The sequence below is a fragment of the Arachis ipaensis genome, chromosome B2, assembly GCF_059453495.1.
Source record: "Arachis ipaensis isolate K30076 ecotype BB chromosome B2, ASM5945349v1, whole genome shotgun sequence".
NCBI classification, from domain to species: domain Eukaryota; kingdom Viridiplantae; phylum Streptophyta; class Magnoliopsida; order Fabales; family Fabaceae; genus Arachis; species Arachis ipaensis.
This window is the reverse complement of record NC_142437.1, coordinates 110970587-111038005: the sequence shown is the minus strand read 5'-3', so window position 1 is coordinate 111038005 and position 67419 is coordinate 110970587. Positions and strand designations below refer to the sequence as shown.

Genomic DNA, 67419 nt, shown 5'->3' with positions numbered 1-67419 from the left:
AACAAAAACCTGTTACAAGAATAGTTATGTAATAAAAGAAACACCTTTAAATAAAAATGCGTTAAGTCATTAACCATAACAGTGCAGGAATACTATTCAACTAAAAGAATACAATTTAACTTATACACATGTTTAGTTCTAAAACTAAGTAGATGGGGCTCCCATCTCATGTCCAAAATATTATGAAGTCTGCAGAGGATTAAGTGCTATCAGTCTTACCTCTATAAGGAAAAGAATCCTTATGCTACCAGAATTGTTGCCACCTACTTCACAAGCTAACCAGCAATCTTATCTTTGTGCCAAGAAATATACGGCAAACTTAAGAAAGATTGAACCTTGAATAAATAATGAAGCATCAAAGTCCAACCCTATGGTGTTGTATAAACTTTATAATTTAATGTTCCACAGCAACTTATGAGCTAATCGAACCGTTCCCAGTCTTCAGTTACTTTAGTAGAAGATGATGTTGAAGGTGGGGCATTAGAGTTTCCCATTTCGGAGTCAAAGGTCTCCCATTGGGTTGTAACTTTCACACCATTGTCACTGCTGCTAAAAGGGTTGGCATTTCGTGCCTTTAGAGCATCTAGGGTATCGACCAAGCTCTGCACACGACGTACCTGTTGACGGGTGGAAAGGCTTATGTTCAGCCTTTCGTAGGAGTTAACAACAAATATGCTTGATGCAATATTTTTTCTCCCAAAAGCTGCTTTTACACCTCTATGAAGAAATATGTGAAGAGATATACTCTTTTCTCTAAATAATAATAATAATAATAATAATAGAACTAATTAATAAAATAAAGGAAAACAAACTAACAATGATGAATAACATAGGCAAAGATTTCAGATTATAGAGGACAAACAGATTCACAAATAACTCAGATTGTCACAATTGCAACACCTAGAGATTTAAATTTAAAGTAAGGTTTGATTTCTTTTTTGGATGGGAGAAACAAAGTTAGTCACTTTATATTGTTCAAATGAGAGAGGTCAGAAGCTCAAAAACCACCTTCAAAATATGCAAAATGCCATAGTAGTTAGTACTTTTTAAAGAAATATCTACTTGAAATTTCATGAATGATGAAATATTGGCACACATCTATAATCTATTACATATGAACCTTCTCTGACAATGTTTACACTGAGGGATCACTAAGTTTCCTAAGGTCCTTTTTCTATATTATCATATCAGCTTTATAATCCAGTCTAGCAATTTTCAGAGAAAGAAAATTATCACAAGATTGCGTGAACTGCTCTACACATCATGGTGAAAACCAAAAAACATTTCAAATAAAACGAGAAAGATTATTGCCCACAACTAACCAACACAAGAGATTGCACAAAAGATAATTAAAAACCCAACAAAAATAGACCAGGCTATTAACTTTTCAGCTAAGCAATATTATTGTCATCAATACTACCTCAGCTTTTCTCTGCAACTTCGATTCACCTTCAGCCTCAATAGTATCCAGCTTCAGCAATTGCTTCATAAGCAACTCCGTCAACACAAGAAACTCTTTCTCAGAAGCCTTGTTCCCCCCATTAATAGCCGCTTCCAGGGCACTCACCTGAAAAATTAGATTAGTCCATATGATCATTCTTCTGTAAATATTTTTCTACATAGGTTATTTCAAAGATATACTCACCCTATTGGAAAGCTTGTCCACCTCAGCTCTAACTCCAGCAACAGCTTCAGAAGCTTTTGACATCTCATTTTGTTTTCTGGCTTCCTCAAGTTTCTTCTCTTTGCTAGCAGTACCTTCCAAAAGCAAAAGCTTGGACTTGTCCTTCACACCTTCCTGGTGCAAGTGTTGTTTATCATCCTTTTCTATTCCTCTAAAGAAAAGTCGTTGCTGTTCAGGCTCTAAACCAGTTTTATGCACAAGCAATTTCTTGAGATCCCCTGTTATTGAAAAACCAAACAAGACAAGCCATACATCAATGAACAACATCCTTGATGACCAAACTGATATTATAATTCAACGAAAAACTAAACCATTGAATGAGCCAATATTCTCGATGAGCAGACCAATATTAACATGAGTGTTATGTGATTTTACTCTTTTCAAATACAAAATCGATCCGCAAAAAGAAGCGTTTACTTTCGCATCTAAGGCAAACTAAACAATATCATAGATATTTGTTTTCAGTCTATACCAAGTTCCCTACACTACTGCACTTAACGAATTTAGTTCAAGCGAAGTAAGCTACTGCAAAGTTAAAAGCTCTGCCGGTGCCTAATGTTTTTCATATCAACAAGGCTCGAACTTGATCTTTTACTTATCTACTCAAGAAGAAAATGACAAAAAATTGGTAATATTAGATGTATATTTATGTGCCTCTACCTAATAATTAAGCTTCTGGTTCCTGCAACAAATTTAGAATGATTAGAATCCAGCCAGCGCGTAATGCTGATATGGCATCAAAACTTCTGTGACAAAAAAAGAATCTAGAATTCGAACCCTAATTTCATGTATCAAACATTCAAAGCTGCTAAACTTCATACATCTAAAATATTCAGAATATGCACTGGCCAAGCAACACAATACCAACCCTAATTTCACGAAGTCTCAACCAAAAAGCATGGTTTCAGAAAATCAAAATATCAAACTCGCAAAAAAATCAACTATTATCACCCTGAATTGGAAACAGAATAAGAAGAAAAATCACCGAAAGTTGATTGGGCTGGAAGGTGGACCTCGTGGTGAGAGGGACCATGGGAAACGTTGACTTTGATTTCGGGCCCGCCGCCGTCGTCAGGGGTTCCGGCGGTGGCAAGATTTGGGGCGTTGGTGTCCATGGAAAGCGAAGCGGGTGTTTGGCAAAACGCAGAGGAGGGTTGCATTTTGCGATTGAGAGTGGCAGAGTGCGATGAAGTTTGGACTTACGTTTGACCAGACGAACTGCATTACTTCATTAGATATGCAAACCGGACTCCAAAGCAGCCTCTGGTTTATTTTTGGGCCTTTTGTTCTTTTGGGTAACAATCTCTTTTAATTTAATTTTTTAGGGTAAAAAATACAGGATAAGTCACGTGTATAAACTATTTGCAAACCAAAATTACTTGAATTTCCCAAAGTGTAACCCAAAGTGTAAAAGGTTACGTGAAAGTTTCAATTTACATTTTTTATATAAATCGATAATTTTCACTAAATCGAATTTATAGGATTCGAATTACTAGAAATTGTGATTCACATGTAGATCGAAGCCAAAGAATTTGAATTATGCCCTACCATACTAAATCGAATCTATAAAATTCGATTTATATGCTCTATGCTAAATCGAAGCAAAAAGGTTCGATTTACACCCACTTGGTAAATCGAATCTATTGAAGTCGATTTAAAGTGATATGTAGCTTTAGCTTCGATTTACTATGTATCATACTATATGATTAAATCGAACGCAGTTAATTCGATTTATAGAGTCCTAACTATATAAATACGAGCTCAACGTGAATTTTTTTTACCACAGTGAGATTCACAATGGCTAGTTATGAGAATTTTTTAGTTCTTGTGCATTATAGATGGTCTATTAAAAAGAAAACGCGATCAGGAATTAAATTTACTGATAAGGACCCGTTGAGTGTTTTTCTCAAACATTCAACGAGTTTTACTGAGTTTCAGAATACTATACTCCAGAAACTACATCTGCATGGTGTCGAAACGGGTGGAGAAGTTATTTTATAGAATCCCAATTTCTGTGTTACGCGATGATGTGAAGTATGATTTATTTGTTATTAGCAGTGACGAAGATCTGCAAGTTCTATTCTATTGTCGTCGGCAGTTTTCTAAGGTGAGGACTCCAGAGCTGTTAGCGAAGCTTGTGGATGTGGTATCTAGTTCTGGAGGTTCGAATCGGAATCCTCAGTCTTAGGACATCCAGCCTGTTCTAGTTTCATGCTTGTTGGTGCCTCGTCAGCTGTGCCAGTGATTACACCTGGGGCAGTTTTAGTTGCTTCTCCATCCTTTGAATTTAATCAGAACCACAGTGGTAACGCAGGAGTTTGTGAGACTGGACCGTTAGGGGAGGTTGCGATCGCAACACTCGGTTCTCCTGCAATGGTTCCGGTTTTCGGAGAGGGTGGAGTGCCCGATCGAGTTGAGGATGCACTGCATGATGATGATGATGATGATGTGGAGCCCGCCACGATAGCTAATGATAGTGACGATGACATACCACGGACCATTCTAGTTGTGGGTGGCGGAGCATCTAGTTCAGAAACTAATCAGTACTCCCGCACTTCTCAACTCTGGACTTGGATGTCGTGCCACCTCAGGGGAATCTGGAAGTACCTGTTAGTTTCGGGGCCAGAGATACACAAAATACAGGAGTTGTATCTGAATTTTAAGTTGGTCGGCAGTTTCAGGATAAAGAGGAAGTCATATTAAGTGTGAAGACTTATAGCATCCGCCATGGGGTTGAGTGCAAGGTATTGGAATCCGATCATTGGAAGTACTATGACAAGTGCAAGGAGTTTGGCAGCTGGTGCACATGGCTCATTCGGGTTAGCCTCCGCCAGTGCAGAGGCATTTGGGAGGTAAAACGGTACAATGGTCCTCACATTTGTCTACATCAATATCTAGTGATCATAGAATGCTTGATTATCATATCATATCAGCCTTCATACTGTCCATGATTAGAGCTGATGATGCCGTCTCGATCAAGGTATTGCAAAATGCCACGAAAGCACACTTCGAGTTTAGACTGACTTCAAAGTACTCCAATGCACAACACGAGGCCCCTTGTCGCTCAACGTCGGCTGATAACCTGACCATCTGAAGACCAAAACATTTAGTCAAAAATAAAGTAAAATGATAAATTATTAAAAACATGATGCATAATCCAAAAGAGTACCTCGACGCCAACGGCCAATGAAAGACATCAAATCTATCCGGTCGGAAACCAAGGAACCTCCAGAAGATCCATGACTGCAGGAGTTACAATGGACCGACCAACTTGACGACATTCCTGTTTGCCACGCGGCACATGCACCTGTATAACCATGACAGTGTAGCAGACCCCCAGCCATACTGACCCATATCCTCTAGCCTGGCGATGTAGGGTAACCAACGGATGTGAAGGTGTGTACCAGACTTATCCCTGAACAGCTGTGTCGATAAGAGTATCATGATATATGCACGGACATGCCTCCTAACCATCTCATCGTCTGCCCCTCGGAAGCTCACTAAATGTCTCCTACATTCAAGTGCACTTCACTGTGAACTTGTTGATGCAGTTCACAGGAGGCAAAACACCCAACAGCTCCTCAAACCATACCCATGCTGGTGGGCCACCCTCGATATGTTGCTCAAAGTCCGTGAGGCATCCGCTGACATACTGACTGTCGATTGAGAGCCCTAGCTGGTACACTACATCCTGTAGCGTGATCGTGCATCTCCGAACGGCATGTGAAAAGTATGCGTCTCCAGTCACCATCTCTCCATGAATGTGCTCAACAATGGCTCGTCTAATTGAAACCAAGTCTTGTTCAGTCTTGCTAGATGGATAAACCGGCCATCTGTAAGTACGGAATGATCCTATCATCCAATGGCATGCATACTGTGTTGTTGTCTCATACTGGTGATACATCGATGGGACTAGACAATGATAAAAAATTCCTTATCACAATCGTAACAAAACAGTGTTCAATGCATAAAATTCTAAAAATGCTAAACAATGCATGCTCTAATTTTTAAAAAATTGTTAATAATGCCCTACAAAACATTAAATAATTCATGACCCAACTCAAAAAAAAAAAAATTTACTAAAGCATATAGTCTCACGTTTACAGAGGAAATACAAAATGCTAAACCAAGTCTCGTTGAATATAAGACTAATAACTTCAAAAATCTAACATAACCTACAATCTTAGCTAACTAACCTTTTTAGGTACCATCTCAAGTTCTCAAAATCTAACCACCTAATAGCTTACTATTTTTAACAAGCACTTATATTAAAAAAATTAATTTTCTATAGTAAATTTAATTTAAATTGAAGTGTTCAAATTTAATTTTCAGAGCTTTTGTGTAATTATGAAGTGTTCAAATTGAAGTCTTTCTATTCTTCTAAACTTTTCCTATTTATAGAACACAATAGTGGATTGCGGAATGCTTCTCTTTTTTCACGAATTTAACTTTTTCTTTTTCTTTGGACTCTACAGCCCATGACCTTGCCTTGACTATGAAGGACCTTGTTTACCAAGTTATACATCCTACGTCTTTTTTTTTACCTTAGTCACCAAGTATTTACCCCACATTCTTTATTTATCATGTGTCAAGGTATTTCAACGTTTTAATCCTCATGGTCAAAGGTTATCAAATATCAAAATTTTATACTAACAATAACATTCTTTACATTATCAATATATCAAGTTATTTTAATCAATTATCTTAATTACAAAAGCACAATGGAAGTTTGTATTTGTCAACTAAGGAAAATTGTACTCCGACTAAATAGTAAGAAAACAAAAAAAAAGACAAAAAATTATTGTGTACTTCTAACTAACATTGATACAAATGATTTACAAACTTTTAGGTTTCAAAACTTTACCTGGTCCATAATCCTACAAAAGTAAAATAGTTACTGTGAGTCGATTTGTGATTTATCTTTGTTAGTGCAAAATTTTGACCTATTGTAAAATTCGACTATGATAGAATTAGGTATCGACTGTCTCATATGAATTGAGTTAAAAGGATCACAGTCAAAACTGGTTGATCGCACCTGGCAAACTTCAAAGAAATGAGGACTTGATCATAAGAAAACAGAATGTCGATTATGAGATGAGTCGAGTCGAGAAGGACCTAGGTTGAAATTTTATAAATCGCACGTCGCTTTATCTGGAGCATTATACAAAACGTGGGGTTTGAAGACCAAGGTAAAAGCAAAGACATGGGGTATCAACCTTAGAGAACAAAATCCTTTGCATGCAGTCAAGACAAAGTCATGGGTAGAGAAAGCCTGAAAAAAAGAAAGAAGTTAGATCGTGTCAAGAAAGGAGCACTCTGCAGTCCACTCTTTATAGTTTATAAATAAGAAAAGTTTAGAAGAGTTAGATGATTTCAATTTGAACATTTCACCATGACACAAAATCCTGCAAATTTTCAGTCACACTAATACAATGGAAGCAAATGAAGTGCAAATACACATGAGTGTCTAGAGTCCACTTTTATTTTATTTTCCTTTGTTTTCTTATTCCTCTTAATTTATTTCTTTTCGTTTATTTATTTTGTGTATTTTATTTTTACTTATTTTTTTAAATATTTTATTTTTTTTCAATTCCAATTTTACTTTCTTATCTATTTAAAGTTTTCGTTTATTTTATATTTTTTATTGTAATTCTTTATATTATTTGCTACGGTTTAATATCATTGAACATTTTATTGACATAAACACTAAGTAATTTTTAGATTGAGTCCACCCTTTTTCAGAAAAGTCGTATTTGTTCTCCGAATGGAGATCTTGATATGAATTTGATTCAATATCCTGTCGAAATTATCAAAAATCAAGTGAAATAATTAAATAAAAAAACTCATTTATATTTTCTTTTTGTCCACGCCACCCATCTCACTTCTAAGAATTTCTAATAATAGATTATTAGATACGTCAACCCAAGGGCGGAGCCACATACACTACAAGAAAATCGGCAGATAGCAGCAGATCAACTACTGCTAAATAGAATTTGCCAGCGGTGCTTGTGGCGGTTTTAGGAGACGCTACCAAATGATCTCATTTTGCAGCGGTTTTTCGGTCACCGCTGCAAAATGTACCCGTTTTGCAGCGGTTCTTGTGGCGATTTTAGGAGACGCTACCAAATAATTTTATTTTGCAGCGATTTTTCTATAACCGCCGCAAAATGTAAAGTTGTTGAATACATTGATACTCATTTTGCATCGGTTTTTGTCTAACCGCTGTAATATTATTTTTAACTTGAAATTTTTTTTTTGTATAAACATAATTGCCTTCTTAAAACTATTCTAGTCCTCGCTATTTTTTTTTTACTGAAAAAATATGTTTCAAATACTGCAACTTAATGCATTAAATAAATTTTCATTTTTGTGTTACATAAAAAAGAATTCATTAATTAAAAAAATATTTATAAATGAATAACTAAAAATAAATTTACGAATAAGGTTTTTTCTTGGATTATCAACCATTTTGAGTTTGTATTCAACCATAAATTGTAACATAAAAATCAAGTGAATGTCTGAATTCATAAACTCAAAACAAAGTTCAATGGAGCATAAAAATCAAAATTACTAAAGTATACCAACAAGTTTTGATTCATAATTTCTCATCAACATCGTATTGACCTGGCCAGAAATACTCTGTCAGAAATCCGCTGCAGTGACGTGATAACGGATCTGATAAGTCATCTCCAAACCATGGCAACTTGTTTAGATCGAAACCCCTTTTTGCAGCACGTACGACATCTTCTCTATGTTGGGTGTTTAAAGTTTCATTGTCTTCTGGAACCTTATTGAGCTCAACATCCTTGGAGATGTCATATGCACCGGAGGAGATAGCATCTAAATCGTCTTCTGAATCAGTGTCTGCTCCATCTAGAGTGTCAGCAACTATTTTGCCTGAATATTCAGCTGACACTGAATACATGAACATGCAACCAACAACATATAAATCTACTTAAAAGATACTGATAACTTCCAGGTCATTACCTAGTTATTAAGGAAAAAATTGCGGAATTATGGAAATAGGACTTTCAAAATTAACAAATACAAAATTAACTATTACCATCTCCTTCATCGGTAGTTTAGACAGATTTCTTGGAAAGAAGCTCTCTAATAGTACGTTCTATATACTTCAATTCCTCTGTTGAAGCAATCTCCAACTCAATACCATGTGAGTTATTAAAGCGAATCTGCACCATAATAAAATGTATAGTTGATGGTCTTTTTTGTAAAGCATATTGTGTCTTTGTAATTCACTTTCTATGCTAGAAATTTATTTCTAACCTTTAATTCAGCAAGTATGTCTTCAGATGTCCTACCAGCTACAAATGTCACAAAAACATAGCCAAATTTCTCCTCGTACCTTAATCCCCATTCATGAAGGTCCTACAAATTTTAGCATGAACGGAACAACTATCATTGGTTAAATGTTGTACGAATATATCAAAGTAAAATACTTATTAATCAAATAATGTTTAACTCAAGTGTTTAAGAGTACGGCTAATGAACAGACCTGCACAGTAGCTTCGTTCGCTGTTTTCAAGTATTCATTAGAATAAGATCGTCCTGATATAGCCTCCAACCAAGACCTAACATTCAACTTACGGTACCATATGTCTCTAGCAACCGTAATTGCATGTTCCAATGAAGAGAATGGAGAGGCCATAGCCATTTCATTAGCGAATGTTGTGCCTGCACAGCATGATGAGAAATCCTCCATTTTCATTACTCCTGTTACAACACCTTTTTAGCATTAAATATATTTGTCAATGATAACAATATCGTAATTTAGGATAATTTACTCGATATCATAATTTTCTTTATTGGAGGTTAAGAACAATAACAATGATGATGAGAACAACAAAGCCTTGAAAACTAACTTTTAAAAGCAAAAATCGTTGGAAAAAATGAGGAACTAGTGGTATTCATGAAAATCAACTTAAAATGATATCTTAATTCAAATACGAAAACACAGATAGTAATGTAACCAGCAAACTACGTACATCATAAACACTGTTAAACTTATCAACCACACACAGATACTCTAAAAATGATGTACATGTTTAGCCATATTTTCATTATGCCACATAATCGATGTTATCAGAAACATCTACTACTGGGTCTTCTAAATCATCATCCCTTGTCAACTGTAAATCACTGATGTCGCCTGCTGCTGACATGTTCAACCCGGGCTGAGGAGAAAAAGCAGCTTTAACATCTTCATTCTCTCCTCCCATATCATACAAGTCTCGTGGTTTTACATGAACCACTACACTCCAGTATTGATCTACTTCATCACGTACATAGTACACGGGATGAGCTTCTAATGCTAATATGTACGGTTCATCCTCTTCTCGATCACCAGTGTAAATTGGACGAGCAAAATTAACACTGGTAAGGCCCAGATGGTCTTGTTTGATTCTTCTGCTCGTAGTTGTATCAGCCTAAATACATTTGAACAAAACTACTGTGAAATAGCAACTATAGTTCAGTTCGATTATGTCCACAATTTTTCCATAATATGGAACACTACCAATAGCCACTCTGTTGTCACGCATGCTGGCATAACTTCTTGTATTGGATGAGACATAAAATTCACTATTTTGTGTTTTCAGCCTGTCTTCCTTTGTGATAGTTCTAAACTTGTACCCATTGACGTTGTATGCCCCAAAACGTCTTGCCTGAAGCATGGGACCACATGCCAACAACTTCATTTCTTTCGAATGTACAGTACTGTCCATTGGAACCTAGCACCATAAATTAGAGTTTGTTCGTATAAAAAATTGGAATTCATAATTTATAATTCTAGGGCACAAATAAGTTGGTCAGGTTAAATTTCTACGAACCTCACGCTTGAACCGGCGAGGAAATTCTGCATGCACAGCACGGTCTATCTTAGATTGCAACCTTGTTTGATCCCGTAATTTTTGCTTGGTTTCTGACCTAAATATACTTTATGACATAACAAGAAATTAGTCCAATGACTGAGTGTTTGAAATTGGTTATAATCGTGCTTAATGATTACATGTGCATACTTACTCAATAAATAGAGCGACGACCTCGCAATTGACTAGCACATGATGATGTGTCTGATCTCTTTCCATTGGGGTCAGTACAAAATGTGATACAGCCCCTGAAGCTTTTCCAATTTCTGGGAACATAGTACATCCTGTATTATTTGTAACATCAACAGGTCGATCGTCAACTCGCGCTGGTCGGTTGATTCTAGTCTCAATATTATCCAAATATCTGGAGCAAAATGTCAAAATCTCCTTGGATAAATAGCCCTCCGCAATTGAGCCTTCTGCTTGTGCCCTGTTACACACGTATTGCTTCAATCGTCCTAAGTACCTTTTGCATAAATACGACATAACGTTTAGTATATACGTAACAAATTTGAAAAAAATGACTTGAATGCATTTAGTAGCAAGCTAACCTTTCTATTGGATACATCCACCGATAATGTACTGGGCCACCAAGTTTTATTTCATCAACGAGATGCACCGTAAGGTGAACCATGACAATGAAGAAGGATGGAGGAAAAATTATTTCCATCTGATACAGAGTTTGCACAACATAATTCTGAAGGGCACCAAGCTGCATAGGATTTACAGCTTTTCCACAGAGTTCTCAGAAAAATGAGAACATATTCGCAATCATATTCGATACCAGACTTGGCAATGCATTCTTCACCAAAATTGGAAGTAATTGTTCCATTAGAATGTGGCAGTCGTGACTCTTCAACCCATACAACTTGCGCTGCCGGATGTCAACACAACGAGCAATATTGCTCGAGTAACCAACTGGAAATACCACATTCTGTAGAGTCTTCAAGAATACATCCTTCTGTGGATTCGACATTGTGAAGATTGCTGAAAGATATTTACCACCTTCGTCCGGCCACAATGCAGGCCTTATGCCCATGTTTTGTAAATCTTTGCGAGCCTTAAGATTATCTTTTGATTTGACGCTATCATTTAAGATAGTGAAGACCACATTGTCACAAATGTTCTTCTCTATATGCATCACGTCAAGGTTATGACGCAACATGTGATCCTTCCAGTACGGGAGTTCAAAGAACACACTCCTCTTTTTCCAATACGAGTCATCTTGATCTGCATCTTCACCAATGCGTCTTCTTTTGGCTGTCAGAGTTGAGTTCTTCCCAAACGATACTTGCATGTTACACTGCTGCCTTAAGACATCTGCTCTAGAATACTTCTTCGGTGGATCTCTGCTTTCAACTTGTCCGTCAAATCTAATCCGGTCTACTCTATATTTATGGCCCTAATTCAAGAAGCGGCGATGGCCCGTGTAACACCATTTTCGACTGAATGTTAGTCGCTGAGCCTTAGCGTCCACGTTACACGTGGGACAAGCTAACCCACTGTACATGTTCCACCCAGATAAATTTTCCAACCCGGGAAAATCGCTAATAGTCCACATTAGCGCCGCACGCATCTTGAAAGTGGTCCCCTTATTAGCATCATAAGTTTCAATGCCATCCCAGAGTTGCTTCAACTCATCCACCAGGGGCTCCAAATAAACATCGATGTCGTTACCCGGCATTTTAGGACCGGAAATAATCATAGAGAGTATAAAAGATGCATGTTTCATGCATAACCAGGGAGAAAGATTGTACGGAATAAGAATCACAGGCCAAACGGAATACGTGGTACTCATATTTCTGAAAGGATTAAAACCGTCACTTGCTAAAGCTAAGCGAACACTGCGAGCATCGTTAGAAAAATCAGGATACTTTGCATCAAAGTCTTTCCATGCTTCAGCGTCCCTTGGATGCCTCAAGTACCCATCGTTGTTATCTGCCTCTTTATGCCATAACATGTCAGATGAAGTTTTGCTACTCATGAATAACCGTTGCAGTCGTGGTATAAGAGGAAAGTAACTGAGAGTCTTCGCTGGGAGAGGCTTTCCGTTTTTCCTGACAGGTATTTTGAGTTTCGTAACGGAACCCTTTCGCGTCTTTTGCTTCCATCGTGAAGTCCCACACTGCTTGCATCTGGTCGCATCCTCATCCTCACCCCAATACAACATGCAATCATTCGGGCATGCATCTACCTTTTTGTACTCAATCCCCAACTTTCGGATAGTTTTCTTGGCTTCATACAAAGTGAACGGGAATTTGACTTGCTCAAATGCATCCCGCAATAAGTCCAAAATCATCGACATAGCCTTGTCACTCACACCACACATACACTTAATGTGATAAAGCTTCATTAGGAAAGACAATTTTGAGTATTTCGAGCAGCCGGGATATAATTTCTCCGCTCCATCCGCAAGAAGATCGGTAAAATCCTGTGCTTCGCGACTTGGACCATCGTATAAGTACGGCAACTCTATATCATCATCTTCTACAGGATCCGCTGTTGTGGTCTCCTCACTTCCAGGAGGCATTGTGAAGTTAAATGCCTCGTGCACCATTTGAAGATATAGATTCACCTTGGGTGTAGGTTTCTCAACTATCGGTTTGCAAGTAGAGTTCTCCTCAGCTGGTTTCTCACCATGACGCAACCACAAAGTATAACCAGCGAGAAAGGGCTTTATCAACAGGTGGTCTTACGCATCCTCTCTTGTTTGCATAAATTGAAACCCACATTGAGGGCATGGACACTTTATCATGTTATCCGACGATGCATTCGCAAATGCAAAGTCTAGGAACTTATTAAGTCCTCGTCTATATTCTATGCTATCTCGTGGCTTAAGAATCCAGGTTTTGTCCATATCTATTATACAACAAATATATGGTTTAATAATTAATGTGATACAAATTTTTCATCACTAAAATAATGTTACGTATCTTACTGTATTCATTCCGCATGATATAAGAAATACCGTTCTAAAAACATAAAATGCATGGTAAAATACGTGTGCAACTACGAACATTAAAATTTATACTAAAATGTGCAGTAAAGGTAGAATATAAAACTAATATAGAACAAAAAATATGCCTCATAACCACAATTATAATACGACGATAAAATTTACGCCAATTACTTTTTGGCAAAAAATAACAAGATTCATTTTTACATATAATAGTCATTCATATAAGTTCATTCATGGAGTACCTTACGAAAATTTTTTGTCCGTAAAACACTCCTCCTATAAACCTTTTTATAGGAGGGAATTCAAAATTTCTGTACTCTTATTTATATTCAAGGTTTATTTTTATGTTTTATTTTAGGTATGTTAATAAAAAATGTTAGAATTAGTTTTAATTTTTTTGTATTTTCTAGAGCTATTTTTTCCTAGCTTTCTTAGAGGGGGCGAATAATGGCCTCGGCCCCCCTCGAATTTTAAAAAAACTATACTTATAAACGAGATATGTATTTTAGGAATAAAAAATATTACATAATTTAATAGTTTTATATGTAATTTTATTATCTTAACAGTTTAGTTCACTAATATTTTTTACTTAACTAACTTAATATCTTTGTACTTTTCAAATTAGTTTTTATAAAATAATCTGTATTTATTTTTAAAAACATCATTTATTTTTTTATAATACTATATTTAATGTTTATATTATTATATTCAAAATGTCTTACGTGTGTGTATATATATATATATTTATATATATTTCAAAAACTAACTCTAATAACTATATGTTAACTATTTTTATGGAATGAAAAAATTTATCTAAAGTTTGGCCCTGCATATTAAACTTTCTGGATCCGTTCCTATATATGGTATTAACTGATTAAAGAGAACATAAAAAGAGATTAAAAAATATGAAGTAACTTCTATAATAATAAATTCTTTAATAATATGTATAATAAAAAATGCTTTAAAATGATGTAACTCACCAGAAATTTTTTCTGGTATAAATTACAAATCATCAATAAAGTGACTACTAATTAGTACTCAGCGAAGGAATACATCAAAGCCATAAAAAACGAGTCAAACTATTTTAATTACGTCGTACAATTTTTATAAACTAGGATTAATATTTATAATTAAATAATGAATAAGCTAAATATTAATTCAATATGTCAAATAATAACGATATTCATTAATAAATGATCATTTCTTAAAATTAAATAATCAAGACACCCATTGAGAATATTATTATGACAAACCAATAAGGGAACTAATAAATCCAAGATACTCCAAATAGTACAACATATACACATAACTCATTACACACCTTATGTTTGTAGGTCAAAGATGCAAAAAAAAAATAATCTGAAATGTGTATCAAATAAAAGTAAAAGAGTTAGTAAACCAAAAATTACGTCCAAAAAATTATTCTCTTCATCCAAACATTTCCAAAAAATTTTATCATAAAATATAATATAAGATAATTATATTCTAAACTAATAATTAAGAAATAGTTTATCCGTAATAACATATATCACGTACAACATACTTAAAAATAAAAAAAAAAAGAGATCAACAATATAAAAGGTACACAAAACTAATTTATTGTTTTTCCTATATAGAACATGATTAATCGAAAAATTATATGTTGAAACCATCATTAAAATTTTTAGTATAACATATTTATAAACATTAGCTAAACAAACAAAAATTACCTTTGGCATAATCAAACAGACTTATTTTCTTTTTTATTGTTTGCTTAAGTGTAGTCGGTTGATTAAGAAAAAATTGGATATTTTAAAAATCGAAATTAAACCGATGAACCGGCCAAGATCCGGTTCGGGCAAACCGAACAATGACCTGGCCGGCTTTTTGAAGCAACATCACAAAATCCTCCGTTTCAGCCCACAATTAACCCTAATTAGAACCCACTCCAAGAGAAATGAAGAGATGTTGCTTCTAAAGTTCAGAGCACCGCCCTCACGCGAAGGTTTCCATCGAATCTCCTCAAGCGCGTCGCCCTTCACCTGCGGCCAGCCATCTCCGCGTGCCGCCGCCGTTGGTCCTCAAGTCGCTCCCTTTCCCTCCGTCGCAACCCTCCTTCCCTTCCATTAAGCAGCCATTGTGGTCACCGCAAAGCCTCCCTCGCGCACCCAAGCTGTCGCAAGCTCTGTTCGATTCTCGGTCTAAAGGTGCTCCAATACTGCTACTTGCCTTGGTCACTCGGTGGCTCTGTCTCCCCTCCATCAATGTTGACATTTGGTCGAGCTTCCAGGTATTTTTCTTTATTTATTTAACTGAATATGCATGCTTTTTTTAACTGATTTTTGTTTGTTTATTTAACTCAATATTCATGCTCTTTTATTTTTAGTTTTAATGTTTATGAAAATCTATTTTAGTTATACCCTAAGTCTGGTTCCTTGTTATACCATGTTTGTAGTTTGGTTTCAATTAAACAAAATAAATAAAGTCGTTAGGCTTGTGCAGTCAACAATTTCTTACTGATATCTAAATGGATAATATTAGATAAATTAGTCCATAATAAATAAATTAGTTCACTGTCTCTTCAAATTATTATTATGTTTTGGATGAACGAAACATGAAAGCTTAATCGGTGGCTTTCAGTTTTATAATGCTAGAAGCTATGTACGAAGACAAATCATATGATGATGATTATGGTATTTGTAATTGATGACTATAAATTTTCATAATACTTCAAAAATCAGCTTAAAATCAAAGTTATAATTTTATACTATGTAAAACTATTTTGATTTGTGAAAATCATTTTGAGCCCCTACTTAATTTATTGTGTTTTATTTGAGTCCCCTACTTAATCTATTAATGAGATTTTTACTTACTTGAAAAATTAAGAACATAAAAAACTTGAGTTTAAAAATTGGAGAAGAGATTAGTATCTAACACTGAAAAAGGTGGTACCTGGATGAATGTGTAGTTGGAAATATTCTGAAACTCACAGAAGACTGGTGTTGGCTCCTAACATTTGAAAAGAAGAAGAGTGGAGATTTTTGAGTTTAGAATTATATGGGATGAAATATGTTATTATATAGACATCTTTGTACCTTTAAAATATAACTAATAATCAAATTTGTTTTGAAGATAAGAAAAAAAAAATCAAATTTGCCATCATTGACCGGATTTACAGTCACTCTTTTAACAGAAAGCATTTGTTCAGATACAAATAATTAATTAAAAGGATAAATTAATTATATAAAAGATTAAATTTATTAGAAGTAGAAACGTGTTACTCAAATCAGATAAATTAAAAATTTAAATTTGAAATCAAATTAGGTAGTTAAGTAAACGGCGAAAATCTGATTCAGATGAAGTTGTTAGGATTTCAAAAAATCACCCAATATTTTAGCAATCATTCTCTCCCGTCTTGTTAACATACTCTGCGCCTCCTTCACCCCGAGCCAGTTTATAAGACTGATTTCATATAATCTTTTCACGAATACTGAGCTTACTCCTCTGCACAATAATCATGTCTTTTTAATCATTGAGAAGAAGGCTCTTAAATTTAGTTAAAGGATTGAAGTGATTCTAAAACAGTGGTTTTCGGCTCTATATTTTCTGCTCAGTCACCTAAGGTTAATGTATTTTATTTCATGTTTCCTTTTGTTCATTCTTATGTATTTAATTCCTGTAGTGTCTATCTTTCTGCATTTCATGCTTAGGTTGATGATGATTTCTCCTATGTAATAGATTTTCTTTTGCTTTCGCATTTGTTTTTCGATTTTGTTTTTTTGTTCCTGCAACATAGTTCCAAACAACAAAGATAAGCATGTAACTTGGACGTGAAGATGAATTGAATTCAGTTAGCTTTTCCAAGTTCTTTGAATCATCTTAACAAAGTTTTCATTGCATATACTTAGACTCATTATTAAGTATCTCTTACTGTTTTTTATTTTATTTTAGTTATTTGTTTATTTGTGTTGAGTCGGGTATTAGGTAGAGAATCTGAGTCATACTAATAAATTGCTTTAAAATTTACTACTTTATTGAAAATTTGCTGAAATTCTTGTGTGGAAATTTACTACTTTGTTGAAAAATTGCTGAAATTGTTGCTGGAAATAATGAGATTGTTTAATCATATTAATCCACATGGACCTCAAGAACCTTCTTCTCCTGCACAACCTTCTCTCCTTTGCACTGTGGGCAACGGTCCCTGTCACTGATGGTTTCTCCAGTACCCTTACATTCATTGCAAGGATGCTGCATTTGCTGAATAATAGAGGGACCAAGGTGCCTAATAGAAACCTTCATAACAGTTCCTTGGCAACCAGCGCACTTTGTAGAATTCCCAGACTTGTACTCTTTGCTGCAAAGTTCAATAACACAAACAACCACACAAACATAAGAAACCAGTGTACATACAATCAATCACATCATAATAGATTACCAATAACTTGAAATTTTGATGTTTCGAGGTATAGGTCTTCAAGCGAGACCTTCAGGGGGTGAACCACATCTTCTCCCCTTTTCTGCCTCCTCCCTCTGCTACTACCACCTGTTCAAAGAAGCCATCAACAAATCTCTCAAAACCTAATCAAAATACAAAATTACCACAACCAATAAAAATTTTCCGAAACTGAAAAAACATCTGATTATAACATACCGCCGCCAAAGGGACTCCCACCAAAGAAAGACTGGAAGATATCAAATGGGTCGTGGCCACCACCCATTCTTTCTTTGAGAGGATCCCCACCCTACCGATCATAAATCCCATGCTTTTCAGGATCACTCAGAACCTCATAAGCCTGGGCAAGCTCTTTAAACTGCAACAAACCAATCCAAAATCCATATTAACATCTGCTCCACTCCTCACCTCAATGACACACAAAATTCATAGAACAAATCTATTTCACAAAACTAAAAACAAGAAATAATGTTTGACCACACAACGCATCATCATATATTGAATCAGCTAAGCTGAACATACCAGCTTCAACCACGCTAGAGTTAACATAATCTTCATCCTTTTCATCAAAATTCCGAGCCGTACTTCCACTCCCATTTGAAGGTGAGTTGAAACTGCAATGCACAGTCTTGTTCTTGCACTTTCGCATGTTTATATGGAAAGAAAGAACAGTGGCCTTATCTATGCTACACCTGAGTCCCCAAAATTCAGTTCGAATACACTTAGCCTTCATTGGTCCAATTAAAGAAACACTGCAGAGCCCTGCTACTTTGGCACGAACAGTGGGGATCACAACCGGTCCCTTCAGATTCAAAGAACCCATTCTACCTTTATAATATATATATATATATTCTCACAACCTTCACCAAAAATTCACAAACCTTTTAGCCATCATGATCTAAAATTTGCATAACCCGTTTATAAGCATGTTGAATGATTATTAATTAAATTTAAAAGCAAAACGCACCTCAAACTCGAAGTCTGAAGTGTGAAGCTTTAGGATTAGACGATGATCCAGTCACCGATCAACGCAAGAATATTGAAGAATCGGGTTAAATAGGTTTGTGAATTCAGAAGGGGAAATTAATTATATGTGTATTATTAGTACATGTCTGATCAGATCAAGGGGGAAAGTAAAAAAGACGAATTGAGATCTGAGAGTGAAAAGAAGGAACGGAATTGAATTGAATCGAATTGAAGTTATGAATAGGGCTCAGAGAAAAGGGGGATATAAGAGAGGATAAGAGATTCTTCTTCCTGTGTTGAGGGAGAGTGAGAGAAGGATCCCAAATCAATAATCAATAAAAAAATCTTACTAAGCAAGCATGGATCCACCGCATGCATCAGCTTCAGCATCATCTCATAGTAAAATATGAAATCACTATTCTTCTTCTTCTTCTTCTTCTTCTTCTTCTTCTTCTTCTTCTTCTTCTTCTTCTTCTTCTTCTTCTTCTTCTCTCTCTCTCTCTCTCTCTCTCTCTCTCTCTCTCTCTCTCTCTTAAGTCTTAACTAAACTGGGTTTATATATATATATATATATATTTGCACGTCATAAATCAGCTCAATCCGAAGTCCAAACACATCTCATAGTACGAATTGTTGTTTTGCCTTATTTTCATCATGCTATCATGCTATTCTTGAGTTTGAATTGCAATTTGTTCGAATATCTGAGATATTGTTGAGATATTGCTGCTGGGATTCGTGAGTTTGAGTTGCATTTTGATTAAATAATTTTCATTCTTAGTTCTGTCTCCAACCACTAATCTGTGATTGTGTTTTTATATTTAGGAACAAGATATGATTTTATTATTGTTATTCATTCATCCATTGACTCCAAGATTTGATTGTTCTTGGTGTTTCTTTTCTTCTCCTTTTTTGTTTAAGTCCTTTGCTGCTTTTTGTTGAGCTTGAGCTCTGAAATTTTGCTGTTCCTTTTGTTTATGTTTATCTGCTTTTTTGTTTTTTAAATTTTCTCCACATAAAAATTATAAGCCAATTATAAGCTTCATTTTTCTTTTGTTGGATTTGCTTGTTCCTTTGGTTTGGACAGGGAGGGTTAACAAAATCAGACTTTGATTCTGTATTGAATATATATATATATATATATATATATATATATATATATATATATATATAAAATAACCAAATCATTGCATTTGTACTTCTCTATACAGTAGCTTTTTCCTTTCAGTTTGAACCTATCTCTAACACAATGTATATATTATCATATGATATTTAAATATAATACACAGTAGTAATCGATTCCTTTGCATAGTCAAACACACATGAATTAATTCTTAATATGTGCAGAAAAGTGTATGGTTTATCCCTCTTGTTCCTGTGCTGAATTAATGCTTAGATGTTATTTAGATTAGCTATTGTTATTAGATATTATAAAGAACCAAAAACTAGTTGTAATGAACTTAAATAGTTTAAAAAGGCTATAGTATTAATGGTATTGTTTAAAAATTATGGTTTGAAAATCAGAATTTCTAAAAATTGGTTTTAAAATTGGATTTTTAGTTAAAAAATCTGGTTTAGAAATGGATTTCTAAAAACTTGTTTTAAAACCGGATTTTTGGTTAAAAAACCAAATTTAAAACTGGATTTTAAATTTGGATATTAAAAAACTGAATTTAAAATCGGTTTATATATAAAACCGGATTTAAATATTAAAACTGGTTTGAAACCAATTTTTATTTTTTCAGACCGATTTAGAACCAGTTTCTCTTTTTAATCCGATTACAGTTTGGTTCTATAACAGTTGATATTGCAGAAGAAACAATAAATTTTTTGGCTCTGCCTGAACAGCTATTTCAATTTTATTTGTTTACTTGAGATTATTTGTTTACTTGAATTATTTTAATAAAACATGATATTATATTGATATAAGGTTTGGGTTTAATGTTATATATATATATACACACACACACGTACGTCAGAAGCTTGATCACAAGAGGAATGGAACTCAAGCATATGCATATATAAGCTAAGGCAGAGTATAAATAAAACTAGTTTATATTGTTAATTTATAATAATATATTCTCGAATTTATCCTTATCTAAAAGGGTTTTATTTTACTAAAACACCTATCAAATATTGATTCAAAATAGAAACACATCAATTATTGAGTGTCTATCTGATTTGCAGGCTGTTGATTTTAGGAGCTCTCATCAAAACTTGAATGTGAACTTAGGCCATAAAGGTACGTAGTATGGGCAGGAAGGAAGAAATAATCCCTGTATATATAATATGTAATGAAATTAATAATGAGTCATTCAACATTCCTGCTTTAGTGTTAAAATATTTGAGATCTCATGCATGTATATATTTGACTTAATATTGTTGTAATTTTGTTGTCTGAAGCTGAAATTGCAATGCCCCACATGTGTTGATACTTAAGTTTTTTCCCTTTTGTTCTTGATGATCTGCTACTTTACTTGCAAGATAGCCTAGTTACTTTGTATTCAAACATTTACAAAATTAATTATATTTACTTCTAAAAATTGTCGCTATATAAAGGTTGAATAACCATCAATATTTACTGACTCTTACCCCCAATCTTTGGATTAAGGCCTCAAAACTGGACATGACTTGTTTAGGGAAAATTTAATGCGATAGATGTTTAAAGGTCGTATGATTCTATATACCAACAACTGTAATGCTCGCTTTGCTTTGATTTAATCAAGGTCGCAGTTTCATTAATTTCTCACATCACTTGGAGACTTATTTTTTGGGGATAAAAATTTTTTGTCATGTCATCTTTAACACCACCAAGTTTGTATCCTATATTAGCACCTTTAAAAGTTGATACCAGACTTTTTTTGATTAATTAATTTTATGTATTTATTACTATTCAGACATTAAAATTGTTAAATAGTGCACTATATTGTTTGACACTTGATTCATGTAATTGATATAATCATTGTACACTATTGAGTTTTACATTGTTGTTCTCTTGCTAAAGGAATAGTCAAATGTCAAGGAAACTTCGATACACCGTTAGTACTGCACCCGGACCTGTAGCTGCCCCTGATAGTCAAACACACGCTACTCCGGTGAGTTATTTAATGCACAACTTAGATCAAATGTTCATTTGCCTATTAGGATAGACTTTTATTCAATATAATTTGTGGGAATACTGAAAAAAATTGGTTGATGTACTAACTACTTTGTTTTTAGCACACGGATGGAACACATGATGCGGGTGCAAATACTTCTAGTGCACAGCAATGTGCTAGAGCACCTCCACCTCCGCATTCCGGTAATGGTGCTCGACAATCCCGGGTTAACGCTATACCATTTAGACCACCGCGCAATGAAGCACGGCTGGCGCCGTCAAGTGACATTGGGGACGCTCGAGCTCCTGCGACAAATAAAAAGCATCCAGATTTACATGAAGTTGTAGATGACCATTCAGAAGATAAAGACTATGACCCTGAGGCGGATGAGGTCGAGTCGTTCGATGACCATGTGGACGACTTATTTGCTGCACATGAAGTTGAACGCCAAGGCAATGCCAACGAAAAAAAAAAGGACACCGATTATTGGGTTGTTGATGTCATAGGTATTCTTTTGATGCTCGTTTCTTAGAAAGTTCAATTACTCTTCTCCGTGCATTCTAATTCGCTGAGTAAACTAACATTTAAAGTTTGTTCCCTCTGTTAGAAAATGGTGTGACTTATTGTATGGAGCTGACTGTTAAAGAGGCATTAGCACTTCCTCCTGGAAAGATGATCGTGCTAAACCATAACAGAGAATTGCAACAAGTTGGTCAGGCAGCGGGCCTATTGAGCGGGTTCGTGGGGACATTGGCGTCTAATTTTCAACAGTTACCAATTTGTGAAAAAAGTTGGAAGACAATGAGCAAGGCTTCCAAGGAGCATGCCTTTGACCAGTTTAAGGTAGTGTTTAGTATTTTTTTTATAAAGTAAGGCGTTACCAATGCTTAGTGTAAAATGCTTTTTTTTTTTATCTATTAAATGAACACTACAAGGAAAGATTAAGATGCACACACATGATATCGACCATACAGATTTTTTTATAGAATATCGATAAATTTCTAATGACTTTTTTGTATAGTGTAAATTGCCAAAAAGTTCTAACAGATTGTATTAGTAACTAAAATCATTATTTAATGAAGTGATATATATTTGATCACTACTAAGCTGGTCCAGCAAGGGGGATTCGGTTCATACTTTGAAGGTGATTAGGCATGCTTATATTGGAGGTGATTCTTGCTATTTATATGTTTATATTGGTTGTCAAACTTGCATTTTGAACTTAGCCTTTAGGATAAAGTTTTCATGGTGGAAAGTTCTCAATCATATTTGTTTGTGTGTTGAGTTGATGAATCGTGTATATAGGTTCGTCTTTGATGTAGAATGGATTTGGAGTTAAAGTTAATGGTTACAATGATGGTGTGAAAGCACTGATGTCAATATCGTTATCATCTTTATTGTGTTATCTTATGATCTGAACTACTTGTAGCGAGTCTTCCACTATGAGGACGATGGAACAGGGATCATAAAGCGGGGAATTGTACAAAGAATAGGAAGTTCCTGGAGGAACGCAAGAAATCATTTGTTCCATAAGGTTTATGACGAAGAACTGATGTTTGCGGAAAACCTCAAGCGTAAGCCAGCAGGAATAGAGGCAAATCACTGGAGAAAGTTTCTTGAATATCGGTTGAACGAGGACACACAGGTAACAAATATTTAGTTGATATTTTGTTGTTTTCTAATATAAATCGTCATGAATTACTACTAAATATGCTGAATTTATTGTGATAGTGGAAAAACTACTACCAAAAAGTTTGTCACCTTATCCTTTTTTGTGTTTCCTGAAGTTGTACATGCCTAACTTATAAAACCATTAAAAGTGTAGTAATTTATCCCGATAACATTTATGTTTGTCATTTTGTGTGTAGGAGAAGTGTAAAAAAAATGCCATTAATCGTTCAAAGCAACTGTACACACATACCGGAGGTTCGAAAACGATGGCAAGAAAAAGACACGAAGAAGTAATTAATTTAAATTCAGTTCCAGAATGGTTACGTGTTTTTGGTAATATAGTGTTGTTTGTTATATAATTGTGTGTTGATGATTGTTATAGGAGCTACGACAGGGAAGGCCTATTGGTAGAGGAGAGGGATGGACCATGAGTCATAAAAAAAGAATGGTTCGTATATGAATGAAGATGCGCGTCTGGTTGGGGTAAATCATCTGCTTTACTTTTTCAAATTTCTCTTTGCAATTACTACCATTGAATTTAAATTAGTGTAAATCTGGATCTCACATGTTTACAGGAAGCAATTGAACTTATTGAGAGCCAAGATCCCTCCAACAAGGAATTTTCATAGAATGATTCCCTTGCACAAGTGCTTGGGAAGGAGCACCCAGGAAAAGTTCGTGGACTCGGTTTTGGTCCATGTCCCAGTCAGTGTTTTCGTAACATTTCACAGTAGTCTGACTACGGTGTACAGATTGAGGAGTATCAGATGGAGATTGTAAAACTTAAGGCGGAGGCAGCAGAACTCAAGGTAGTAGCAGCAGAGGAAAAGACAAAGAGACAGAGAATGGAGGCAGAGGCAGCAGAGGAGAAGGCAAAAATGCAGACTATGAAAAATTTATTAAGATACATAATCCAGCAACAAGGAGGTAATTTGCCACTTGAAATAGCTACAGATTTGGATTCTTTGAGAAGTGCACCAACCTCATCCCATGCAAGATGATGTACGGGCAGCTATTGATTTGAATTATCAATGTTGGAATCTGAATACTCTTTAATTTTTTACTATCATAATGACTTTTGAGATATTTATTTGTAGTTTTTTATTTTGATGACTTTATCTGTATTTTACAGTCATCGATGCACTGAATTCAAATAACTATTATAATGATTCACTTTTGTATATATTTTTGTTTTGTTTCGTAATTTATAGTTTGATTCGCTGTTAGTTATTTTAATAAGTTAACATAACTGAGTAGAAGAACGTATAAAGAATAAAAGAATTGGCATATTTTAGTGTAAATTCGAGTTTTTTCAAAAAAAGTGTAACTCAACATTTGACAGCGGTTTTAAATCCGCTGCTATATCTTAACAGAATAATTCAACGGATATCATTTTGTAGCGGTTAACAAACGCTGCCATCTCCAAGCAGTCATATTCTTACGATTTCGTAGCGCAAAGAACCGCTGCAAAATACCATTTAGCTGTGGTTGTTCCAGCGGTTGCTATTAACCGTTGCAAACGGTTTAGCCATACGCTATCTTTTAGCGGATATATCAACCGCTGCTATCCGTTTGGCAGCGGTTAAAAACCACTGCTAATCTTGTACATAACCGCTGCTATTTACCGAAAATGGTATAGTGATAGTGGCAAAAGGGAACAATACCCCCTAATTTTAATTTTTTACATGTAAATTATAAATTTCAGTTTAACCTCCTTAAAATTTTATTTTAACCTTATTTTATTATGTAAATATTTTTTGCCCCCTTCTAATATTTCATCTAACTCCACCCCTACATAAACCAAGCGAGATTTAAATATCTAATAATATTTAAATGAATAAATGCACAAAACACTTGATCCGTTTTACTCATATATCATAAATATAATTTACTCATCATATATCATCCAAAATATAATCAGGAAATTAACTTTAGCACGCTTGAATTTTCATTCAACATCATCTAAAAAATGGATGCAATTTTGTGTTCTTGCATTCTTGCATGTTGACAGTTTTTTAAACAACATTCATATTAATTTTGTGTTCATATATATATATATATCGCTTAACGTGAATTAGTGAAGGTGGTTTTTGCACCCATTCAAACTAACAAAGAAACAATCACATTTTTTAGATGGTTAATTTTGCTTTTTATTTTCTAATATTGAGTTAATTCCCAATTAGAGTATGTAAACAAATGAAAAAGAAATACTATCATGCTTAATTTAAGCCTATCAAAAAACTATACTACTTTATATTCTCGATTTTATATAATTTTCATTTACTAACAGATTATTTATCGATAAAAAATTAAAATTTATTTTATTAATACCAAATAAAATTTTAACTGTTTTTCTATTAAGATCCTCCAAATTTAAATTTTATTTTAAAAATTAAAATATAATCTTTCACCATTTATTTTATAAATAAAATATAAAAAATATAAAAAAATTATTTAAAAATAAAAAATTACACTTTACTCTTTAAAATAAAAATTCAAAATTTAAAAGATTCAATTTTTTTTAATATTTTTTATTACTAAACATTTTCCACACAGTTACAACATATAGGATTACTATATATAGGATGAGAGATTATACTTGCTAATTCTAATATGAGTGATTACTCAAACATCTAAATGGGAAGAAAAATGTTGATGTTCTGGCATACATCAACTTCCTAATATACGGGGGGAAAAAAGGTTCCATGATACTTCACTTGAGAATTATTACTATTTATTATATACATGAGAATTGAGAAGATTGTATTTCAATCTTCTGCTCAGTTCTTAGAAAGTAGCAGTGAATACAGCTTCTCCAACCACATGACCAGTTATGGCATCCAACAGCTTTTCCTTCGTCACCTGCCAAAGTTTTGAATCAACATTATTCTTACTTCAATTTTGTTTCTAATAGAAAGCTAATAACGAAGAATAAGCTAATAAGAGAGTAAACCTGATTCATCACCATCGTCTGTATTAGAATTTAGAAACTTTCAGTTTTTTGTTACCCTAAAATAATAATAAATTCTCCCACCACAAGTTTTTTTCCCCCTATAAAATGTACGTTTGCTAATATTAGCAATTTAGCATATTTTTAATCTTACACAATATTATATATACAAACTATACTGAAAATATAATACAATCGTCTAATATGTTCTTTTAACGACCATTTACGTCATTAGCATAAAATATAATTGTTTTTCCTAACGTGTCACGTAATTAAATACATAAAAGAAGTGTTAGAAACCAATAATGTGATTTATAGTCATCAATAGTATTTTTATTTTTTAATATGTAAAATTATATTTAATAATATAAAATTATTTATTTTTTTTATTAATTAAGTGTCGATTAAATTTTAATAAAAATAGTAATCACTAGACTTCCTCAATACATAATTATCAAAATTAAATTTATATAAAAATATAAAATTTACCTGGTTATCAAAAGGATGATCAAAATCCAAAGCATAGAGCCTAAACTCAAAGTTATCACCATAATTAGGCATCTTAGGGCCACGCCAAAGATTCACTTTCCAATCATTGATCCCTTCTTCAATCACACCATACTCATCATTTTCCATACCAACAACCTCCTCTTTCTTTCCGGAGAATCCCTCCGGGAGCCGATTCACAGTCGTCGGAATATTGACCACGATCCAATGGGCTGGTTCCACCTTCCGGCCCATAGGATCTACGGCATCCATATCCCGGACCAGGAGGGCCAGACCCTTAGTCTTGGGTGGTACGTTTTGCCACTCAAGAGGTGGGGATATATCAAATTTAGAACCTAACCCTTCTTGTGTGCAATATCTTGGTAATTTCCCAATTCCTTCTTTGTTGATCTCTTTTATTGCTGGTGAAACCAACTTGAATTCCTCACTAGACATGGTGTATATATGTATGGTGCAATTTGATTTATGTAACGCAGTCACAAAGTCACAATTATTTTGGTAAGGCACTAGTGATGATACTTACAATGTGAGCAATATAAATTGGAAATTTGACTATTATAGTGTACTTATTTATTAATTTTTAATGTAAAACTTATAGGGAAATTCGTGTGTGTTGTTATGTGATAATTGTAGATGATTCGAGGCGTTTGTAGATTGATATGAATGAAAGGGTGGACTCTATCAGGTTCATACGTGAAGGTGATTGCCGTGGTGCAAGTGTCATAGGTGTAAAGTGTAAAGAATGAGAATATTATGGCTTTGACACGTTTCATAACACTTGGAACTTGGGAAGTTCCGATATAACCTGATAGTTAAAAAATAATTTTATTTAGACATTAATTTTATTGAAGAAAATTTAAAAACAACAATAATAATTAGGGTAAAACGCATAATTAAACCAAACTCAACTCAATATTATACAATTTATCCAAACTTAAAAACGTTACATGGATCTTTCAAATGTATATTTTTATATATAAATCGAATGAATGTGATTCAATTTACCAATTTTCATAGTAAATCAAAGCTGCCAAATTCAAATTACAAAAAAAATGTAAATCAAAGTAGCTTGAGTCGATTTATGCATGCATGTCACGTTTCTAGTAAATCGAATCACACTGACTCGATTTATGCATGCAAATAACACCACTAATAATTCGAAACAAGCTGTTTCGATTTACTCCAAATTTTGTCCCTATATAATTCGAATGGAGCTGATTCGAATTATACACAATGGGCTCTTATGGTATTTCGACTTGAGCTGAGTCAATTTACTTGTGTTTTTCTTATAAAAAATGTTCAAATTGAGCTATTCAAACTACATTTTACAAATCCTACCTCACGAAAATTCAGAGAAACCTCAACCCAAACACTCCAACATTTGGATACGCTGCTAATGGAGGATAATCCGGATCGTCTTTATTGTTTGGACGGAATTGTCCATATTATTAGTGTCATCAACGAAGAGGTTAGAACATACATTTTTTTTTAAGAAAATAGGATTAGATGTTTAATTTTTTTTTTGTTTCTTAAAACGCTAGTCATAATTTACAATTTTTAAACTAGATAGAGTGGTTAGATTAATGACTTATTAGTTTCTAGAGATTTGACGGAACGATTTCTAGTTTAAATAGTGATTACAAATAACTAGAAGAGTATGAATAGTAAAGATAATGAGCAGTAAAACGTAGTTATAGTATAAATAACATCTTAACATAAATTTTAGATACATTTTAAAATTTTAGCATATAAATTTTAATTAATTTTTAGATTTGCAAAATTTTAGTTAACTAATTATTGATACATGTAATATTATAAAATAAAGAATTATTATTTTTTTTAAAGATATGTAATTGCATTGCTTTGAAAAAAAATACACTGTCTATTTTGGTAAACACCAAATACTAGCAAAAAGAAAACTAATAGAAGAGATTGGAAATTTACAAAAAACAATGTTCTATAACTTGAGTCATTCATTGCTGGAGCTTCCTTGTTGTTTCCACAATTACTATTACCGCCAGCTTCTCATTTTTAAAGACCTCTAAATTTCTCGCCTTCCACAACGACCAACACAGAGATGCAAGGAGGGCTAAGAATATTATTCTCTTCCAATGCCTCTAGTTTCCGTTTGCCACCAGACTGCAAACTCCATGGTTCTATTTTGCACTATAGTATTCACAAAAGGAGAGAAAGACCAAATCTCAGGAGTGGGACTGCATTATACCAAGGTGTGAAGCATTGTTTTTTTTTGCCATTTTTGCATCTTTAACACATTGCTGAAGTATCTGAGAATCTTTGATTGATTAAATTGAGTACAGGTAATTTTTCATAGGCTGTTCTCGACAGAAAGTTTTTTACTTTGGATGGTAATTTTAACCTCCGAATTAATTTACAGAGCATTGAATTCGTCATCGTCGTTGAAAGGTGCTCAACTGGCGCATGAGAAAAACCATAAGGCACCCAGTATTCCGAGGCCACATCCAGGCCCATTCAACCTTGTCCTCACCATCATTGTTTAGTAGCAGGGAGAGAATTCGCGAACTGAGTTCAGGGGAAAAAATTGCTTCAACTAGCTCGTTATTTCATCTTTCATCTACTCTAAGTAAATCATGTAACCAATGAATGTCTATTATTGGATTGTTGTTGTTACTAAGTCTAAAAAGTTAGGGTGGGAGTAACCATGAGTCCTCCCAGATACGAACATTTGTGTCAGATCCTATACTCCATTCCAAACCCTTTTCTACCATTTTTCTTTCCTCCAGTAGACTTTGCCAACCCCAAGAAGGTTGGTTTCCTTTATCTGCCAAAAGGGAGTTAGTGTATCTATAGTTTTTTTTTCTTTGAGCATATTCGCAAATTGCGAATTAGACTTAGTAGTAATTCGCCAAAACTGTTTACCCAACAAGGCTAGGTTCTGGGCTCTAAGATCCTTGAATCCTAATCTGCCTTCTTTTTTGGGTCTGGTCATACAATCTCAACTAACTCAAGCCATATTTCTCTCCACTCCCTTCTGACCCCACCAAAACTATCTTAGAATCATGTGTATGTCTTTCACTAGAGAATCTGAAAACTTGAAACATGAAAGTATATATATTAGAATAGCTTCTCCGACAAATCTGATTAAAACATGTCTATCACCTGCTGACAACAGATTCCTCTTCCAAACTTGAATTCTTTTCTGAAATTTATTATTTATTGTAACAAATGTAGCCCTTTAAAATATCTGAATAATAGATGGAAGGCTTAGATATTTATCTTGTACTCCCACATGCTCTATGTTAAGTAACTCCGCTAGCTGTTGTCTTCTGGCGAGTGGGATGTTTTGACTAAAAAAAACTGTTGATTTGTAGAGGTTAACTTTCTGCTCGCTAAGCATCTCATATTCATTGAGTAGAGATAGGATATTATTACATGATTCCTCATTAACCTTTTCAAATAAAATAGAGTCGTCAGCAAAGAGAAGATGATTGACTGTTGGAGACCTTTTGTGAATCTGAATTTCCTGAATAGACATGTTTTGCTCTGCCTTGTGTAACAGATAGGATAATCCTTTCGCACAGAATAGAAATAGATAAGGTGACAAGGGATCTCCTTGCCGGATACCCCTTTTTGGCTTAAAAAAGTCATAATATTGACCTTCCACAAGAATAGAGTAAGAAACAGTAGTGACTAGTTCTCTGATCCAAGAAATCCATCTGGTTTCAAAACCCGTTTTCTCCATGATGAACCATAAAAAACTCCATTCAACTCTATCATATACTTTACTCATATCCAATTTAATAGTCATTTCACATTCCAATCCGCACCTCTTAGTTTTGAGGTAGTGCATACATTCATGAGTTATTACAATATTATCAGAAATTAATCTACCCTTTAAAATGCACTCTAGTTTAGACTTATTAAATTATTCATAAAATAATCCTGAAGTCTATGTACCAGAACTTTAGAAATAATCTTATAAAAAACTGAGGATAAGCTAATAGATCTAACCTGTGACATGTCTCTAGCATTCGGGATCTTAGGGATCAAGCAAATCTTTGTATGGTTAAACGCCTTGAAAATTTTACCTCCACCAAAGAAGCTACGAACCGCCTGAAAAATATTAGCACTCACAATGTCTCAATAAAATTGAAAAAATCATATTGTAAAGCCATCCTCACTTGGAGCAATTTGAGGACAAACGCTGAAAGTAAATATCTTAGTTTTCTCCACAAAGATTGGTCTCATTTTCCCGGTTCATGAAAACTATAACTGGAGGACTAAAATCACTGAATATATCACCAGGTTATAATGGGTTATGGGATGAAAATATTTTCTTGAAATAATTTTTAGCCACCAGAGCAATATTTTGTGGATCTGAAACCATCTCACCATCATTTCAAACTAGTCTCCAAATTTTATTTTTTTAGTTTCTAGCATGGAACTTCTGATGAAAGAACTTTGTGTTGCTATCCCCTTCTTTCAGCCACTTGTATCTTGATTTTTTCTTCTAAAAACTTTTTTTTGATAGCTCCTTTTCTAATTTTTTCTCTACCTCTAACACCTCTGGTCCACCAAAATAACCCGCTGCCCTCAACTGTTTCAACCTAAGATTTAGTTATTTAATTACCTTTTTAGAGTTGGATTTGTTATGCTGTTGTCACTGCACTAGACGATGCCTACAACACTTTAGTTTCTGTGTCAAAACGTATATAGGTGAGCCATTAACTTTCATACTCCAAACTTCCACTATCACTGCCCTTATATTCTCCATCTCACACCACCGCTCCTGAAATTTAAATCTTCTATGGTAGACTATCTTGGAGGAACCGAATTAAGTAAAAGAGGAGCATGATCCAAACCATTCTCCGATAATATTCTTACCATTGCATCTACATAAGTCTCTCTTCAAGCCATTCCAGTCGTAAAACGATCAAGCCTCTCTCTAATTAACACCTCTCCAACCCTCCTATTTGATCATGTAAACCGTTATCCTATCATCCCAAGATCAACCAATTGATTATCGTCAATGAAACCATTGAAAATTTCAATAGAAACTTCAGACTTCATATTTTCTCTCTCATTTTTTTCATAATTTGTAATTACATTGAAATCACCCAAGATGATAAAGCTACCTTCAAATGGCTGAAATCAAGAAGAGAATTCTTTGAATTGATTGATTCGAGTCAGCTCATTAGTACTTAAGTAAACTCCAACCAACCCCAATTCACATTTTTATTATTTGCTAATGCTATTATATTTTATATATATTGAATAATTATTAAATTGTGTATAAAATATATAATAAAAATATGAGGATAAAATATTTCTTAGTTAATAGATAATATATTTATTATTTTAATTAACCTCACATTTATTATTATATATTTAATTTATTAAAAAATAAATTAAGTTATATTGATATAACAGTATTGATTAAATAAATGAATAAATTATTTAATATTACCATATTATTTAATTTTATATACTTTAATATTTGTAATTATATGAATTTTATATTTACGGTACTTTTTAATCCAATAAATTAATAATTAATCTATACAAATTTAAATTTTATTTTAAAAAAATTTTATTGGCTAAAAATTCGAATTCCAACCACTACAACAAAAACGTCATTTAGCGGTGGTTCTTGGAGCCGTTTAGCAGCGGTTTTGAACCGCCGAAAAACATTTCGCGGCGGTTCTATGAAACGCAGGAAGATAGGGCGCGGCAAAACGAATAGCGGCGGTTTTAGTCAACCGCTGGAATAACCGCCACAAATGCAATTTGGGTTTGGCGGCGGTTATTAACCGCCGCTAAATGTCGAACAGGAAGAAAACATATTATAGTTTTGTGGCGGTTTCAAAACCGCCGCCAAGTTCAAATTTCCCATTAAAATTTTAGATTTTATATTATTTTGCCTATTTTGACAAAGAATGTTTATTAAAGTTTAATTTTTTTTTACTTTTTAACTAATTTAAACAAATTTAAACCAAGTAAAACAGCTCAATTAACATAACAAACCAAATTAAACATATGCAAACATAACATATATAACGAAATTGTCATAACATCATCCAAAATAAAGTAAGAATGCTCAAGTTGAATAAAATAAGCCTAACGTACTAAACCAACTTTAATGTAAAAGGTATCCAAGACCATTAATTGAAATTCAAAATTTTTATTGCAGGTCATGATTTCCAGATGATGGTGGCCCTGCGCATGATGAGTCCGGTGTACCGCCCACAAAAGTCAGCTCTTCAGCAATCTCAACTGGCAAATTGCCTCCTAACTGTTGGACTACATATCCCAAGACTTTATGTATTGACTGTCTCTTCGCCCGCTCTTCTCCTAGCTTAGCCGTCAATTCTGCAATCATCCTCTTATCCTCTGCATTGGACTCTGCAGAACCCGATGATTGTCCAGCAGCGTTACCAAAGACTTGGGTGGGACATGGTCCAGCACCTAGGGCACGAACTCGTCCTGGGTGCTCCTTTCCGAGAACTTGTGCTAGCGAGTCATTTTGTGAAAGGTGCTTAGAGGATCCATCCTGCCTCTCAACATTTGCAATTGCTTCCTACAAATATACAACATTGGAAAGGAAGAAGTTAACAGTAGTATGATATATACAATAAGCTATATATTGCTTCAAATTTTCAAACATGACTTACACTAACAACACGCGCATCGGGATGGATATACGAGCCATCTTTTTTCTTATGAGTCATGATAAACAACTCTCCTATACCAACGGGCCTTCCTTGCTCTCTCTCCTATATCGTTGATATTGACACAATTTAGTAAACAACAACAACATTTTTCAGGAAGCTTAATCAAAATCTTAATGCAAATGATGACTTATTACCACTTCGTCTTTTTTTCTTGCCAATGTTTTGGATTCCCCAGTATGTGTGTAAAGTTGCCTGCTGCGATTTTAAGTATTCTGTTTACACTTTTTCTATAAACAAATAACAAAACAAATATAAATGAGAAAGATATGTTAAATATAAAATGTAAGGGAATTAATATGTATACACATGTTTTTTTATGTGGAAATAATAAAATATACCAAGGCTTACCTGTGTTTCTTCATTCAGGCGATAGTCAACGAACTTTTTCCAATCATTTTTGTCTATTCCTTTCGGGTGATGCTGAAGATTTTTCTCATAAGTCCTTATTTGTTTGTAACACCTATGAAACAAGTGGTGCCTTGAATCCTTCCAGTTCTTTCCTATCCTCTTCAAAATATCGCGCTTTATTTTTCCTCTGACATCGTCCTCATAGTAAAAGACCCGCTGCAATTAGTTTACATTGTCATTAACGAAGACCGACGAACAAGTATAAGACTGATAATTTGAAGAAATGCCACAACCATTACAGGCTAATTTAAATTGTTAAAGTATGACCCTCAAATCCAGTACAAGCAGTCGCAATTACGTATAAATGAGAAGTGCTTAAATGATGATGTAAAAAACACAATATGAAAATTTTACTAACTATATAATTTACCCATGCAAAAGACCTAAAAAAACCAAAAACTAAAATTGCTTAAATTGTAGAAGCTTAAAGTTGTACCTTAAGCATGTCGTACGCATGTTCCCTCTTTGCTTTGCTCACCAGCTTCCAACTGTCTAAGTGTATGGGGAACTGGGAATAATCTGCACCCAAACTCTCTATGAAACCACTCAATAATTCTGCCGCATGACTAATCGGTTACAGCTCACTGTTAAATGGGAGTACTATCTTTGTGTTGGAAGGGAGGGCTATAGCCTCCTTCACGCTCAGCTTAGAAACTTTTCTCACGTCGCCCTCTAAGAAGTGTATGGGAAACAAAATTACTATCTAATCATTGCACAAAAGAAAAATAGAAGTAAAGGACTATAAAGATAACTATTTACAAAAATGGGAGGAAAAAAATATTTACCGATAATAGTAACTTCCCAGAAATCTGTATCTTTGGCTTTCTTGTTGTTATGCTGACCTTCAACTTCTTGATTAGCAAACAAGTCGTCGATGTGCTCATCAAACGACGGAACTTCATCCGCCTCTAGGTCGTAATCATCATCCCCTAATTCATGATCAGCCACTTCCACACGATGCCGAGTCTCTATGTTGTATGTTGGAGTTTGAGGGTCATCAGTAGTACTCGACTGTGCATTCCTATTATCGATGCACGGTGCACAAAACGGTTCATTCATACGGGTTGCCGGAGCTCTATTAGCTGAGGATGAAATCGGAGGAACCCTATCACGTGATTCCTCCCGTGATGTCTGAGCTCCTCTTGTCGTGGTCCCAACCTTAACGCAATGTGAAACCATTTAGAATTATATTTTAGAGAACGAATTAATATTGAGAATTATTTTATTTCATAAACTAATCATTTTGCCGGGAGAAAAATTAATGCGGTTCGATGATACAATTGAAGGAGGTATAATTTTCACATAAGGTTACGTCAAGAAAGGTTAACCACAAATACTAACCGTTGTCTCTTCAGTACCAGCATTAGTTCCGGCATCTTTTGAGGGTTTCCGTATAATGTTGTACCTTGGTTTCCTAGGCATCCTTAAAAATCTGTATAGAAAATAATATTAGTAGACAAATGACAAGCACAACGTAAAAAAACGCTTAAAGCAAATAGAGAATACAAATTATACCCCAAAAATAGGGAATAAAAAATTATGAAATCTATATGGAACACTAGAAGACACATTACATGATACATCATAGACTGAAGGAATATTAGAATTTATTTTTTTAAATAAATTAACAACATAATCAATTAAGTCTAATTAAATTAGTTTAAAATAAAAAATATTAATTAGTTTCAATGTTAGTTGAAGTCTTACTATTTAATAGGATTAAATAACTGGTTTCTCAATAAATTTGAATGTGTCATAATTAAAAATGTGTATATCAAATTAATTCTTGACCTGGTAAGTAAAACAACTTTTATAAGTGTAAAATTATTTATTATCAAAAGCCAATAATCAAGCTTGACAAACTGCAACGGTTATACTAAATTAGATATTCATTATTCGAATATATAAACAAATAATAGTGGTATGGTATAATATTACAATAGATAGAAAGATGAGTTGTTATATAGAGGTGGGTTCCTAATGATTCTTGCTGTGTGTAAACATAAAGAATGTACAATGCATGGGAATAAGGCCTGAATTATGGCCGGGGGAAGGTGGTAAATATCCTTATACAATATTTGCGATGTCGAATTCACAGAGGGATGTATTTCTAAAGACTTTGCAGAATGTGGTCTTTCCAGATGGTTACTCTAGCAATGTTGCTCGTTGTGTTGATTTGCGACAACACAAGTTATCTGGGTTGAAAAGTCATGACTGTCATATTCTGATGGAACAATTACTCCCAATTTTAGTGAAGAATGCACTTCTGAGTCCGGTGTCCAATGTGATTGCAAATTTATCGTCATTTTTTCCGAAAACTTTGTGGGAAAGCCATAAATCCTATGCAGCTTGCTGAGCTTCAGAATCATGTTGTGCAAATCTTGTGTCAGATGGAAATGATTTTTTCTCCATCCTTCTTCACCGTCATGGTTCACCTCACCGTACATCTCGTTGATGAGGTTACTCTTGGTGGACCAGTACATTATAGGTGGATGTATCCAATAGAAAGGTTAGCTATTTGATAAACCCCTTTAGTACATTTAGTTCAATTAATTGTGTATATACTAAGCGTTTCATTGTATTTATATAAAAGGTATTTAGGACGTCTGAAGCAATATGTTTGTAATAGGGCACAATCGGAAGGCTCAATTGCAGAAGGCTATTTATCTGAGGAAATTCTGACTTTCTATTCTAGGTATTTGGATAATATTGAGACTAGAATCAACCGACCAGAGCGAGTTAATGATGAGCCCGTTAACGTTCTTCATAATTCAGGGGAAAGTATGTTCCCAGCCATTGGAAAGGCATTAGGGGTTGTTTCACATTTCGAACTCACTCCAATGGAAAAACATCAAGCTCATCGTCATGTGCTTAGGACTAATTTTCTTCTCTCCAATAAAGTATACGCATGTATTTCTAAAACACCAATATAACTCTTTTCTCCCAGTGTATAGGACTAATTTTCTTCTCTCCAATAAAGTACATTTAGAGAAAAGACAAAGCGAAGCTTGCGTCATCAGACAAGGTTGCAAGCTAAGATAGATAGTGTCGTCCATGCAGAATTTCCTCAGTGGTTCAAGCATAAGGTTGACAGAATATTAACCTGACCAATGTTTTCTTAGACTGGAATTAGTATTATATGAAAACCGATTTTAGTATAAAGCATGAATGTTATGTGGTTCCAGATTCTTATGGAAAGTACGCTTCAATCGAAAGACCTGAAGTTGCTTGCGTGCGGTCCCATGATTCAGGCCAGTGTTTTGGGGTGTACAATGTTAACGGGTACAAGTTTAGAACTATCACAAAAGAAAATGGGATGAAAACACAAAATAGTAGAGTATATGTATCATCTAATACAAGAAGTTATGTAAGCATGCGTGATAATAGAGTGGCTGTTGGTGGTGTTCCGTATTACGAGAAAATTGTAGACATATATTGAATTGAATTACAGCTATTCCTTCACAGTGGTATTGTTCAAATGTGTTTGGGCTGATACCACTACCAGTAGAGACATCAAACAAGACCATTTGGGGCTTATCAGCGTTAATTTCTCTCATCCAATACACACTAGTAATCGTGAAGAACATGAACCGTACATATTGGCATCAGAAGCTCAGCTTGTATACTATGTGGATGATGAAGTAGCTAAAGAATGGAGTGTTGTGGTTCATGTGAAACCAAGGGATTTGTATGACATGGGAGAAGAGAATGAAGAAGCTGAAGTTGGTTTTTCTCCACAGCCAGGGTTGAACATGTCAGCGGAAGGTGAGATTGGAGATTTACTGTTGACAAGGGAGAAAGATATAGAAGACCTCATAGAAAATGCCTCAGAGAATTTTGACGATGTCGCGTAATGCATTGTATGAAGCATTTTAATGTAATTTAAAATTGATCTTTCTGTCATAAACTAAGTTAAATAAACGCAGCGTTGTACGTTGTTTTCTTTGGTTACTTTATACTTGTGTAGTTTTTTTTTTTTGCAGTTAAATATTTATGTTATTGTGAATTCTCATGAGTAAAAGCAGACTTTTTGGTTCTTTCAACGATTTTAATACGAAAAAGTTAGTTTACGTTAAATCGTTATTCCTTCTACAGTTGTTGTTTTTCGTACGGTTGCATTTTTTATAATCTTGCTGTTTATTACGCAATATAATTTCACTAGTGTTACGTTTTGAAAACAATAGTGAACATAACATGACCGATAACAGGATCGATGAAAAATGAGGACTTTTCGTCATCCTTTGCAAGCACAACAATTGCTATAGAGCTTCTGTTTAAGAAAATTGCCCAAACTACTAACAAGGGTGATGGTAATTGTCGAAAATTTGTGTTTAGTTTTAAAATTGTCTTAGCATCTTGTAGTTTGGTTTTTTTCTAAGTCAGTAATTAATGACTCCAGAGTTCTCAATTTCTTCTATGTATACTCATTCTGTTATGTGCATGTTGATATTTTTAGTCTTACTTGAATATTCCGGAGAAATAGTTCCTGACAGTCTAGACGGAGAAGAGTCTGATTCAGAAGACATTTTAGATGATGTATTCTCTGTCGCAATCGATAGATCCATGCAGTTTGATATGAATAAGGTTCCGGATGAAGAGGATGAAACTTTAGAAGACCAACAAGATAAAAAAAAAATGATATACATGTTAAGAAAATGTGCTTTGATCTGAATAAAATGCCATGGTATGGAGATAAAATATCAGATCCTCTAAAACGTGAAGCCCATAGATTCATGACAGAGTATTTTTTGCCGAGGAATGCTAGGGGCCAACAATTTTAGTGTTTTGTAACCATCAATTGGCCATCAATAGTGTTTTTAATGGTGTGAGATTACATCTAATGGTGGGAGATCACTCACTTTTATTTTGATGGTTAAGTGCTGGCCAAAAAACACCAAAATTGTTAGCCCCTAGACTTTTTCTTTTTCGCCAGGTCAATACGATGTTGGAGAGAAATTTTGATATTTTATTATAACAGTTACGCTGATTTCCTTAGTTTAATGATTTGGGTCGTAGTTGTACATGTTTATTCTTGATTTAGGTTTAGTAAGGCATAACTTCAAAGAGGAGTAACTTTGATTTATGCTCTCTAGAACTTTATTTTAACTTCATAAATATCAGAGTTTGATTTTATTTTCTTCTTTTACATCCATGATTGAATGCAATTTTTAAATGCCAATAACGTAATCAAGAAAATCTTATTGGTAAATTTGTTCACATGAGTTAACATATAAAGGTTACAAGTAACTTGTGAATTTTTTTAACGTAAAACGAATGTAGAAAAAGTGTTACGAGTTTAAGTAACAATTATTTAAACATATGTAGCTTCAGATAGTAGTTTTTACTTAACTAGATTATACCCAGATGGTTATTACTAAAGAGAACAATGCAATATGTGGTAATACGCATTTTGCGGCGGTTTTAACAAAACCGCCGCAAAATGTAAAACAATAAATCACCCGGCGAACATATAGCGGCGGTTTTTGAAAAGATGTTGCGAAATACAAACCTGATGGGAATATAGCGGCGATTTAAGAAAAACCGCCGCTATATGCGCCACAAAATAACCGTCTCTATCTTAAAGAATTGTTGTAGTGACAACGTACACGAATTTAAGCTAACTATTCGACCATTTTGTTATTCTTATTTCTAATCTTATGTCTTGTGTATTAATCATCGCCTTAAAATTTCTGGATGTATGGTCCTAAACGCAATTTTGTTTTATAAATTAAAAGTATAATCTTAAACATTCGAACTTAGAACAACAAAGATAAATCTATTTATATTTTGGTAAATTCTATGGTATTTTTTAATATGGTATCTAAATTATTTAACTTACTTTAAAATAAAAAATAAAATATTTAAAATAAAAAATAAAATATTTAAAATTTATTAAATATTATCTATTTATCTTTTTTAGTAAGATAGGCACAATCTTAAAACACCATAACATTCACCTTATACTTTATTCATGTATCCTATATTCTTCCGATTTAAATTGTATCACCCTATAGTAGTATTCGCTTCACATCAATAATCTTGCCCTATATTTTGTCTGCATCAATGCTTCATAGGCTGTAATAAGGTGACAAATTGAAAAATATTTTGTTACCTGCTTCTGACATGAAAACTAGAGATAGATACTGATTTAACAAGCGGACTACAGTACTATACTGATTAAAGGAAATAATAATACTGTAATTACTTTTAATTTGTTCACTCAATAATATTGAAAAGCTTGTAATAATTAAACCATCGTATATATAAATTAAAGTAACAATAATAGATAGAAATTCTCGAGACATTAATTTCTATTATTTTTAATCAAAATTTTAATATGCATATTTAAACAAATAAATTTTATTATAAACTAATTACATCTCAAAAAGGACTAATCTAGCTGACGCTCATAAAAATTAAAAATAAGGATTAAAGTGTCAATTTAAAATTTTAGAACTTCTTGATGAAGAATTGGAATAATGTTTATTCAAATGAACAAATATCTTTGGAATATCAATAAGGCAAGGTGAGGTGAGAGATGCTTTCTTGTTTTCTATTTTCGTCTTCAAATTTGTTTTCTGTTTTTATTTCTGTTTTTAACTGTGGAAGAATATTATTTTCCATTTCTATTTTTTATAGGATCCCATTTTTCACAAAAACCCCTTTCTTATTTATATGATCGTTCTAATTATTAATTTCTATATGAACAGAGTTGTAAATATCCATTCTATACAAAAACAATAAGATTTTATACAAAAAATCTAAACGATAAAATAATTTCTTTTAAAATAACACAGTGAAAAATATAACGGCGAGCCAGAAGACAGAACAATAGACGAGATAGGAGACTCGACAATAGAAAAGAGAATAGACACGACGATAGAATTACAGAAAAAATACCATAAATAAAGAACACGACGCAATAAGAATGATGACACGATAAAATATGACGATGCGATAAAAAGAGAGAGTGACAAAAGAATAACTGTAGAAAGATCGAATAAAGTATGAAATATAGACAACGTTAAAAATCTCTAAATTGAACAAAAATTATGCAAATGAGGATTAAATGTTTTGAATTTATATATATATATATTGGATTTTGAAGATTAGCGAGGACGAAACGGAAATTCCGGCTCAAGTCCTCACGGCTGCCTTAGAAAAATTTTGTCTCCTATCTCTATTTCTGCAGAAAAAATTCTCCACAATTAAATTCTCATTCGGAGCCGTCCCGCAGGAATCTCCGCTTCTTGAAGAATTTTGCCATCGGTGCAACTGAGAAATTAGCTTCAGTTGATTTTGTCCTCGCCCTTTTCTTAAAAAAATTCGTACCACAAAATCTTGTTTGAAACAATAATATATAGTTAGGAACATATGCGGGTACTTAAGGGAAAAGCTCAGTATACAAGCGATTAGGGCTTGTAACTATTACAAGTTCATTAACGCCTAATCCACTAAAACGCGTTGCAACTCCTACGTCACTTACACGCGCTATACAAAGATCCCGCGTTTGTATAACTACCAAATTTAAAAGATTTGTTTCCTTCTTTGTTTTCCTTCTTTCCAAATTTCATCGTTCTTCTTCTCGCGCGTCTTCCCCTGGTTTTTCGATCGTTCTTTTCTTCTCCTTTCTCATTGGTTTGTTCTTCGTCATTGACGTTAGTTCTTCTCTCTGTAACTCCAGCTTCGTTTTCTTTTCGATTTTCTGGTTTCTGAAATCAAAGTTTGAACTCGTTTTGAAGATAATAGATGATTCAACCTCAGATTGTCAGCTGAATCAGGGCGAAGTGGAGCACAAATAGGAAGAAAAACGAGATTAAGAATCAATTGATTACATGTAGCAAAGAGGAAAAATGAAACCCTCATAGCAAAGACTCATTTGATAGGAATTGGAATGATTTTCTGCTAAATTTTGGTCTTGTGGACAACAAGTGGCTTTCAGGTAGTGTTGGGTTAAAATCTGCAGCAGAGGTGTAAATTTAATTTTTTATCGGGTGTATTTATAGTCTGTATTTGGGTGTATTATGCAGATCTCTATGCAGACCGTCATATATGGGTTCCAATCTATTTGGAATTCTGGATCACCACTTCATATTATAGTACCTGTAAATCAGACATTTTGAATACACCAGAGAGAGTTTAATTAATTTTGGTCTTGTGGACAACAAGTGGCTTTCAGGTAGTGTTGGGTTAAAATCTGCAGCAGAGGTGTAAATTTAATTTTTTATCGGGTATATTTATAGTCTGTGTTTGGGTGTATTATGTAGATCTCTATGCAGACCGTCACATATGGGTTTCAATCTATCTGGATCACCACTTCATATTATAGTACCTATAAATCAGACATTTTGAATACACCAGAGAGAGTTTAATTAATTTTGGTCTTGTGGACAACAAGTGGCTTTCTGGTAGTGTTGGGTTAAAATCTGCAGCAGAGGTGTAAATTTAATTTTTTATCAGGTGTATTTATAGTCTGTGTTTGGGTGTATTATGCAGATCTCTATGCAGACCGTCATATATGGGTTCCAATCTATTTGGAATTCTGGATCACCACTTCATATTATAGTACCTGTAAATCAGACATTTTGAATACACCAGAGAGAGTTTAATTAATTTTGGTCTTGTGGACAACAAGTGGCTTTCAGGTAGTGTTGGGTTAAAATCTGCAGTAGAGGTGTAAATTTAATTTTTTATCGGGTGTATTTATAGTCTGTGTTTGGGTGTATTATGCAGATCTCTATGCAGACCGTCATATATGGGTTCCAATCTATCTGGATCACCACTTCATATTATAGTACCTGTAAATCAGACATTTTGAATACACCAGAGAGAGTTTAATTATGGAAAAAAAATTTACTTATAATTGGATCAAATATATTTACACCATGTGTTCAATTTCTTACAAGAGTATATAACAGTTACATTAATCAGTGACAATATCATTAGAATCTATCTGACAAAATGGACTCAATAACAATGAGGATGGCCTGGACAGTCTTATTGCATCACTTCTCCTCGCTCATATTTCTGAATTTCTCACTCAACAGATGGGTTGCACACTTTAGGTTCTTGATTTGCTGTAAACAAAGCAAAATTAGAGTTAGATATATTTCTATTATGAAAAACTGATTTGATCGAAGACATATATTTGTTCTTACATTTTTTTTTCAGCTTGGTTTCTACCTGCCATTTTTTCTGAAATGAAAAATACACCCATAGATATCAGTAAGATACACCCATAGATATGAGTCAGATACACCCATAAATATCAGTCAGATATCACTCAAATACACCCAAATAATTACAGAAATACACCCAAAGAATTACAGAAAATACACTCAAACGATTACAAGAATTCACCCAAACGATTATAGGAATACACCCAAAGGATTTAAGAAAATACACCCAAAATTCGTTGAAGTACATCTTATGCATAATTTAGAACTCTTTCTCTTTCTCCTCCTCATCTTCTGCTGCTTTTTCTTCTTCTTCAAAAACGATTTTACCATGAAAAATCGAAAAAAAGAAAAAACAGAGAGAAAAGACGTAAATGAAGAAAAAAAAGAGGAAAACGAGGAAGAAGAACGTACAGAAACGAAAGAAAAGGAGGAGAAGAAGAAGAGTAAGAAGAAGAAGAACGTGCAGCAAGAAGAAGAAAAAGAATTTTAGAAACCATGAAAATAGAAAAAAAAACGAAGAAGAAAAAGAAGAAGAGGAGGAGGAAGAGGAGGAAAAGGACGAAGAAGAAAAGAAGAAGACGACGAAGAGGAACCGTTTAAGTGGGGCGCGTGTAGTTACGCTCCATTCAAAATGAGTTTATGCGCATGTTAATAAAGTTTGGACTGATAACTTGTAAAACTTGTACGGCCTTTTTACTTGTATGTGTAACAGACCCCGGTACTTAATTAGTGTTGCGATGATATGTCTTGATTAAAGAATCTAAAAAGAATACGTAAAACGGAGTGTACATAAGTTGCTGTATTAGGACAATTTAGGGAATATTATATAATGATTACTGTCACACTTCAAAATCGTACATTAGTCATAGGAAGTGATGGTAAACAAACACCCAACTAAATTAAAGTTTCCAGGATCACATAATCAGAATTTAGCCATCAAAACCGCTTCTCCTAGCACATGCCCCTCAATGGCTTCCAACGTTTTCTCCTTTGTCACCTGTTATTAACCAATTCACAAAATCAAATCAAATCAAATATGATCATCAACTTCTTTCTCACGTAATAATCTATTCCTTGAGTGAACAAGTCACACATTAGAAGATATTTTGAACTAATTTACTCTTAATGCATATTAGCATGTAATTATTATATTCAAGTTATGATAAAATCAAAAGCACATATGTAACCAATAAATAACATCAAAATTAAAATCGCTACACATACCTTGTTACCAAGATTTAGCTCATCATCCAAAGCATATAGTTTAAATTGGAACCTATGGCCATGTGTGGGTAACCTAGGTCCACGCCAGCCAGGAACCTTCCAATCATTATTCCCTTCCTTAATCCCTTTGTAATCCCCACCCATTTCCTCTTCCTTGCCGGAAAATCCTTCTGGCAAGCCCTTAACTGTAGGTGGGATGTTCACCACAACCCAATGGGTCCACGGAACAATGGGTCCATCCGGGTCGGGTGCATCGATATCCTCAACAACCAGTGCCAGATATTTCGTTCCCTCTGGCAGGTTGTACCACTCTAGCGGAGGGGAAATGTTCTTTTTTGCCCCTTGGCCTTCATCAGTATGGTGCCTTGGTAGCCTTCCTTCATTGCTTATTGTTGGTGATACCAATTTGAATTCTCCACTGCCATCACTAGCCATAGTTACAAGACAATTTTGCTTCTTTGTTTTTTCTTAATATATTTTGATGGATCTTTGTGATTATGAGCATTTTGAGATGAGGGTTCTTGCTTATATATAGCGGGAGTTTTTGTCTGACACATGGCAAGAGTGTCTAGTAGAGTCCAGAGAGATTAGTAAGGTAGTGGGGATAGAACACATGTCTTGACACGTGGAGGATGCTGGAGCATTCTAGTTTCTATACGAATATTGGAGGCTCTATCTGTTGGTGAAGCACTTTTTGAGTACTCTTATCTGTTTAACATAGAATTAGTCCTATCCATCCATTATTTTAACAAGCGGATCAAATACATGTCCTCCTTCAATATTTTTGGAGATAAGTAAAAAATTATTAATATAAAAATTTAAATATCCATGACATTATCTCGCCAAAAAAAATTTTGATATGAAAATAAAATAAGTGATATATTTTAATATGGTAAATTTTGGTGTTTTTTAAAATTGTGGGAGTACACAAATCGAACTTTTCGATTTGTGTTGAAAAAGTTGAAAATTTTTTTTAAAAAAATTGAAAAAATTCAGAGTACACAACTCGGACCATGCGAGTTCTTTAGTCATGAAATTTTGCTTCACAAATCGCATTGTTCAATTTGCAGTTGATGGAATTTGAAATCTGAAACATGAAATTCGGACCCTCCGTTTTGTTTGTTCTAGATAATTTTTTTTTTACATTCTGAGGAACACAACTCGCAGAATCCGAGTTCTGCTTTCTCTGATCCCACAACAAAGTGAAGCACTCCTCCTCTCCATACGCGAGTTCAACACTTCTTTTGATTCCATATTCAAATTAAAAACTCCATTATGTCATTGTGTACCTCTTGTTTGTCTTGGACACAAAAAATTCGCTTATCTAAGCATATATTTCCTTTCTGGTTTTGCTTAATTTTTTTTTGGTCTGGCAACTTTGTTTTGGTATGGGTCAGATACTTTTTTGGGTTTTGTTTGAATTTTTTCTTCCAAATTTTTAAGATAAATATCTGATGGGCTATGCCCAGAAAATTCATTGTAGAAATGGAGCCGAATTGACCAAAAGGCCGTTTTATTTTATTTTCTTCCGGGGAGATTGAAGGGTGGTTAAGCACTGACAAGCTTAGTTAGAAGGAATATCATCCACTTTACAACCGAAAAAAAAAAACAAGAAGAAGAATATCATCGACTATTCCACTTAAATATCATTACAATATTCAACATAATTAATTCTCTCTTGTATTATTTAAATAACAATTCATTAATCTTAAAATCGATTGATTTGGCGGTGTATATATATATATATAGGTTGAAAAGTTTGTTACAAACTTGATCTACAGAGCGAGAAAAATATCAATATTGGTTTGATCGGTGACTCTGAATACCATACTTCTTTTGACATTGCCATTAGGACTAGAGTGCAAAGGGACCAATCAAAACATAGCATACAACACCTCACCAAAAAAAAAAAAATAGCATACAACAATTCTGCCGAAATATAAGGTACAGATCAGAGTTTAAAGATATGCTATGTGGCAAAATATAAACCATACATTCTAAAGTTACACTTTTCATTTAAAACCGTAACCCTTCACAAAGAAAAGCGTCACCTAATGGAAAAAAGTAAATTAGAAGATTTAAGAGAAGAAATAATTAAATTATCAAAATTAATAGATCAAAAATTAATGATTTTAACTAATGTTAATTGTAATGACACCGAATTCTTAAAATCAATACAAAACGATTTTTCTCAAAATCTTTATTTTACTATAAGTTTTATTGAAGGATTTCAAAAACCCGAAAAAAACTTATTTTTCACATGGAACTTCTAAAAAATGCTACCATAGAAATGATTCCCCACATCTTTATCATACTTTTAACCCACAATTAAATTCTATAGTAGATATGCTTGAAGAAATATTAATATCCATAAAATTTCAAAGAAATAAGGAAAAAGAAAATCCCAAAGAAGAAAAATTCCAAAATATAATCAACATAACAGACTTAAAAGTAAAACCACCATTGAAATTATGAATATTGAAGAAAAATTAGAAGAAGTTACAATGCTTTTTAAACAATTAAAAATGGCTCAAGAAAATAATATTATGAAACATGGTTTTCAAATAGAAGAAGAATTAGTAAATTCTGAAAATATAGAAAATGAAGAACACATTCTAGATTATTCAAGTGACGAAGAACCAGCAATTCCAATACAAGTAAAAAATGAAGTTGGAACATCTAAGGATAATCAATCTCAATTTAAATGGGAAACAAGTTTTGATAATTATGCTTTTAAAAAAGGGTTTACAAATAAAGATTCAAAATATACAAAAATACCATCAAAATATGTTCCTAAAATCCAGGAAATGGAAGGAGAAAGAATGCTCGATTTAGACTGTAAAAAGAACGAAAAAGAAATTTTCGAAAATTGGTTAAATTCCTTTTTATTAGAAGCCTTTACTAATCCAAAACTTAGTGAATTGTCTGGAAGAGATATTTGGAATTACATAGGATTTCATACTAAAGGAACTATAAGAGATTAGATGACATCAATAGAAAACCAAATAATAGAAGAATTAGCAACAAAAACTACAGCTTATGATAAGATATTATATATAATGATGATTCTATATAAAGAATTTTTTGGAAAAAATATTATAGATCATAGACAAGAAGTTTATAATAAAGAATATCAAGAAGCAAAAAACTATTTAGCTAATAATATTCAGATATATGATCTATGTAATGTAGAGTCTTATATATGTGAATATAGAATACATTATTACAAATTAAAAGAAGAAGATAAAAATCATTATCTTAGTATGTATATAACAAAATTTCCATATCCTGCTAATGAATTTATAATGGGAAGATTTATAAGAGAAATAAATAGAGGAACAGTTGAAAATAACTTTGGTGGAGCAACCTCTGCAATAAGAGAGGAAATAAAAGAACATTGTATGCAAGAAGCAACTCAAAAAAGATTTACAAATATAATTAGAATTTGCTGTCAAGATAATGAAGAGATACCTCAAAAATATGGTCTTAATAAAAATTTTCAAAGAAAAAGAAAATACTATCCAAACTGGAGAAAAAAGAGATATTTTAGAAAGGAAAATAATAATAAAAACAAAAGACAAAGAAATAACTATTGCCCAAATAAAAAAGAAAATTGTAAATGTTGGTATTGCCAAGAAGAAGGACACTATGCAAATGAATGTCCGAAAAAGAAGGATAAAAAGGATCTTACTAAACAAATAGAAATTGCTAAGTCTTGTTTCATGGAACCTTTAGAGAAATCTGATGATAACTTAGACTATATTTTTGAGTATGTCTCGGAAACAGACTCAGAGACTGAGTAATAATGCTACATTTATTACTATAAAAATAACAGAAAAGTTTATAAATGCTTTCATAGATTCTAGAGCAACACAATGCTTTGCTAGTTCAAATATAAAACTTGATTGGAAAAAATTAAAGAAACCATTAAGAGTTAGAATAGCTGACAAATCAATACATAAAATTGACCAAAAAGCAGAGATGGTTAAAATTTTTATTCAAAATTATAGGTTCATTATTCCATCTATATATATGTTAGATTCTGGAATGGATTTTATCATAGGAAATAATTTTTTAAAGCTATATCATCCATTCATTCAAGAATTAACATATATAGTTTTAAAAGCTCTACACGATTCTTCAATAAATCAAAAATTAAAACGTATAAAAATACCGACTACTACTATAGATAAGATCTTAAAATTTAAAATATTTTCTATATTAGAGACATGTTATTTAAATTTATACTTTCAGATAAATATCCCAAAAAATAATCTTGAAATAAAGATAGAAGAACTTTTGAATGAAATTTGTGCTGAAAATCCTTTAGATATTAAAAATACAAATAACGAATTAGTAAGTATTAAATTAAAAGATTCTACAAAAGAGATAAATGTTCCAAATAAAATTCCTTATTCCGCAAGAGATAGAGAAGAGTTTTCACTAGAATGTAGGGACCTTTTGGAAAAAGGAATTATAAGATTAAGTAAAAGTCCTCATGCGGCTCCAGCCTTTTATGTCGAAAACAATAATGAAATTAAAAGGGGAAAACGAAGAATGGTTATTAACTATAAGAAGATGAATGAAACAACTATTGGTGATGCTCATAAACTTCCAAGAAAAGATTCTATTTTAGAAAAAATCAAAGGAGCAAGCCCCAGGTATTTATCAAAGATTTATGGAAGAAAATCTAAAAGAGTTAAATGAATTTGTTTTAGTATACATTGATGATATACTAATTTTTACAAAACAGGATAGAGAAGATCATCTTCAAAAATTATTAATAGTTTTAGAAAGATGTAAAGAAAAAGGATTAGTTCTTAGCAAAAAGAAAGCAAGAATAGCAAAACAAGAAATAGAGTTTCTTGGATTAATTCTATCCACTCAAGGAAAGCTAAAACTTCAGCCAAATGTCCTAGAAAAGGTAAATTTATTTCCTAATAAAATAGAAGATAGAAAACAATTACAAAGATTTTTAGGTTGTATAAATTATATTTCTGATCAAGGATTTTTAAAGAATATAACAGAATACACTAAAAGCTTATTTCCAAAAATAAGTACTAAAAAAGAATGGAAATGGGATGAAAAATATAGTATGCAAATTCAAAGGATTAAAGAATTATGTAAAAAACTTCCAGAACTTTATATTCCAGAAGAAAATGACTACTTAATAGTAGAAACAGATGCTTCAGACATAACCTGGTCAGGATGTCTAAAAGCTAAGAAAGCTATAAAAAGTTTGAAATAAGAAAAAGAATCACTAGATTCTAAAGATTCCCCAAAGGAATTACTTTGCAGGTATATTTCAGGGACTTTTACTCCAACAGAACAGAGATATACCACTCATGAAAAGGAAACTCTAGCAGCAATTAAATCTCTTAAGAAATGGAAAATTGATTTACTACCCAGAGAATTTACATTAAGGACAGATTCAAGTTACCTAACAGGTTTCATACGATATAATTTAAAAGTTGATTATAATCATGGACGATTGGTAAGATGGCAATTATTTTTGTTACAATATCCAATAAAAATTGAATATATTAAGGGTGACAAAAATGTTATTGCAGATACATTAACAAGAGAATGGAGTTCGTCTACAACGCATTAGATCAAGAAATTCAAAAATATGAGCAAGAGCTCGAAAAATGCAAGCATTGTCAGCAAATAAAGACACAGATCCAATCTCTCAAGAAGGCTATTGAAGCAATGAAATCAACACAACAAGCAAAACCATCAGAGTTTAGCAAGCTAAGCATGGTGGACAAATCAGGTGAAGAAAAAATTTCAGAAAATAAAATAATTGCTGAAATCATTAAAAAATCCACCCAAGATAAAAAATATTATGTAATTTATAATGGCCCCATGAAAGGAGTATATGATGCCTGGGAAAAAGCAGCATCATTTACGCATCAATCAAGGATAATTCATAAAGGAGGGTTTCTAACACTGGAAGAGGCAAAGGAATCCTTCAGGGAATATGAAGCTCTCCATCCAGAGCAAACTCTAAAAAGAGCAGATAAAGCTCCAATTCAAACCCAGAGAACAGGGATAATAAGAAACATTCCTACAAGGGCTGAAATCAAGGAAAAGAAAAGGGTCTGTAGATCAAATCTCAGAGAAACCCTTAATATAGTCCTGAATTGGACTGAAGAAAAAAGGGCAATTTTGGGATATTATCCTATTGCCAAAGAACAGCTAACAAAGCTGGTTATATTTCCAGATGCTTCCCCATCTGATACCTATCAGTTTTTTCAATATGGATTAATTGATACAATTTTAATTTTTAATGATCTAAAAATTATTAGTGAGTTTCCTGCAGGATTCGTTGATGCAGTAAAGAGATTTAAAAATATGATTGACAATGTAAATCCAAGGGATATATCCCTAAAATTTACAAACAGTCAACCTATTTTTAATGAAGAAGAAGAATGCTTGGTTCCAGCACACCAAGTAATATTCATGTCCGTCTTCCCAGGAAATTTTCAACCAATTGATCAGATTCAAGACTTAACGATTTACAGTCATGAAGGAAGGTTAGCCAGCACATTAGCAAGGGTCTTTGAAAGAACTCAAAAAATAACGAAGGAATCCCACACAAGGATTAATTATAAAAGTAGAAATACTCTGCTTGTATCCAGTAAAAGAAATGAAATTGAAGAAAGAGAGATGAGACTCTTGGTGGAATTTGAATCAGCATTCTATAACTTATCTGGACTTTTAGAAAAGCTCCCTGAAGGGATAAAGAGGAATCTCTGCTATTTGATAAAAGACAGAGAAGACCACAAGTGCCAGCTATGTGCCTCAGAGATATCTGAAGAAAGCAATAATGAAACGGAATCAACTCACATGATTAAGGAAGTAGACAATGCATCAGAGGGTCACATGATAAAAGAAGAGGACAGTGCATCTGAAGCATCTCTCAACATTATTGCATAGTGACGTAAGCACTTAGGTCATAGAGCACCAACAATGTAGCTGGTGCAAGAGAACAAACAATGACGTAAGCAATGACGTCATAAGAAGGGTAAGGATGGGAATTGTCCATCAAACCCAACTATTATAAATAGGTTGCTTAGGCAATTGTAGAAGGATCAGACATTAGAAAGCAGGAGGCTAAGAGTACTCATATGCTAGGAGAGCAAGGAGGAAGCTGCCAAGGCGATTCTATAGTCTGAAGAAGAATTCCCTTAGGGAAAAATAATTCTAAACTCCCCTCTAGAGTTAGCATCTACAATCTCCCCTCTGGAGATAAAAACACCTTATGTAAAATATACTAAATAAAGGAAGTTTTTCTCTAAAAAGGTACATCTTCATCCTAGTCTTTCATTTATGAATTATTTAGAAAGTTTAGAATTAACAGAAGAATCTGATTATTATAGATTAACTGCTTTATTAGATAGTGAAAAACAGGCTGTTCTAAAAACAGAATTAAATCTTAAATCAAATGAAAATTAACAAAATCTCTTAAAAGAAGTTTTTAATAGAAAAAATATAATTATACTATGAAAAAATTCAACTTGAAGCCCCTATAAAGATAAAATCCGCTAATGGAGAACTTGAAATAGTTTTGATAAATGATGAAGAATTGAGTAAACAGATTGAGAAAATTAAGGATCAACAAAAAAGATCTAAAATTGGATGGATTCATATTAGTACTATACAATTCTTAATCAAATCTACATATATGAAAGGAATTAATTCACCAATAAGCTTAGCAATCTGTGACAAAAGAATTACTGATGACCCAATAGATCAAATAATCGGAATTGTTCATGAAAACCTGGCAAATGTAAATGTTAAATTCAACGCCCATCTTGGATATGCTATACCTTTATCAACTGAAAACCTTGGCAGATCTATAAGTTTGGCTTATAAATTTCACAGAAAGAATCTAATGGAACAAAATGATGAACCATTTTCGATTACATATGCTATAAATTATGCTTTAACAAATAGCCATCATAGTATAATATTTAAAAACAGTGAAAGAATTTATGTCGATGAATTATTTCAGAAAATTGTAAAAACAGAAATACCAAAATATAAAACTATTGAAAACCCAGTTCTATTATTAAAAGAACCATCAGAAAAATTAGTTTCATCGAATTTTTAAATAAGAGAATTTAAAATTAATAGCCCTTTAAGTTTATCTAAGTTAAAAATTAAAGAAGAAAATTCTGAAATAAAAGAATTAACAAAAAAGGTCGAAAAGTTAAATGAAACTCTAAACACTAAATTATGACAATAAATAAAGAAGAAATATACGTAACTTATCAAGACAAGAAACAAGAGCTCTTTGAAAGAGAAAATCGTTTAAATTATTTACAGTTTTCTGAAATAAACCAAAGAGCATTTAAAGCTCTAAAAATAATCTATGACAAGTTGAAAAGAGAAGTTGAAGAGCTAGAAAAATTAATAGAGTCTCTAGAAAATAGTGATGAATCGATGATAGAATTTGCAAAAATTCTAAGATAAATAATGAAGCATACAAAGATTGAAAGACCAGAAAACAAAATAAAAAGAAAAAGGGCGAAAAAATTAAAGAATAAAATAAATGAGCATAAAAGGGAATTAAATAATCTTCAGTTCGAAATTAATGATCTTATAATAAAAAGGATAGAAATAAGAATAAATATAAACAAGTTGGAGTTAAACTTAAAAAATTTATAAATGCCTGAAAAATCATATTATGACTTAAAAGAATTAAAACTGTTGAAAGAAAAAATGGAGAACGAAGTTGAAAAATTAAAAAGATATTTAGAAACAACAGAAAGTATAGAAATAAAAGAAGTTTTTGAGGATTTGAGAAATTATATTAAAGAAAAAGACAAACAGATAAAAGATTTTATATACAATAATCCATGCAAAAAAGAATATTATAAACTAAAACAAGATTGAAAAATTACAAATGAAATCAGAATTACAAAAACTAGTAACAGTAGAAATGGTCAATACTTTTATAAATTTATTCGAAGCAAAATATGAAAGGGTTAATAGATTTTTAAAAATTGGTATAAAAATTGGTATCAGAGCCAAGTTAACGATTAAGGGTAACACTTTCTCTTTAAGCAACACTTTTTAGTGACACGCTTTTTTGCCACAAAAGACAAAAATCTGTAAAAATGCATCTTTACAATAGATGACACCTTCTGCCAAAACAACATAATCTAACATGTCTTCATGCTAGACCTACTTGGTGTTACAAAGTTTATTAATACCATTTGTGTTTTCTGTTTTCTCCCTCAAGCAATTTGATCAAATTCTAGTTTACCGTCATTGTTTCGTTCGATTATTTGTCTAGTATATAAAAAAATATTGATCAATTTGTTAATTTTTTTGTTACGAATTAATTTAACCGATTCAAAAATTATTAAAACCAATATAAAGTATCATTTAAAAATGGATGACAACATAGATATCAAACTCGGTCTCATTCAGTCGGTGAGATTGGTCACCAATTCGAATTGGATTATCATTTGAACCAATTAAATAATTAATCCAATTAAATTTAGTCAAATTTAATAAAATACGATTTAAATTGAGATTTAACTTGACTGTCTAGATTTTTATTTTGTGTGCTTAAAGATAAAAATTTTGTATAAATGTATTGCCATATTATTAAGTATTTTGATTTAAGTTTATTTTTTTCTAAGAGGTGTGTTTTGACCCGACCCGCCAACAATCCGAGTCCAAGCCCGAGCGGACGACTTGACGGTCACATTACCCGAACAAGGAGGAAACATATTTTTCCCTTCTCACCACGTGGAGCCTGAATAGTTAGCAGAAGTTTTCAGAAAAGTGAGTCTGATCACAACGGGCCCACCTGAGTACAGACTATAAGAGGAAAGGGACTTACTCCTCTCCAGAGGTACGTCACCTACTCTAACCCTAATAGCTGCCTTTTATACGGACACTAACTTGAGTGTTAGAGTCCTTGCAGGTGGCCCTACCATTTCCTCAACTCGGCGACTCGGAGGAGCCTCCATACCAGAATCCATCCAGGACCAGTCCCCCGCAACCTCTTTACTCCAGTGATCTCCGTACCCGACCCATTTGGTCCAAGTGCAACCGAATAAGGTGGAATAGAAATCAAACTCGATCAAATCCGGTTAAATTAAAAAACGTTTTTTTTTTTTTTTAGTGCAACTAGGTATCTTTTAAAAATTATCTATTATTTAGCTTTTAAAAGAAAGAAAAACTAAAAAACAAATAACTTCCCATAAAAAATAAATAACTTTCTATAAAAGTAGATATTTAAATTAATTAAATAATATTATTTAAATCAAAAAATTGACTAAATGTTAAAAATTTAAAGGACAAGTAACATTTCTCTTTTTTTATATATGATTTTTTTATTAAATGTATTACGTAAATAGAATTAAATTATATTTTAAAATTAAAAAAAATATTTTATTAACCATAATATATTTTTTTCTATGATTGTTATTTTTATTTTTTTATAAATACTTAAAAAATATAATAAATATAAATTTATAAATACTTGAAGAGTATATTAAATATAAACTAATTGATAAGTTATTAAAATTTAAAAATAATAATTAAAGAAAAAAAATATTTATTATGAAAATAAAAAAATTAAATTAAAATTTATATAATTATTTAATTATGTCTGGATTAATCGGTTCAATCTGTGATCTATCGATAGAACCATTAATCAGTAACGGACCGAAAAAAATTTAATTATAAAACAAAAATATACTAAAATAAATTTTGTTAAATATCGATATATTTATATTTTAAAACTAAAATTATATATAAATATCCAAAAATATATATTAGACCTATATATAAAAACTGAAAAAGTATATTAATTTAAAATAATACATTAATTGAAATAGTTTTCTCTCTTTATTTTAAAATAATTAAATATTATATTTTATATATATTTTTAAATTTAATTTTGATATATTATTAATTTATAAAATATTAATTAATAGATAGACAATATTCTTTCTTATCTTAACTAATTTTTTAAAAAAAATAAAAAACTAATAATTTTATTTATGTTTAGAAAATTAAGTTTCAGCTTAGTATTTAATTACTTGGCTAATTTTAAAAAATATGTTATCAATATTTATTAATGTTATATTTATTTATTTATTTTTAATTTTAATATTTATAATAAGATAAATATTGTTTCATATTAAATTTAATAATATTATTTTTCTAACATAAATTTTAATGGGACAAAGATAATATAATAATAGGAGTAAAATATATTAATTTATATATATTTATTAAGTTGTTTTCAAATTTTTAGTGGGGCAAATGCCCTCCTTCCTTCTCATTTAAGTGCATCTCTACCAGTATGATCTAATAATCTGACGAGTTCGGTTCTAATAATTATGAAGGACAACATAGAAGAGCGGACAACTCCACTCTCCACTTCATATTTTAAAATTTCTTTTTATTTTTATTTCCATAACTAACAGCAATTTTAATGGAATATTTTTAGAGTGTTATTTTTTTATTTTCAACAAATAAATTAATTTAAAATTAACATATAAAATAAAATCGGTCTTAACTTAGAGAGATAATATCACTTTAATAAAAAATTAATAAAATTTTATTATTTGTATAATTATATTAATAGAATATTAAAAATAATACAAAGTTTTAATTAAACTAAAATCAAATATTAGAATAATAAATCTCTATTTTAATTTAAAATTATTATCTATAATATATAATTCTATAAATGTTGAAATAAAATTAAATTTAAAACTAATATTTAAAATGTTCTAACAAATATTCCTCTTCATCTTCATTCTTCATAAAAAGAATGGTCGTTCCCATAGAAATTATTCAATCAAATAAAAAGTATCTTAATTTAGCAATATATAATAAAAATTAATAAATGTCAAATACTCAAATCTTAAATAAAATATATAATACAATTTTAAATATAAAAAAAACATGCAGATGCTGAAAAAATTCTATTTGAAGTGCTTTCTAATTTTCAAGTATTAGTATGTTTGTCATAAAAATTGGGGCTATTATCTGAATATTATTGTATGATTTTTTTTCTACTTTAATTATATATATACCTTTTTTTTTTTTTTACTTTAATTATATTATCTTTAAGGCGAAATTTTTAGATGATGAGAAATAAAGTCTTCGTCACCACTTTAAAATTCTCCATCAAAAAATCTTTATTTATATCTCCATTTTCTCGGATATTTTTAAAGTAAATAATTAAATTCGTCTCTAAAAAATTATTTATTCTCTAAATTAACTTTTAAAATTTTTTTAATTAAATTCGTTTTTTAAAGTTTTTAGTTTAATCATGTCAATCTTTCAGTCACTTTCTTTATCGACAGCATCAAAATTTACTAATATGACACGTTAAAAGATATCACAACATATATCTAGAAATCCTAATTGGCTATTAACATGATAAATTTATGAAACTAGAGCAAATCAAAACCTAATTAAAAAAAAACTTTGAGGCATTGAAATTTCTCAATTTAAAATTGATTTGATCTAGTTTTATAAATTTATTGTGTTATTAACCAATTAGGATTACCAGGTGTGTATGTGTTGTGATATAACTTGACGTGTCATATTAACAAATTTTTTATGGTGTCAAGAAAGTGATGAAAAGACCAACATGATTAACTTAAAACTTTTAAAATATGAGTTTGATGACAAAATCTTTTGGGGACAATTTGGAGAACGGATAATCTTTTAAGGACTAATTTAATCATTTACTCGATGTTTTTGTCCTTGTTTCTATCTTAGTTTTTAGATATCTCCACGAATATCCATGTTAATGAATTCTATTGCCATCCCTACTCTTAAATGTATAATGTAGATCCACTATTAGAAAATTGTTTATTACAGATGAATTTATAGATAAATTTAGTCTTTATTACAGATGAATTTTCAGTCACTAATAAAAGTACCGACAGATTTTTTTCTCGGTAATTTACCGACAAATTTTTCTTTATTACCAACAGATTTTTCTTCAGTAATCGTCTCATTCGCTTCACTAAAAATGACAGATTATTTGTCGGTATTTTGAACCTAGAAAAGCATTTACAATTTATATACAAATGAATTTTTCGTTTGTAAATCTGTCAGTAAGGTAAAACAAAGTTCTTTTTAGATTTTTTCATTGCAAAATAAATCTGTTTTTATACAAAATAAATATAAATTTAATTAAGACAAATTTTCATCTAATTTTCAGCTAACTTGTATTAGAACATTTATAGTATTTCAGAAAATAAACCAAGTTCGTCATATTATCAAACTAGAAGAAAAGTACTAAAAACAAACAAGTCAATTCAAAACATAAGCATAAATATATTGATACATCAACTATAATCTTCTATGCATTGTTCAACCATACTAAAATATCATCTATAATCTTTAGTGTTATTTTCATCCTTATCGTCATCATAGTCCTCATCTGAAGAGATTGAGAGTGGCAGCGATGACGATAGTAATAGAAAAGTATTAGAACTACTTGATGTTCTAACCATCTTGTAATAGCTAATATAAACTCCATTCCAACTCAAACGTAGAGAGTGTTTAAGATGATATCGATAAATACATATAGCAATGGAGCGAATATGAATAGAGCCATGGCCAGATATTAACAGCTGCTATAATTGACAATAGGATCAAAGCAAGAACCACTCCAAATTTTCCTATAGATCAGGACGCTGTTAGCTAAAAAACTAAAACACAAATTGATTGTCATTTTAACATAGAGTAATACATGTGAGTGAGTGAAAAGATGTAACACCTAATATAGAGAAGAAAAACATCAATACTGCTTATATTTGAACGACCTTTCGACTTCCAACTCGTGTTAAACCCAAGAGTCCTGCATTTTCACTTAATACCAAAGATACAAAGGAAAATACCATTAGCCAATGTCTTAGATATAATAGGAGGAGGGAAAAAATTAAAACAAAAAAGGGCAGAATAACATAGATCCTTAGTCTAAGAAAATTTTGACCGATAATTTTAAACGTAACAAAGTTTTTACACTGATGCATGGATCCAGTTACCGTATCGAAAAAGGCATCCAGAAGATTATTGATGTGTGAGCATCTTTTCTTTATTTTCTGTTTATTTTAAATTAGAATTTAATGAGTTTTAATCTTATTTTAGTGTTTGAAACCTCTTTGAATGCTACTTTGAGTTGCTTTATTGTTTTAATTATTTTAGGTAAAGTTTAGATCGATTTAGCAGAGTTCGTGTGCAAGAAAAGAGAAGAGTTTGAAAGCTGCCAAGCTGGTGCTAAATGTAGACCTAGGCGTTTAGAGCCAGCAACTCAGAAACGCGTGGAGGCCCTCTGCCCATTGGGGCGCTAAACGCCAAGCCTGGCGTTTAGCGCCAGGAAGACAGAATCAAAGGAGGAGCTTCTACCCACTAGGGCGCTAAACGCCGAATTTGGCATTTAGCTCCAATGATCCGGATCACACTTTTCACATGGAGTATCTTTAGTTGGATTTAGCTTTCAATTGTTATATCTTATTTTATTTTAGTCATTTTTAATTACAAATAAAATCTTTTAACATTAGAATTTATTATTTTATTTTAGTTTCAAATCAAATTAAGTTAGATATAAAAGGAAAAAGATTTAGCCCTTAGGAGGATCTTCTCACTTATGCACTTTTGCATTTTTGGAACCCTAATTTTCTCTCTGAGTCATGAGCCACTAAACCTCCTTGGTTAAGGTTAAGAGTTCTGTTTATTTCTATGGATTAATACTATTTCCATTCTATTTTAATTTATGTATTGATTTAGTTTTAAGGATTACTTTCGTTCTTCATCTTATGAATCTGACTATATCAGAAGAACAACCCTTATTTGAGTTCTTGTGATTCTTGAAAAAGTTATCTCATTTGAATACTAGCTTGAAAGTAAACTCCTCATAATCTACTAATTACTTGGACTTAATGGGATACGTGACATATAATCCTCTTATATTTGGGTAATTAGGATTTTTGTGGCTAATAAACCAGAATTGAACCTAACCCTCTAATCTATATTAAGTGACCAAGAAATTGGCGGTTGATTAGGTTAGAGGAGACCAAATCACTAAGTAATTAGGGTTTAGTCAATTACAGTTTGCAATGAAATGAATCTTGCATGATTAAAATAGTTGGTAAGAAAACTTAATCCGGAAGAATAAATAACTCTGAAACCTTAATTGTTTTCTCACATACATTTCATGTAACATCCCAACTTTTTGAATCAAATTATTATTTAATAACTAATTAATTAATTAAAATGGTAATGATTTAAGATATGAATTTCAAATTTAAACATATGAGAGTACTAGTGGTAGTAAATCTCTAACCGACAATAAACAATCTTTTAAAAATATAGTCATAATTAATTCTAAATTTATTAGATTTGAATGATATTTAGTTATATGAAAAGATAAGAATACTAGCTCTATTCCTTAAGTTCAGTATAAAATCAAATTCAAATTAAATTAGGTAGATAAATCGGTTACAAGTTCAGAAAATTGCGTTCTTATTAGCCAGCCTGATATACTAACAGTATTTCGAGAATATCTCAATCTATGGTTATCCGATTGACTTCATTTAAGATTCTTTTTAAAGATAATTCAATTTTCTATAAATTTGTCCTTAATAGCTAATTCCAAATTCTAAACGTAGAAAAAGTTATAGGGCTCACAAAGTGACGATCCAAATTGAAGATTTTACCTAAATGCCTCCTAACATAATCTACACATACCTGAGAGTTATTTGATCCTTCCTCTCTAATTCTATTCCCTTTTTCTATACAAAACATTCTAGTATACACAAAGTCTAGTCATGAAACAAGTCTCTCTTCACTAACAAACCGCATCTATTTGCATCATCGGAATACCTAGCGGAACTTCACTCGAGGTAGGGAGTTTTGTGCTAATTTTTATATGTCATATCTTAAATATTTTTTAACATATATGTTAGCATTGCACGTCATGATACAATGTCTCTTTTCTTCATACGCATTATGCATTATAATAACAATCTTATGTGCATTAAAGAACTGAGGGAATGATCCTTCGAAAAGGGAAGGTAACCCCCAAAGACAAGATAATTGAGATGATCCTTCAGTAAGGGAAGGTGATCAACAAACTTTTGAGAACCTTCGGTAAGGGAAGAAAACTCCCATCCATTTTATAATAATATATCTTGGTTGTCATAACTTCCTTCATGTGTATGTCTAAATAACCTTGATTGTAAATTGAACTGAGGGAATGATCCTTCGGTAAGGGAAGGTGACTCCCAAAGACAAGATATCGATATGATCCTTTGGTAAGGGAAGGTGATCGATCGAGATGATCCTTTGGTAAGGGAAGGTGATCGCCAAAACGTTTGGGATAAGAACCTTCGGTAAGGCAAGGGGACTCCCACCTTTTATACCGGTTTGAGCTCAATACCTTCCATAAAAGCTACGAGAAAAAGTAATGAAAAGTACAATGAAAAGTGTGATCATGATTGTTCTTCTTTTATTTTTTTTATTTTATGATTATGTTTATTATTGCATTCAAAGATCCTTCTTTTTTCCAAAGTTCCTTTTTGTATGATGTATGATATTGTTTAAAGATCTTTATTTTATTCAAATCTATTCTGTTTGACTTATCTATGGAAATGTTACTATTCTTCTCTTATTTATTATTTATTTTGCCTTACTTTATGGCCTATGAGAACATCATACCAAGGTTCATGAGTTTACATTTATATGTTTTAAACGCTATAGGCATTTTGTATGCATCACACATGTCATAGCATAAGTAAATGAGAAGCATCTAAAAGTCACACCACTCCGATTAACAAGGACTTTTGAAAATAATAATTGAATAACATTGCATTATCAATATTTTTATATTAAAACTCGGAGTGGCTGGAGATGGATACGACGACACCATATAGATAAACTATTGAGAAACTTTTGTTTCTCACCCCTCTCTCCGTACCATCTTCAGGAACGATGCAGTACGAAGTAATACAGTTGAGGTGAAAAGACAAGTGCACTAGTGGGAGCAAGTTATCGAGGACGTAGATACAAAACATTAAACGTTTACCTTAAGAAGGAAGAATATGCGATTGTTTTGGCCATAGTTAAACAAATTAAGAGAATTAGGATTTTCTATGTGTCTTGTTTTATCCTTATTGACTGATTGCAATTGTAACTATTATGTTTTCTTTTTTATTTGGTATGAGTAAAGCTTGTCATTGTTGTGCTTTCATGGTTTAGCACACCGATTTTTCATGTTAGTATTTTCAAATCCACTTATATTTTTCAACTAGTAAATAAAAACTAATTATTCGATGTTTTTATATATAAATTATTTTATATAAATATTTCATATTTGTTTTAAAAAAAAAATTTACGAGATTTTGAATATCAGCTACTAAATATAATTCAAATAAAGCTTAACTCAGTTTAAAAGTATTAGGGTGTTACATTTGGTATCAGAGCAATTTGATCCCATAGGACACTTGCAAGATTAATTTGTTATCATTTAGTTATAAATAGTATTATATCGTGAAATTTTTTCTATGTGATGAATTTAGATTAGAAATATTTGATCATCTAATAGTAAAAGTTATTGTGCTCTTGAATGTTTTGTTTGAGACTTATTGCCGTAATTTTATGATCAAAATGTGTATGTGTTAATGTCAAAACATAGATCATCTAGGAACACCCCACTCATAGTTAAAGATATATCCAAATACACATGAGACGTAAAAAAAAAAGGTTAGAAAATTATGTTTTTGTCACTTTATATGCTTAGCATGTGTTTTATTTATCCTCTCATTTTCATGTTGTTGTATGATGCTTTTGTTATCGTGATTATTGTTTTATACTTTATTCTTTCTTTTCTTATTTTATACTCATACATTTTAATCATTCAAATTCTTCTATGTGTAAAATCTATCATCTTTAGGTCTTTGTAATTGAGAGTACATGCATATCCTTATTTTTTTTTATAAATTCTATTTTTATAATTATTACTACTATCTCGCAAGCCATTTAAGCTAAGAGTACATGCATTTTTATGAACTCTATGTGATTATTTAGTATGTCCTATTATTATAAAATTCTCTTATACATGTGACCTTACACGATTTTTTTATGTGTATGCTCTTTATGTTACTATTATTACCTCCTTGATCAGAAGAAAGAAGAGAATGTGAAGCAATTGACTTGCATGAGACTAATTATCTTTACTTTTTTGAACCCTGTTTATCATGTTTTTGCTTAGCTTGATTTGACATTAGCTTTCTTGATTAGTTTTTTCTTTTTTTTCTCTTTGGTGTTTGAATAAAAAAAATGAATGAAATTATCTATCATGTGAATCTATTTTATATAATCATATTAAATTTAATTCACATTTAGTGCACTTAGTTAGTTCATGATGAGAATAGAGAATAAAACTGTTTTGTAACTTTACTTGATTTGATTGAATGTATGGATTGATTGAACTTATGTATGTTAGGAACTATCATATATTCCTATAAAAAAAAGGGTAGATAAAAGGTAGATAAAACCTACTAGGATAAGATGAGGTTGATTAGTATGTTCTTAGAAGACGCAAATTTTGAGGACAAAATTCTTTTTTTAAGGGGGGTGAGAATGTAACATCCCAACTTTTTGAATCAAATTATTATTTAATAACTAATTAATTAATTAAAATGGTAATGATTTAAGATATGAATTTCAAATTTAAACATATGAGAGTACTAGTGGTAGTAAATCTCTAACCGACAATAAACAGCCTTTTAAAAATATAGTCATAATTAATTCTACATTTATTAGATTTGAATGATATTTAGTTATATAAAAAGATAAGAATACTAGCTCTATTCCTTAAGTTCAGTATAAAATCAAATTCAAATTAAATTAGGTAGATAAATCGGTTACAAGTTCAGAAAATCGCGCTCTTATCAGCCAACCTGATATATTAACAGTATTTCGAGAATATCTCAAGTTGTAGTTATCCAATTGACTTCGTTTAAGATTCGTTTTAAAGATAATTCAATTCTCTATAAATTTATCTCTAATAGCTAATTCCAAATTCTAAACGTAGAAAAAGTTATAGGGCTCACAAAGTGACAATCCAAATTGAAGATTTCACCTAAATGCCTCCTAACATAATCTGCACATACCTGAGAGCTATTTGATCCTTCCTCTCTCATTCTATTCCCTTTTTCTATACAAAATATTCTATAATACACAAAGTCTAGTCATGAAACAAGTCTGTCTTCACTAACAAACCGCATCTATTTGCATCATTGGAATACCTAGCGGAACTTCACTCGAGGTAGGGGGTTTTGTGCTAATTTTTATATGTCATATCTTAAATATTTTTGAACATATATGTTAGCATTGTACGTCATGATACAATGTCTCTTTTCTTCATACGCATTATGCATTATAATAACAATCTTATGTGCATTAAAGAACTGGGGGAATGATCCTTCGGTAAGGGAAGGTGACCCCCAAAGACAAGATAATCGAGATGATCCTTCAGTAAGGGAAGGTGATCGGCAAACTTTTGGGAACCTTCGGTAAGGGAAGGAAAATCCCATCCATTTTATAATAATATATCTTGGTTGTCATAACTTCCTTCATGTGTATGTCTAAATAACCTTGATTGTAAATTGAACTGAGGGAATGATCCTTCGGTAAGGGAAGGTGACTCCCAAAGACAAGATATCGATATGATCCTTCGGTAAGGGAAGGTGATCGCCAAAACGTTTGGGATAAGAACCTTCGGTAAGGGAAGGGGACTCCCACCTTTTATACCGGTTTGAGCTCAATACCTTCCATAAAAGCTACGAGAAAAAGTAATGAAAAGTACAATGAAAAGTGTGATCATGATTGTTCTTCTTTTATCTTTTTTTTTTATTTATGATTATGTTTATTATTGCATTCAAAGATCCTTCTTTTTTCCAAAGTTCCTTTTTGTATGATGTATGATATTGTTTAAAGATCTTTATTTTATTCAGATCTATTCTGTTTGACTTATCTATGGCAATGTTATTATTCTTCTCTTATTTATTATTTATTTTGTCTTGTTTTATGGCTTATGAGAACATCATACCAAGGTTCACGAGTTTACATTTATATGTTTTAAACGCTATAGGCATTTTGTATGCATCACACATGTCATAGCATAAGTAAATGAGAAGCATCTAAAAGTCACACCACTCCGACTATCAAGGACTTTTGAAAATAATAATTGAATAACATTGCATTATCAATGTTTTTATATTAAAACTCGGAGTGGCTGGGGATGGATACGACGACACCATATAGATAAACTACTGAGAAACTTTTGTTTCTCACCCCTCTCTCCGTACCATCTTCAGGAACGATGCAGTACGAAGTAATACAGTTGAGGTGAAAAGACAAGTGCACTAGTGGGAGCAAGCTATCGAGGACGTAGATACAAAACATTAAACGTTTACCTTAAGAAGGAAGAATATGCGATTGTTTTGGCCATAGTTAAACAAATTAAGAGAATTAGGATTTTCTATGTGTCTTGTTTTATCCTTATTGACTGATTGCAATTGTAACTATTATGTTTTCTTTTTTATTTGGTATGAGTAAAGCTTGTCATTGTTGTGCTTTCATGGTTTAGCACACCGATTTTTCATGTTAGTATTTTCAAATCCACTTATATTTTTCAACTAGTAAATAAAAACTAATTATTCGATGTTTTTATATATAAATTATTTTATATAAATATTTCATATTTGTTTTAAAAAGAAAAATTTTACGAGGTTTTGAATATCAGCTACTAAATATAATTCAAATAAAGCTTAACTCAGTTTAAAAGTATTAAGGTGTTACATTTCACACCAATTCTACTGTTTGCTTTCTTACTCTCTGAATTTCTGTTTAATGTGATTTTACAACTCTCAAAAAACCACTTTCTACTTGCTTGACTAAGTGAGTCATTCGACTATTGTTGCTCAGTCCATCAATCCTTGTGGGATCGACCCTCACTCACCTGAGGTACTACTTGGCACGACTTGGTGCACTTGCTGGTTAGTTTGTGGACTTTGAATTCCGCACCAATTATTGATACCCTGAAATCATTGAAACTAGCTATATAAGTTTAATTTTGTAGAGTTACATGCTCGTACAGATTGGAATATTGTAGAATCAGATTATACCAGCCAACCAACACCACGGCTAAGGATAGAAGGTAGAACAGGAGTTGCACTTCCAAATCTTGATGCTGCAATGAATGTCCCAGTTGACCGCTCCATAAAAGAAAAATAATTAAACTTAAATTTAAATTAATGTAGGTTCTATGAAACTTGAAAATTTTATCTTTTTCTCTTTTCACATGATTCTATTATGTGAAAATTAAGAATGATCCAAATCTATATAATAGTATAAGATAGTATAATATGACAAACTGTTATAATCTACGACAACAACATAATCAAACAGAAAACATGAAAACATACTTACAGAACTCTTAACTAATAAAGATCTGATCATAAGAAAAGCAAACAATTACCGCAATAGCAACCAGTGACGATGGCAAAATTAGCAGCATAGTTGACACCTAACCATAATATTTGCAAGACCAAGACTCTTCCGATGCTTCAAGATTAACCCAATTCCAGTACCAGAAACCCTTAATCCTAAAAACAATCATAAAGGTCACAAACAAAACACATAGAAACCATATGGATATTTTGTTTCTGTTTGCATGACTAAAACATTGGAATAAGCCAAAATTATTTTCAAACTAGGAGTAATTTTGCATCTCAAAATTCAAAACCCCACACTTCTTTTTTGCATTTCTCAGCAATGTGAATAATCCAATCAAGCTGAACATCATATGAATTAGCAAAATAATCACAGAGCCAGATTAACGAAGCACAAAAGCAGAGTATGAAAAATCTAAAATTCGCACAGAAAAATTGAACCCTAAGATTTATCACGAAGAACAGAATCACAAAAGCATAGTATACCTAATTAAAATTCATACAAAAACACGAGTGAAAGTTCAAAGGTATTAAATTTCATACTCCATCTGTATCAAGAACAAATAAATCCCTAATTAAAATTAGCGTAAAAAATTGAAGAGTTGAAATTAGAGATGGTTACGAGAAGAATTGAGAAAGCCAGATGAGATTAGATGGAAGGAGCGCCAGAGGAAGCAGATGCAATGAGAGCGGTGGTGGCGGAAGCTCGTGCAACGAGAGCGGCAGTAGAGAGAGCTCGTGCGACGATGCGGCGAAGGGAGCAAACGCAATGAGAGTGGCGGTGGAGGGAGCTCATGTGATGCAAGTGGCGACGACGTCAGCGGTGGAGAAAGCTCGTGCGACAGAGAAGTCACGTTTGAGAGAGAGAGAGAGAGAGAGAGAGAGAGAGAGAGAGAGAGAGAGAGAGAGAGAGAGAGAGAGAGAGACTCAAATTTGTGACAGATTTTTTAAGTGATAGCGAATGAATTTTCTGTTGGTAATAAGTCTGATATCAAAATGTCAATTTTATCGACAGAATTATCGAGAGATTTATAATTTGTTCGTAAATTTTTTTAAAAACTTTTATTTTTTTACTGACAAAAAAATCTTTCAAAAATTCATCTATATTTTCGACAGTAAAATTTTATCTTAAAAATTTATTTTTAATATATTATTTTCTAGTAATGATAACATTTATTTATAAATGAAATTAAATAGCAAAAAAAAAAAATAGTCACTAAAGAATAAAAGATAATTA

The 67419-nt window shown here is 32.4% G+C and overlaps 7 protein-coding genes and 1 pseudogene across 9 annotated transcripts; 2 read left to right on the top strand and 6 right to left on the bottom strand.

Moving 5' to 3' along the window:
* Positions 1 to 45: 45 nt before the first annotated feature.
* Positions 46 to 2964, bottom strand: LOC107625789 (BAG family molecular chaperone regulator 4). Of its 2 annotated transcripts, none has more exons than XM_021116212.2 (4): positions 2670 to 2964; positions 1646 to 1902; positions 1421 to 1567; positions 46 to 648 (listed from the first exon to the last, which is right to left on the bottom strand). In XM_021116212.2, the coding sequence occupies exons 1-4, from the start codon at positions 2842 to 2844 to the stop codon at positions 550 to 552; spliced, it is 678 nt and encodes a 225-aa protein (XP_020971871.1). In that variant the 5' UTR covers positions 2845 to 2964; the 3' UTR covers positions 46 to 549. The 2 variants fall into 2 exon arrangements, with proteins under 2 accessions (XP_020971871.1, XP_016183988.1); XM_016328502.3 differs by having other exon boundaries at positions 46 to 617.
* A 5315-nt stretch (positions 2965 to 8279) lies between these two features.
* LOC107627705 (uric acid degradation bifunctional protein TTL-like) lies at positions 8280 to 9410 on the bottom strand. Its single transcript, XM_016330527.1, has 4 exons — positions 9198 to 9410; positions 8969 to 9070; positions 8805 to 8874; positions 8280 to 8599 (listed from the first exon to the last, which is right to left on the bottom strand). Exons 1-4 carry the CDS (start codon positions 9408 to 9410, stop codon positions 8280 to 8282), a joined length of 705 nt encoding a protein of 234 aa, XP_016186013.1.
* Positions 9411 to 17635: 8225 nt separating this feature from the next.
* LOC107627703 (dnaJ protein homolog) lies at positions 17636 to 18783 on the bottom strand (annotated as a pseudogene).
* Positions 18784 to 21937: 3154 nt separating this feature from the next.
* Positions 21938 to 24693, top strand: LOC148575217 (uncharacterized). The gene is made up of 4 exons (XM_088506117.1): positions 21938 to 22018; positions 22143 to 22527; positions 22629 to 22636; positions 24445 to 24693. The coding sequence occupies exons 1-4, from the start codon at positions 21938 to 21940 to the stop codon at positions 24691 to 24693; spliced, it is 723 nt and encodes a 240-aa protein (XP_088362243.1).
* Positions 22649 to 24321, top strand: LOC148575218 (uncharacterized). The gene is made up of 5 exons (XM_088504730.1): positions 22649 to 22864; positions 23451 to 23666; positions 23890 to 24033; positions 24075 to 24140; positions 24268 to 24321. The coding sequence occupies exons 1-5, from the start codon at positions 22649 to 22651 to the stop codon at positions 24319 to 24321; spliced, it is 696 nt and encodes a 231-aa protein (XP_088360856.1).
* A 1500-nt stretch (positions 24694 to 26193) lies between the features above and the next one.
* On the bottom strand, positions 26194 to 27854 carry LOC107625788 (uncharacterized). Its single transcript, XM_088503781.1, has 2 exons — positions 27132 to 27854; positions 26194 to 26554 (listed from the first exon to the last, which is right to left on the bottom strand). Exons 1-2 carry the CDS (start codon positions 27582 to 27584, stop codon positions 26480 to 26482), a joined length of 528 nt encoding a protein of 175 aa, XP_088359907.1. The 5' UTR covers positions 27585 to 27854; the 3' UTR covers positions 26194 to 26479.
* Positions 27855 to 33309: 5455 nt separating this feature from the next.
* LOC107627702 (uncharacterized) lies at positions 33310 to 33856 on the bottom strand. The gene is made up of 2 exons (XM_016330524.3): positions 33800 to 33856; positions 33310 to 33705 (listed from the first exon to the last, which is right to left on the bottom strand). Exons 1-2 carry the CDS (start codon positions 33854 to 33856, stop codon positions 33310 to 33312), a joined length of 453 nt encoding a protein of 150 aa, XP_016186010.1.
* Positions 33857 to 43160: 9304 nt separating this feature from the next.
* On the bottom strand, positions 43161 to 45191 carry LOC107628477 (uncharacterized). 2 transcript variants are annotated; one of them, XR_015904865.1, is made up of 4 exons: positions 44671 to 45191; positions 44305 to 44443; positions 43426 to 43462; positions 43161 to 43344 (listed from the first exon to the last, which is right to left on the bottom strand). XR_015904865.1 is itself a non-coding variant. In XM_016331130.3 (2 exons), exons 1-2 carry the CDS (start codon positions 45103 to 45105, stop codon positions 44369 to 44371), a joined length of 510 nt encoding a protein of 169 aa, XP_016186616.1. In that variant the 5' UTR covers positions 45106 to 45190; the 3' UTR covers positions 44249 to 44368. The 2 variants fall into 2 exon arrangements, 1 of the variants encoding a protein (XP_016186616.1); XM_016331130.3 differs by lacking the exons at positions 43161 to 43344; positions 43426 to 43462 and having other exon boundaries at positions 44249 to 44443; positions 44671 to 45190.
* Positions 45192 to 67419: the final 22228 nt, after the last annotated feature.

Bases quoted from the DNA above. Each gene is read 5' to 3' on its own strand.
- LOC107625788 (XM_088503781.1), bottom strand. From the start codon at position 27,584: ATGTCTAGTGAGGAATTCAAGTTGGTTTCACCAGCAATAAAAGAGATC. The intron at 26,555-27,131 runs GTAAATTTTATA...AAACTTTGGCAG, and splicing joins ATCATCCTTTTGATAACCAG to GTGACGAAGGAAAAGCTGTT.
- LOC107628477 (XM_016331130.3), bottom strand. From the start codon at position 45,105: ATGGCTAGTGATGGCAGTGGAGAATTCAAATTGGTATCACCAACAATA. The intron at 44,444-44,670 runs GTATGTGTAGCG...GGTTAATAACAG, and splicing joins AGCTAAATCTTGGTAACAAG to GTGACAAAGGAGAAAACGTT.
- LOC107627705 (XM_016330527.1), bottom strand. From the start codon at position 9,410: ATGAAAATGGAGGATTTCTCATCATGCTGTGCAGGCACAACATTCGCT. The intron at 8,875-8,968 runs GTTAGAAATAAA...ATTATGGTGCAG, and splicing joins ACATACTTGCTGAATTAAAG to ATTCGCTTTAATAACTCACA. The intron at 8,600-8,804 runs GTACTATTAGAG...TCATGTATTCAG, and splicing joins GGAATTGAAGTATATAGAAC to TGTCAGCTGAATATTCAGGC.
- LOC148575218 (XM_088504730.1), top strand. From the start codon at position 22,649: ATGGAGCTGACTGTTAAAGAGGCATTAGCACTTCCTCCTGGAAAGATG. The intron at 22,865-23,450 runs GTAGTGTTTAGT...AACTACTTGTAG, and splicing joins ATGCCTTTGACCAGTTTAAG to CGAGTCTTCCACTATGAGGA. The intron at 24,141-24,267 runs GTTCGTATATGA...ACATGTTTACAG, and splicing joins TGAGTCATAAAAAAAGAATG to GAAGCAATTGAACTTATTGA.
- LOC107625789 (XM_016328502.3), bottom strand. From the start codon at position 2,844: ATGCAACCCTCCTCTGCGTTTTGCCAAACACCCGCTTCGCTTTCCATG. The intron at 1,568-1,645 runs GTGAGTATATCT...CTAATTTTTCAG, and splicing joins TGGACAAGCTTTCCAATAGG to GTGAGTGCCCTGGAAGCGGC. The intron at 618-1,420 runs GTAGTATTGATG...ACCCGTCAACAG, and splicing joins AGTTGCAGAGAAAAGCTGAG to GTACGTCGTGTGCAGAGCTT.
- LOC107627702 (XM_016330524.3), bottom strand. From the start codon at position 33,856: ATGACTCATAAGAAAAAAGATGGCTCGTATATCCATCCCGATGCGCGT. The intron at 33,706-33,799 runs GTAAGTCATGTT...GTATATTTGTAG, and splicing joins CCGATGCGCGTGTTGTTAGT to GAAGCAATTGCAAATGTTGA.
- LOC148575217 (XM_088506117.1), top strand. From the start codon at position 21,938: ATGTCAAGGAAACTTCGATACACCGTTAGTACTGCACCCGGACCTGTA. The intron at 22,019-22,142 runs GTGAGTTATTTA...CTTTGTTTTTAG, and splicing joins GTCAAACACACGCTACTCCG to CACACGGATGGAACACATGA.